The sequence below is a fragment of the Cornus florida genome, unplaced genomic scaffold (assembly GCF_030987335.1).
Source record: "Cornus florida cultivar Cherokee Brave unplaced genomic scaffold, ASM3098733v1 CherokeeBrave_3.0.0_Hap2_Chr03, whole genome shotgun sequence".
Lineage (NCBI taxonomy): Eukaryota > Viridiplantae > Streptophyta > Magnoliopsida > Cornales > Cornaceae > Cornus > Cornus florida.
In genome coordinates this window covers 69914609-69986697 of record NW_026775573.1, presented here as the reverse complement: position 1 = coordinate 69986697, position 72089 = coordinate 69914609, and the positions used below count along the sequence as shown (strand labels likewise).

Below are 72089 nucleotides of genomic sequence, written 5' to 3'. Positions count from 1 at the left end.
ACACCAATAAGAGAGGTTAAGCCTCATTAGCCAAGTACTTACAAATTATTAATTTATTCAGTGTATTTTAACCATTGAGGAACACATATAGCTAACCATTTATTCTAGAAAATTTGTTAATTTGTCGGTTTTTGCCACAATCAAAGATGAAAAATAAGTCACTGTCTGTATTCATTGTTTTAGATTTTACAAGTATTAAAATTCAAAGAGTCGTTATCATTATTATATATAAAAAGTATGCTCATGTCTCACGAAATTCAGGCACCACTTTATTTCATTTAGTAAGTGAACTCATGCATCCCACCTTGAGGCAACAAGTGATACACCATCCTTCAGTGTTGCAAAAGCACCGATTATCACCTCAAAAATCTCCTAACAAGACTAGGGAGATTCTCAATTATTATATATTTCAAACCATTTCTTCAAAGCATCCTATATTAACCATATTAAATCCAACATGAAATGGTAGTAGCATTGAAGTGTACGACCAATTCGCTTGGTCAAACTTAATAGTTCTCCTCGCTTCACTCAATGGCCATTTCATTTGGAAAGGAACTTTCAAATGTTGGTCAACTTTATACTCAAAATCCAAAATTGTAAGATAATTTAATTTATTTTCATTATTTTACAAACTACTATTAGCATTACCATTAGCGAAATTTAACTCAGACTTTCTCATTACAGGCAACAATCCCTTTAAACATACACTCAATCATTCAAAAACAAACTTTTTAAATTATACACTTTGAGATTGACCTGATCTAAAAACACTCTAACCCACTTTAGACAATAAACCAGCAGATTTGCGTTTAAGAAGATAAAATTTGTCATACAAAATTTCTCCATAAGCTTTTGACATTCAACCAATTATTACTTCTAAAATCATCACCTTACTGAACTTTTAAAATCAACATCTAACTGAGCTTTCATGTAATTTTCATTTTCCCTGAAGAAGTGTTATGGAAATGTCACTTATATTGGTTAACCTCCATAGCACAAAAAGATTAATGTATACACAAGCACATATATGAGAGAGTGTCGTCAACAGAAAGTTAAAGAAAATAAAATAACCATTCACAGGGTACAAATTGGAATTAACTAAAGTGAAAGCCTCTCCAAATATATAGGATTCCTAAAAAAATAACCATAGATACTTATAAGGAGTTGTGCCAAAAATGTATCAGACGTCAACACTTCTTCGACACTCTGAAAAATGTGTCTAATAAATCTTTGACATGTAAAATATTTAAAGATCAAATTCTTAATTTCAGATGTATGACTGACACTTTTTTGAAATGTTCTATTATGGGTGTTTTATGTGGCTTGTAGGTTCCATGTCTCGTCAAGTGTCAGGTATAAGTCCATGTCAAAGAATCAAAGTTCTACTTGTTTCTTTTCATAGTGGAATGGTTAGCCTGAGATTATAAATTTTGTTGGTTTTTTTTTTTTTTTATCTAGTGTTTTCCACATAAAAAATTATGAGTCTCCTGCTCTATATTTTATTTATCTGTTCTCTGTGATGTTTCCTAAATGATACCTATTCAACACCCGCATTTTCTACCCCCAACACCTTCCCCACCACAAATAAAGCACATGTTGCACCAACTTAGAGTAGCTGAAAAGTTCCCAGTTGAAGGTAAAAAATAAAATTAGCAAATAGTTATATATAAGATTATATGAATCAGTATTACCCTGCAGCCATTTCAGCAGCCTTACTGACACTTAAATCATGTAAATTCTTTATCTCATCAGTGCTGCCCTCAGCTATAGTCTCGATTTTCTTTCCTTTTTCAGACTCTGTGCAACTTACATCAATTTCAGAACTCAAACTGAAAATTTGCTGGACCTGTTTAAGCTTTCCGTCATAAAAAGACTTCTGTTCAGATGATAGCTTCACTTTTCTTCGGTTGAATAACAGTGCATAATGGTTGGATAATGCCTCCAGTTCCTGAAATTCAATACAAGTTAACAGCTTCAATAAATTGCCATTTGAACCAGCAACGCATTAAAAAAAAAAAAAAATTGAACCAAGGAGAAAAAGTTGACCTCCAACTGTTCTGGACCACCATATATGTAGAAACACCTATCAAACGTCACTTCGTCAAACAACTGATCTTCATCAACATGTTCTTCGGATTCCTTTTGATTCTTCTCTACTTCGATACCAGTTTCTGTGATCAGAAGATCCATGGTCTCCTTACCTACAAGCTCAAGCACTTGCATTCCCTTTGCAGTAAAAGCTTTTCCAGTCTGTAAAACAAAGGCAGAGAAATAAGCAACCATACAAAGATTAAAAAGCAATATCACGAGTGTCATGCAAACCTCTAATAAGGATGGTGCAGCAGAACCAGCTGTCGCAGGTAGACCACCTTGCTGAATAGATTCAGCGAGGTTTGTAGCAGAATGCTCAAGCCTTAAGATAAAAGATACAAAATTGTAATGATTAGCAGGCAAATTTGCATATCTTGTGGAGCACAGAAAGAATTGACTAAAGCAAAAAAACATGGACCTGAACAGCAACTGATTGGAAAATCATCTTACATACATTCCAGCCACTAATTGTATGAAATACATAATGCAAATCTCTTGGACCAGAGCAGATATTACATACAATGGAGCTCAGAGTCGGTGTAAATATAGATTGAAAATGAGTAGCAGGTACAAACTATTCAAGACAACGATACTAACAGATAACCATGGAGTTCATATGAATGTGTGAATCAAAACAGAACAAATTTAACTTGTATTTAACTTCCTGAAATGATCAAAGAGGCCAACAAAAACTTGCACGGAATGAAGTAATTAAAAATGATTTTTTTAAATTATATATTAGAGGAGACATGGTATATAATAGGAAAGAGTGAAAAAAAGAGAATTCATGTGGCCCACCTTATTCATATGGGACAAAGGCAAGGATTATAATGATGATAATGAAATGATCAATCTGTACTAAGGTTTTATGTTTGCTTCTCAACCAACCAAATTAATGACCGAGATACGGCATCATTCCAGTCAACAATATAACAAACTGCTAGAGGTACTCGTCCTTACCAGTTAAGCTACACAGATAATTTATATTGATACTGAAACACCCATCAGAAGAAGAAAAAATAAAAAACAAAATTTATACCATCCAACCGAGAAAATGAAAAATTCATTCCTCACTTAAATAAAGCTATATGTTCCATAATATACCTTTTTAATCTTTATCGTTTGGGCAAAACCCAACAAATTTTTTGACCCATTTTTCTCTTGCGGGTCTTGGACCTTGTTTAGGACTCTTTCGTAGCCCATTATAAAATGCCGTTTAGGATTTGAAGCGGGACACAAGAGCACTGAAAACCACAGGAAAAAGAGAGAGAGATAAGGTTTGGGGGCTGAAACTCGTAATCTCCTGATTTTCGTATAGTGAAATATTTCGCCAGATCTTCACCATGGATGCAGCCTTTATGCCGACCCACATAAATCTTTGTGTTCTTTGTGTGTGGCATTTTTACTTTTTTGCTTCATTCTTGATTTGTTCTTGGTTCACGGCATTTGTTTCTTGGTTTGCGGCATTTGTCATAACATTTATCTATAGGAAACATATGGCAAATGAGTAAAATCTCATAATATACAAGCAGCTTTATTACAGAAACTTCAAAAACCTAATTCAGAGATTTTGAAAAGATGAACATTTTAATAATTTCAGCAGTGTCACTGGGCCCAAGGATTTGTGGGCACCTATACTCAATGGTTGAGTAGATAGGAAATTTCAGAGATGGATTCCTGACAAGCACAGAATGTTTAAAGCTCGTCATTCTATAGAGCGTACTGTAGCAGAGTCAACAATGGGTTTTCTTGGAAAGCCATTTGGAAAGCTAAGATGCATCTAAGGTGTCCTTTTTTTCTAGTCTGTTACCTTAAAGGCAATCTTGACTTTGGATAACCTGGAAAGCAAAGCACAAAATAATCTCTAATTGGTGTATGCAAAGGGATTGGTGTATGCAAAGGGACAAAGGGACTACCATCCACTCCTGTCCAGTAACCATTTTGAGTGGAAAATGAGCATAAGAAAATGGAAGAGAAATTTATAGTTTTAACGAAAACCAATCTATACAAGGCGGCGGTCATTGATGGCTGCCAGTTGAATGGGGGGTAGGGAACCAATACTGCAGCGATCGCCTCCTAGTCAAAAAACTTGACTTAATCTACAGTGCAAACGATGGGGAGGAGAGAAGGCATTGTATACATATGGGGGTCAATTGTTGGTTTGCTAGGATGGGTCCTTAAATAAGCTTATTCTCCTTGTACGGGAACTAATAGATGATGCCTACCCCCATAGGGTATCTTATGAGATGTTAAACAGGAGGTTGCCCCGGGGGTAGGTGTTAGCCAAGATTGGCATACAGACAATCACATGATGGAGTGGAATAGATGCACATTTGAGGATATGGAGTTGTCAATTCATAGATTGAAAAAATAATAATAATAATAATCCTCTGGATAGTACTACCCCACACTCATTACTGCTTTGTATATTTTTTGGTGATTTAAGTTCTACAGAAGAAGCCTAGCATGCTCTTATATACTAATGTGTTTGCACACATAAGCAGTTGCACCCCCTCTGACACTCGTAAACTAAGAAGCACGGACACGGATACGACACGACACGGACACGGTGACACGGCAAATCCAAAAAAATTAAGACATGGCAGGGACACAATGAATAGTATATATATTTATTATATATATATGTGATGTAGTGCTTTAAAAATTACTGAGTGTTACTATTTTTCATCAACCTCATAATGAAAAAAGTACACAAATCGTAACTCATCTACTGTAATAGTGTAATGCCTGGCCTTAAATATCTATTTGTTTTGTCTAAAATTGCATATTAACCTTATAAGTTTAAAATTATTATGTACTGACCACATAAGTGAGTAAAAGTTGTTAAATAACTTCACATATTTATACTTTAACCCAATTTTCTTCCAAAAATTATCTTTTAGACCCCCAAAAATAAGACATGCGTGTCGTACAAACACCCCTGGCGTGGCGGACGCGTGTCCGCTGAGTGTCTGAGACGTGTCCGAAAATTAAAAAAAATAAAAATTCCAAACACGTTTTTTGGTTTGTCCGACACGTGTCGGACAAGGATTCTTCGCCCATTTTGGAGTGTCCGTGCTTCCTAGCTCATAAACATTACAATATATTTGCTTATCAAAAAAACAAAAAGGAGAATAGAAAAATCCTGCACCTAAGACAAACCTGATACTACAGTCCATGTAACACAAATAAGAAGAGTTTAGTACCAACCTAAGAAGCACGGCAACGGATGCGGGATACGGATACGATACGACACGACAAGACATGACAAGGATACGGCAACACGGCAAATCCAGAAAAATTAGGACACGGAAACGGCGGGGACATGGCAATAATAAATATATATTTTATATATATGATGTCATACTTTAAGAAATTAAGAGTAATATTAGTTTGTAAAACCTCATAATGAAAGGAAAAAAATTGTGTTTTGCTGGGAAAAAGAAAGAATGATAGAAAGAGGGTTAAGAAAGAGGGGAAAAAAATAAATAAATAAATAAATTAAAAAAAAAAATAAAAAGAGAGGATTAGGGTTTTGTTAGAATAAGAATTAGTCCTTAGTTAAAATTAAACGTAAGAATCCATAGAAGAGAAAAAAGTTCATGGGGAATAGAGGAAAAGGGAAAAAGAAACGCAAAAAGAAATTTGTTGTGAAAGGAAAAAAAGAAGTATCTAGGATTTGTGAAGAACAAGAAGAAGAAAGAAAATAGGAGGATGAAGAAGAAGAAGAAAGAAAAGAGAAGAGAGATAGAGAGACCATCCACCGGTAGCGAAGCTTGGTTGGTGGGAGAACAAGAGAGTCAAAGATGATCGTGCAAGAGTTCAAACCTTGAACTAAAATATAAGGATAAATATCTAATTGTTTTAATATAAAATTGTTTGATAAAACAACAACTTTTAAGTAATTATGTAATTACCATCACATTGCTAAAAGTTATTAAACAACTCCTAATATTTATACTTCGACTCAACATTGTTTCTAAAACTTTCTTTAAAATCCCCAAGAATGGGACACGTGTGTCGGACACATATCCATGGTGTGTTGGATGCGTGTCCAAGGCGTGTCCGAATATTCAAGAAAAAATAAAATATTCGGACACATTTTTTTGGTGTGTCCGACACGTGTCGAGGCATGTCCATCGCGTGTCACGGATTCTTTGCACTTTTAGGCATGTCCGTGCTTCCTAGGTACCAACAGGTGGTAGAACAGATCTTTTTAAATGGAAGGCCAAAATAGAAATTGAAAATATAGTTATTTCGAGAGAAATTGAAACACAAATTTAAATTGTATTTTATACAAATAGAGAACTTCACTTTAGGACCCAAAGCCACAGTACATACGCTAACGTGAGGTTTCTACAAGTTCATACAGCTCAAAGGTTTCATCATAATTTGTCAACATGAACCAACAAACGTGATTACCAACATAATTTTCATAGTGTCTTAATTTATTTTCTTAGATTCTCGGAGTCTCTATGTGTTTGTTTCAGATTAAAGGACATTTCTTTCTTCTCGAACACAAAATTAAGAGTTATACAAGTTTGAAACAAGTTGTTAGAAGAGAAGTAATGAGTAACCACTATCTAGATTTAAAAATTACATCTATCTCATCCTAAAAAAATTTACAATTTAGGTTTTGAACTTTGCACTTTGCAACTGCAATGTTTTTTCTAAGATGGAATTCTTTATTTCTTGAAGTAAAGCTTAACACTAAAATAAATCCTCATCGGTGAAGATACAGAACTCCAAGAACTCTAATATAAAAATATTCTTCTCAAGTTGATCTTTCATGTCTTTATCCTCACTATTATAACTTTACCTTTCACAACAATCATGAGCTCACGGGAAAATGGAATTAACGACTCTCAACAAGTACAAACTTAATTCTTATTCAAAACACAACAGAAATACCCTCTTCAAATTTATTATATAAATGATGCGAGCAAAATGAATGGTCAATAGAGTAAATCTTGGAAAGTAAAGCTGCAATGCAGACATACTTGTGAACCAAATTAGAACCCCCTCTCCATGCACTTCCTAGTGCCTGCCATGCTCCTGAAGCAAAATTTTCCACAGAATTGTCAATCACCTTCAAACCCTGCACATATTAACACATCAATAACTCTGCCACAATTGCAGAAAACAGAAAAATTAACTGCTAATTCAGGAATCAACAGTTAACTCGTGCTATAATAAATAAACAAGTCAAAATGTTTCAATGCAGTAAAGCAACTCAAGCAAAAAAAGTATAATTAAAATCATATGCGCTCCGTGACCAGCATGGTGCAGTATGTTACCAAGAGAAACTCTAACAAAAAACAATTACTAATGTAAATTATGTGATCCTAAAGAAGGAATTAGAAAGAAAAAAAAGGCAAGTAACATAAGGCTGCACTAGTGCCCACATCTTAACTCAGAGGAGTAAGTGGGAGTGTGTGTCTGTCTGTGTTTGGAGAGAGTGATCGAACTCAACCGCAAGCCTGAACCGCATATGATTCACAACTACTAGGGTAATGTATACATATTGGACCATTTGAGGCAATTATACATCCTGGGAGATAATTCTGATTGGTCAATAAAAATATCCTTTTTTCATAATTTAATAAAAATATTTTTGAATGCTCACCCCTCCTAACCACAACTCATCTGCTGATTCTTCAATATCAGTCGGTTCAGACTTGAGAAAAGATCTCTTGCAACAAGGTTGGATAGAGATTTTTTTGTAAAAACACTAGCCCTGCTCAGTTCATAACGAGAATATTTTCATCTTATGTGTTTCCACGTCCCTTTGAGACCCTGAAAAATGGACAAATTCTTTTTCTTTTCTTTTTTTTTGATAAGTAGACAAATTCCTTTTCTTAGGAACACATGCAACGAGGAACGCATTTTTGTTATGCTACTAATACTTGTACTTGCTCTGCTATTCAGGCCAAGCCTGGCCGAGGAAAAGTAAGGATAAATAGATTAGAGATTTTGCATAATTACTGTTAAATATTTATTTTATTATTTTAGCATGTTCAATGTTTCGGGTTATCTTGGAATTATTCCTGTATTTTCTCATTTTACAGTTTATTAGGTTTTTTCACCTGATTATGCCTCTATAAAGACTCTTATGTTGTATCGCCAGGAGATTGTGGACAGAGTTCCTGATTCTGTGGTGAGGATTCCTGCTTCCCAAGGTCGCTTTGACGTTCGGTCTTTCTTTGGGTGTCTCACAGAGGTTCCAGGGGATGCGTTCCCGTGGAAGGCTATGAAGATTTTGACTCAACATAATCTGAATAGGAGGAGACAGGTTGTAGTCAATTGTTGTGGTGTGGATTCCTGCTTCCCAAGGTCGCTTTGACGTTCGGTCTATCTTTGGGTGTCTCACGGAGGTTCCAGGGGATGCATTCCCATGGAAGGCTATTTGGCATTCTAAGGCTCCTCTCAAGGTGGCCTCCTTTGCTTGGGCATCTGTTCTGGGGAAGATTTTGACTCAAGATGATCTGAATAGGAGGAGACAGGTTGTAGTCAATTGTCGTTGCATGTGTTTGAGAAATGAGGAAACTGTTGATCATCTTCTTTTGCATTGCCTTATAGCTTGAGACAGTATTTTTTTTTTTTTTTTTTTTTGATAAGTAATAATTGAATAAAAGGCGTTCAAAAGGGGAATGCGTCCCTTATACAAAAGTGGAACTAGGATCTAAGGACCCAAAGAATCCAAAAAAATGATTAAGTCATCAGAAGAGGAGCAAGAACTCCTCTTCACATAACTAAAAAAAGAGCGAATAATATGAAGTTTCAACGTCGCCATGGACGACTCCTTCCCTTCGAACATTCTACTATTCCTCTCCTTCCAAATGTACCACCACACGCAATGTGGAACTATCCTCCAATAATCGCGTACACTGCTTCTCACACGACATCCCCTCCATGCATTAATCAGTCCCTTAGAAGATCGGGGCATTACCCAAAGCATACCAAATAAGCCGAGTATAAGATTCCAACAGTCGTGAACCACTGGACAATGCAGGAGTATATGATCCACTGTCTCACCATCTCGTTTACAAAGGCAGCACCAATTAACAGTATAGCTTGGGACAGTTGGGTTATGATGCTGACTTTGTTTGGGATCCAATGGTTATGCCCAGGTCTTCCAGAGGTTTGGCAAAGGCTCGGAGAGGTTATATAGTGGGGGCCCAAGCTCGTGACTTCTCGAGGGTGAGCCTTTATACGTCTGGTGGTGCTTATGGCTTGAAAGAAATAGGTGATCTTTTGAAGGAAATGAGACCCCTATTGGCATGTTGAAGTTTTCCATTATTAATACTCTTTTTTGTTGGGTTTTTGGAAGGAATTGCAAATCTATGGATGAGATTGTTGATTTTATGGACTCTTTGAGAGTTTAGAGGCCCTTTTAGGTCTTGTGTTATTTATGAGGAATGCGTTCCCCTTTTGAACGCTTTTTAATACATCTTTACTTATCAAAAAAAAAAAAGGAAGGACTCTTATGGGACCATAACATTCAGCTTATCATGGCTTTAGAATACTCTCTCATGTGCTATTCTCCCTCCGTTGTTCTTACTTTCTCTTCCCATTAGTCTGTCTAGCATATCTTTTCCATTTATTTTCACATCCCTTTCGACTATTTTCTCCCTCTTTTCACTATCTTCATCTAATCTTCTTATTCCCATTCCCTACTTTCTTCCTGGTCCTGCATTAACTTGGAAGCAAAGCATTTCTGAGCTATGCCAATTGATTGGTTCTACATCAGTTTGATACCAGAGCATCTTTGATTCTACATCAGATAGTACGTTGGTATCAGAAAACTATACATCCTACACTAGTTTGGTACCGGAGCGAAATGATCTAGAGCAAACGTTTGATCTGCCATATCTGTCAGAGCCCATACATGTCAGAGCAAAACAATCCTGATCAGAGCAATTTCATCCAAGCAAATATTAGTTACTGCTTCGGTTTTAAATTAATCAATAGTTTGGTATCGGAGCGAAATGATATAGAGTAAACGTTTGATCTGCCATATCTGTCAGAGTCCATACATGTCAGAGCAAAACAATCCTGATCAGAGCAATTTCATCCAAGCAAATATTAGTTACTGCTTCGGTTTTAAATCAATCAACAGTCCATCATAAATTACCCTTCAATTGCCCAGCCCCCACCATCACCTATTATGCACCCCAACAATCTTCAATCAATTTTTCCTCACTGCCAAAATATGTCAGCCCTAAACCCATAAAAAAGGCCTCCACCCTTTTCTGAGAACACCCCTCCATACCCAATAGCACAACACAACGCCAAGCCTTGCAGGTCATTATCAACAATGCAACAAGCAGCTTTCATCTCCTCCAAACACCACCACAGACAAAACAACCCTAAGAAACCCAAAAACTCTCAACCCATCTCAGCCACAACGGCAACATAAAACCAAAACCACCACCATCACACTGTGGTAAGCAGTCTCCTTCACCACAATTGTAAAAGCTAACTGCCAGAGAACCACCACAGTCCATTGGCTGCTCGTCCACAGTCGCCGTTCGTCTTCTCGCCAACCTCTCATCCTCATGGCTTTGTCGTCATTTGTCATCATCAGTTGTCGCTGCTCTTGTTCCCACATTTGATTTGACCGATTGTCATTACTCAAAGGAACCCTTGGACTTCTCCTATATTAATCATGAAGTTGAAAGGAGGAACAAAGGGCTATTTTTATAACCCAGGCCCAAATTCAGTTTACATTAATTCAAATTAAAATCCATATCCAAGCCATACAGCTTACCAACCAAAACTTTAACACAGATCTAAGCCAACAGCCCATCCTACATTCACCCCTTTTAGCCTGGTCCAATTCACCCAAATCCAAATTTGACCAACAGAATCAATCAGTTTTTCAGTTTGAATCAGACAGCCAGTCTGACATTTCAGCCCAACTCCTAAACAGTACTAAGTTCTAGCATACACCGAACAGCCTATACTACCGACTGAATCAGCTCAAACTTGCCCAACCCAATAACCAAAATAAAAATAAAAAATTGATTATTAAATATAATTGAGATTTTAGAATCTCTCCCCTGTGCTCTTCCCCCTCCATTTTTCTTTATCCACTCTATATTCTATATAGCGTATCTCATTAGTCTGTTTTTTCATCACCTTTTTTTCTAACCACGTCCCGTCTTCTTATGTTCGTCCCAGAGCACTTTTCTCCTGCGCCAATTGGTTGGTTCTACATCAGTCTAGTATTTAAGCATCTTCGACTCTGTATTTGTCGATATGCTAGTATCAGAGCTTATCTATATCAGTGGTTGGTATCAAAGTGTTATATGATCTACATCACAGACAAACAGCCAGACAGAAAGACAAAGTTTGTAGCCAACATAGAGATACATTAGGGTTGCACCCAGCTCACCCCTCCCAACATTCTGGATTGACAGACGGGACAAACACAGGGTAACAATGTCTCCAGAAAGAAGGTAAGCAAATCATATATATATATATAGAGAGAGAGAGAGGAGGGGGGGGGGGGGTAAAAATTGGAAGATGCATGCTTCACATTGTACACAAGCAAACTGATGATACTGATCTGCAAGATATATGTTAAAGAAACTATGTAACTTTATGATTAAACAACAGACAAGCATAAGCAAGTTATGTAGCAACAACACAATACACCTCCAAATATCAATTACATAAACAATAAATTTGAATGCCTATATTATGACTCACCTGGCCAAGAAATGACTCCTCACTAGCTTTTTCCAGTTTCTCCAAAGCAGCCTTACGCCGCTGGTCACTCTCATCTTCATTAGCTCCTTCAGTTGCAGATTCTTCCATGCTATCCTCCTTAGAAGATTCTGAGTCTTCAACCCCATTCTGAACATCTGCAATGCTCTTAGCTGCAGTCTTGGCAACCTCAACAGCCTGCATCCATGAAACAACAACTCAATAAGATTGTAATGATCCATCTAGGGCAATAAGCAGTGCATCACTAAACATTGAGAATATAATATTTGGAAAATCAAGAACCATGTTGCTAGGTAATGTCATGTGCTTCCATCATCTCATGAGGCAATTAATGAAGTAAAACACAGAGTAAGATTTGATAACATTTCTAACCTAGTGATAACTGGCATGTATCTCAATTTCCACACCAAACAATGTTTCCCCTGACATATCCAACAAGTACCAATCCAGCAAATCCAAACTTTTTCTACAGTTCTCATATATGTAGATAGTAATAATCTACAAAAAGGAACTTAATATGCATGGCTTGTCATTCCAAGAGTCAAATGGAAGGAGGGACTTAACCATTCTATGTTGTACAATGACAAAATTCAGGTACAAAAGCACAAAAGTAGCTTAAAGAACACACATGATCACAAAAAGTAGACATAAAGCTCAAGATGAAATGTGGAAAACCGACCCTAATTTTTCGGCAAAAATAATTCAGTGATTGGAACCAATAGCCTCAGGTTATAAAGCAAGGCAATCACAAAAAGATGCTGCAAAAGAATATATTTACCAAAAGTTCAATCATTTGTTCATGCATATGTTAAGATTGCTTGAATGATGAACCCCGTAAATTAATTTCTAATTCAATGACAAAAGAGATTACCATGATGCATGTAATCAAACAGTGTGCCTGTTAGTTCTATTTGGCACTCAGAATCAATGCTGGTACTTTTTCCCATGCATATATATGCACACATATATTGATATTAGTATGTGCATGTGTTTGGAAAGCAATCTACCTGGGTACTAGGACAAATTCTATCGTGGCATCTAAAATACCTCCAACGTAAAGTCGCCAACTCTGTGCAAGCCCTATTAGGTAATAAAATTAGACAAAACTTTCACAGAAAAACAATTGCTACGCATAAATTCTTCTGAAAGGTAGATAAAGCGACGCAATGGTATTAATGCAGATCCAAATATTTTGATGTATTATAAAATAGGAAATTGTAATATTTACATGCAACCCATACTGCCATGACATGACGTTCCTCAATGTGGTTTTATAAAAGAAAGAGAAAATGAAAGGTTTTAGATAGTACATTAAGCAACTAGACAATGGTCCAGAGCAACCTTCATGAGAGTTTATATGGACTAAATATGTAGTCACCTTCAACGAGTTCAAATTAACTTGTTATAATAATAATATTAGTCTACATAGCCCTAAATGTCTATAAATATGGGATGAACGGTGCCAGCCAGCCAAGAAGTTTTTTTCCCAGTTCGCAAGAACTACAATTGATCGTGCTTCATGCATCGGCCATTAAGGCCCATTTTTTCCCAGATAGGTATTAGCAGAAGAGCCAGAAAAATACTCAATAGGTTTGTATCAAAATGCCATAAATTCATTATAAGCATAATTCAAAGGCCATTAGAGTTAATTAGTAGTTGAACCACTTACTAGGAAACCAAAACCAAGAAGATAGATATAGAAATTCAAGATTTTGCAAATATAAAACTCCAGTAAAATTACTACTCTTGACCCAAATAACTCCCCCTTTGATTGGAAAATTTTAAAAATAAAATAAATTAATAAATATATATATATATATATATATATATATATCGAACTGTAAAATTCTGTAAAATCACTACTCTTAAATTATGAATCTCATCCTTTATGTTATTCTGTTTTCTTGAAAATTTTATAACTAGCCTAAAGTGGCATTTAGCTTAGTCGATTCCCGTCATTTTATATCCTGATGTCCTAGAAAATGGAAAAATCGATGAAATTAAATTTAAACCCCTTTTCATTATCATACATTGTCTCCACAGATCAACGAACCATAATTGCAAAAGAAAAATTACACGATAATAACAACAAAATATATATATATATATATCAAATGCCATGGTAAGAAACATATTATTATAAAGTAGAATTTACATTGCGAGAGATCTCTTCAGCAGCAACAGTAGCGGCCTTTTGAAGATCTGAAAGAACTGAGAAAGGGGAGAAACCCCAACCGCCCCATCCTCCAACGCCGCTTTCCTTTGGCGGCGGCGGCGGCGGCGGCTGCTGCGGTGGTGCATCCTCTGTTACTAACATTCTTTCTTCTTCTGGCGACTTCACCGTGTTATATTCCATTTGACAGAGAAATTTAACTTTAGCAGTGTGTTTGGATGCTGAGAAAAACTTCAACCAATAATTATCGATCTCTTTCTTCTGTGGACTAGGGACTTCTTCGGTGGTTGATGTTTGATTTTTTTCTTGTTAAAAAGCCCTTTTACCAGTTGAAATCAACGAATGAACTTCTGATCTGATTCGAGTTCGACGTGTGCGCTAAGCGACCAAAAACGTCGTCGATTTAATGGGAAATCACTTCATTTAAGAACTTAAATTCTACACTCCTAAAAAATTTATCCAAAGAGTGTGCATATTAGGGGTAAAGTGTGCATAACCCCGGCCCGCGGTCTTGGGAGCCCAGGACCGAGACCGCGGGCTTTGATTTTAACGGGCCTGTCCTGGCCTAAATGAATTTTAGGAAGCCCAAGCCTGGCCCTTGGTATTGGATGACGGGTTGCGGGCTTCAAACGGGCCGGGTTACGGGCTTAGAACGGGCCAAAATACAGGCTTTAAAGGGGTCACAAAACCAAACAAAAAAGAAATAAAAACTAATTGGTTTCACTACCGTGGGGTGTCTGCTGCTGTAGAAAAGAAAAAAATACAAACAGAAAATGCTATCAAATGATTCAATACTGCTCCATCTTGCTTGAATGATCAATTAAATAGCATTGATGAGGCTGTCAGATTAATAAATGTCGAGTTTAAATTGATTGCTATCTCAGTAAAGAATATTTTTTCGGAAAGTAATCTCATTAAAAAATTTTACTTAAAAACATAATGGTAAGCCAAACTTATTCATCAATGTATGTGATGACACCATCATTTTAATTCATCAATGGTAATGTTCTAAGTCACGTAGGCTTAATAGAATTTTAAAATATTATTATTTTACTTTAAGTTAAAAATAATAATAATAATATTTATCAAATTTTTCTTTCATTTTGATTAAACAAGGTTGAAAATTTTCCAAATCTGAACAATCTTTAAATTTGAAAACAATCTCAACTAATTGCAAAAGCACCCGAGAAGATGTTGGATAATACACACAACAAAAAATTTTTGTTGATTCGTGAAAAACTTTAAAGAATTGTGCAACAATTGATATAATATCCCAATTTTCACATGATAACATTTCAATGGAACAATACCGATTAGCTTTAATAGATTCAAGGCAATACAAGTCAATATCAAATTTGCATTTTAGACATGAAAATAACATCTCATAAGTTGAATTCCACCATGAGCAATCTATATTAACACGTATGGGTCTCAAATTTGTGTCCGTACAACACTCTAAATTTTTGACATCTTGCTGGAGAAGAAGAAAAGTTTCGAATTACATTTCTTATCTTTTGAACAGAAGAAGAAAGTATAAACAATCCATCCTTTACAATTAAATTTAGTATATGTGCACAACATCGAATAGAAAAAAGTTTTCCTCGGAGAGGCAGAGTAATTTTAGAATTAAGCGTGACTATATCATTATAGGTAGCATTATCTAATACTAGTGAAAAAAATTTATTTGTTACGTCTCATTCTCTTATTTCACTAAGTAAAGCATTAGATATAATAGGACCATTATGTGGGGTCTCAATCATTTTAAACGATATTATTCTTTTATTCAAATTCTACCCAGAATCTATTTAGTGTGCAGTTAATGACATATAACCTAAATGTTGCCTAAATTCCCACAAGTCTGAGGATATTGAAATTACCCTCAAAATTTTTGAAAAAAGATTTCAATTGTTGTTTTTGTTTATTAAAACTTAATTGTATCATTTATAATGGTTGTTCTAGAAATATGTTTGATAGGAAAAAATAAACCTAACATACCTTGACCTAATGATAGAGGCAATTAAGTATTGACCAGCCGTCAGATCTCTTCGACTTTCGAAATATTTCGTTATCAAAGATAAAGACTTACATCGGATAAGAATGATGATATTTCTTATCCAGGATAATGAAAGACGACATAGTTCAACAGGCTAAGGATAACCTTGGCACAATTTGAGAAAGTCAAAGGAATAAATCATATCTCGGCAAATCTGGCAACAAACGATCTCTTCTGATATCGCAAATAAACTAAGGGAAAGCGACTATAAGAATGAGATCCTACCAGTCAATAAAGGTACAACAAAAAACTATTATTAAATATCTGCCTTTCTTTTAGACCTCTGGTGACTGACTTGATCGTCGGAGAGCTCTTGGCAGGCACCACACCGATGTCGTCAAGATTCATCGATCTTCTACTTTCTTCTTTGCAGGAAAACGGTGTCGTATTGGACCGCGTGAATTTCACCCTCAACAGTTGGCGCCGTCTGTGGGAAACGACGATTCCCTTAAATCAATTACTCGGTTGGGTATATGCACTTGCAGTCCGGTATGGTAACTGGAACAGAAACATCGTTGCAGGGATACAGTTAAAGAGAAGGGTCGGGTGAACACCCAGATGTCCCAAATGACCAGGAACGGCTTATAGCGTTAGAACTACAGGTCCAAACTCTAAATCAGGGTATGAACTAGTTGATCCAACAAAATACAGAGATCCTGCAACATATTATCCCAGCGGGACCACTACCTCAACAAGAATTGTCCGACCCATATCCTCCCAATCTGAATGATGGGGGACAACACGAGGAAGACCAAGAAAACAATCCTTCTCACAAGTTCGAGGCAGAACAAAGCCAAGTCAGAAACCGACACAGAGAACATCCTTCCCCGCCTTCACGGAATTCGCAGTCTCAAATAGGCACAACCTTCTGTGTCAAGGAAAAGACAGAGAAAGTTACCTATTTCGACCTACAGATCAAGAATCTCAAGGCGAAAATGGAAGATGTAATGCGGGCTATGAAAGGGAAAGGTCCTGCAGCCATAGATGACCTGGTGCAAAGGACTAACTTGCCATTCAGCCCCGCCGTTATGAAATGCCCCCTGCCTAGCAAGTTTAGGATGCCTTCGTTCAAAAGTTTCGATGGGACCAAAGATCCCCTCGATCACCTGGAGACCTTTCAAGATCTTATGCATTTACACGCCGTGCCAGATGAAATCATGTGCTAAGCTTTTCCCACTACACTTAAGGGATCAGCAAGAGTTTGGTTCAATAAGCTGAAGCTAGGAACCATCAACACCTTCGAAAAACTGAGTAAGCAATTTGTGAGCCACTTTATTATAGGTCAAAGGCATAGAAGGCCGGCCACCTACCTGCTTACCGTGAAGTAACAGAAGGGAGAGTCCGGAAATACATCACCCGATTCAACACAGAGATGTTGCAGGTAAAAGAGGTGGACGATAAGGTGGCTTTGACCGCTTTCATAGGAGGACTCCAAACCTCTAGATTCTTGTTCGCCTTATCTAAAGAAACTCCCACCAGCATGGCAGAGTTGTTGATCAAAGCGCAGAAACACATGAACGCTGAAGACGCTATGAATGCAGGGAAGGGAAAGGAAGAAGAGGATAAGAAGAAGTTAGCCCCTCTCACCAGGGATGAAAAGGTTACTAGCTATAAGATATCATTCTTCAGCCAAAGCGATGAGGAGGACTTAAATAAGTATACCAACTAACAATTGTCTCACAGCTGGAATTATCCTTATCAAGTCATTCAAAATAAAGACCGGGGGCATCTTAGTTAATCATTTTAAATGAAGGGTAGCTCCCTCACGTGTTATTTTGTTTTCAATAAGCCTTGAGGCAATAATGGTCTTTAATAAAATTCCTTTCAGTTGCATTAACTCTTGATCAGTTATCTTTATACTTGCAATATCCCCGTATTACAAGGGATGATAATGAGTGTTCTGTATTATAAGGACCAGGGCTAAATGAATCTCATAATCAATATTCCCGTAGTATAAGGGATAGACTCAGACTGAATGAATCCCATAATCAATATCCCCGTACTATAAGGGATAGTAAATAAATGTCATGTACTAAAAGGACCCGAACTGAATGAATCTGGTAATCAATATCCCCGTACTATAAGGGATAGTAAATAAATATCCTGTACTAAAAGGACCTGGGCTAAATGCATCCCGTAATTAATATTCCCGTACTATAAGGGATAGTAAATAAATGTCCTGTACTAAAAGGTCCCGAGCTAAATGAATCCCGTAATTAATATTCCCGTACTATAAGGGATAGTAAATAAATGTCATGTATTATAAGGACCCAAGCTGAATGAATCTCGTAATCAATATTCCCGTACTATTAGGGATAGTAAATAAATGTCCTGTACTAAAAGGACTCGGGCTAAATGAATTCCGTAATCAATATCCCCGTACTATAAGGGATAGTAAATAAGTGTCCTGTACTAAAGGGACGAGCTGAGTGAAACTCGTAAAAACTAACTCTCTTATTAAAGGGACGACGAGCTGAGTGCAGTTTGTAAAATTTATTCCCTTGCCAAAGGGATGGGTTGACTGAAACCAATAAAGTTCATAAATAGTATATTGGATTTTCAAAAGAAAAATCCAGTTTTACATCACTAAGAGTCATTGACCATGGGTTTAATTCCATGCCCTTCTAAAACAGAACCTTGATTTGATATATGTATTAATTCCACCATTGGGAATAGTACCCAAGAGAAGATTGCCCAAGGAAAGAGTTCTCGAGGGTACCAAAAAAAAAAAACTGTTCATGTGAACAGTACCCGCGGGAACTTTTCCCAGGGCAAGAAAAAAAAAAAATTACATTCCTAAAGTTAGACGAGCAAGATTGGGAATGGGGGGCAACTGATAGGGAAAAATAAACATAACCTACCTTGACCTAACGATAGAGGTAATTAAGTGTTGACCAGCCGCTAGATCTCTTCGACTTTCGAAATATTTCGTTATCAAATATAAAGATTTTCATCGGATAAGAATGATGACATTTCTTATCCAGGATAATGAAAGACGACATGGTTCAACAAGGTAAGGATAACCTTGGCATAATTTGAGAAAGTCAAAGGAGTAAATCATATCCCCGGTAAATCTGGCAACAAACGATCTCCTCTGTTCTCGCAAATGAACTAAGGGAAAGCGGCTATAAGAATGAGATCCTACCAGTCAATAAAGGTATGACAAAAAAACTAGTATTAAATCACTGTCTTTCTTTTAGATATCTGGTGACTGACTTGATCGTCGAAGAGCTCTTGGCAGGCACCACACCGGTGCCGTCAAGATTTATCGATCTTCTACTTTCTTCTTTGCAGGAAAACGGTGTCGTATTGGACCGCGTGGATTTCACCCTCAACAATGTTTATACTGAGGATTTATAGATTTTCTTATAAAATTTTCAAAATGAAGAGATTCAGCAAAAGTAAAGGGTTGTTCATCTCTAACTATATATTTTACTAGCTCCTCCCGAGCTACAATTGGATCATACCTAAATTTGGAAACCTCACAGCTCTCATTTACATTTAATTGCATTTGAGTCCTAATGTCAACATTATTTTTAGAATGACAACTTCTTGCGTGTCTAAGTAAGTGACGTGTGCCTAATGAAGATTTAGCAATAAGAATTTCTGCACAATAGTTACATTTTGCTTTAGTTTCATCTTTATTAGCAAAAAATAAACAATATAGAACAATTTTAAAAAATAAAGCACTAAAATATTTAGAGATCAATGAAGAAAGTTATAACTTAGAACTTGTAAGTAATGTATGAGAGAGAGGAGATGAGATTGTATTGGTGTGAAGAAATGATAAAATGAAGCTTTTATTGATACATGTTATGGATGTGGTTTAGCCACATCACCAAGGGTTAAGTTAAACAGTCAACACTTTGACAAAATCCACCTCAGCAAGGCAAGTGATAGTCGACCATCGGGCCTCAAAGCTTTGGCCAAACATCCGGTCGATGGGCTTGAACCACGAGCCCACCTCTTCACTGTTGATCGACCTCTTCACAATTTGTCGATCGACGGGCCTTGAACCTCGATTCGACCTCTTCACAACTTGTCGATCAATGGGCTTTGAACCTCGATCCGATATAGCCGCAAACCATCGATCAATGGGCTTTTGAACCTCGATCTGAGCAACGAAGAGTTATGGTAGGGCTCTTCAAGTGACATTGGGATGCAGAAGGGATTTTGGAATAGAGAATGGAAGATTAGTAATGTCTTGCTCACTATGGTAAGGCCCAGTTTGGGAATAAAAGCAAAAGACAGCTGAAATAGTACAATTGCCTTTACAGCCTGCTACTTTTGGATCATTCAACAGGAAAGGTACACTTGGTAGCATCTCCAGAAATATAGGGATTAGGGCAACATGACCTAGGGAAAACAAGACCTTGACCCGTTCTTAGACTGAGGCCCAACAAATGTACCACCTGAATGACCTAAGACTATAAAAAAAGGCACAGAAAAAGAAGCAAGGGTTGGAGGAACTGATGGCAGTTTTTTCCCTACCATTGCTCAAATTCTCTCACTGGACTGATCTTCTCTCCCTTATTCCATCCTTCTACATTCCTGATATTGTTTAGTGGTATATTTCCAGACCTTTTTGACTCTTCCAGGACCCACGCAAAAACAAGTATCTACACATGTTAAGAAAAGAAAAAATAGAAAAACAATAATCCCCGTTTCACGTTTGCAACAACTATCACCAGGCAACACTCACTAATGGTTTAATCTACACTCTGCTGCATTCTTATATTTTTACATTTAAGGATTTAAATGAGAATAAAAGAGTAGTTGATATTGTAGAGTAATATATTATAGGGTAAAGTGCAAAAAAACCCCCGGAACTATTGTGATTTTGCAAAAAAACCCCCTGAACTACAAGAAACCCAACTGAACTATTATTTTGTTGCATTTTACCCCATTCCGGTAGTTGGGTTGATCGAAAAAATCAAAAGACAGATATACCCTTACTAAAACAACGTAGTTTTTGAAATATTGAACTTAACTAATTTAAAGACGCATTTACCCTCACTAAAACGACATAGTTTTGGTAGTTTCTTAGCTAAATAATTGAGGTGGCAAATTGTAATCTCTGAAACCAATAGGAAATCGACACATGTATCACAGAGTCCCACAAGCCCTCATCATCATCATCATCAAGGCCATCAGATATTTCAGCGACAACCGCCTTTCACCACGGCACCAACTGCATCTTCAGAGCCTATTCCGTCGCCGCGATCAACACCAATGACCCGGATCACCAAACTGGAACTCACCCACTCGCTCCGGACTCACCACGGCACCAACTGCCTCTTCAGAGTCGGTTCCGCCGCCGCTATCAACACCAATGATCCGAGTCTCCAAACTAGAACTTGACCACTCACTCCGGCTCACCACGGCGCTGATGAACGGGTTTACCACGATGCGTTTCAGGAGGAGGACGATAAGGGCAATACCATAATTTTCACTTACGAATGACCTGATCAGAGTGAGCACATCAAGATTCTGTCGCCACGAGTTTTGCCGCTGAGTCAACTCATTCACTTTATGTACTCAAAGATGGTTGCTGTGTTGAGTCGAGGTGAGTTGAAGCCGCTAGTGTCGGATTTTACGACGGCGTTTAAGCAATTTGCTGCACACGGGCAGAAAGGCTGTGATTGAGCAGGAGGAGCGACAATTAGGTGACGAGTTGACTGAGCCGGCTCGGATTAGTGTGCACCGATTCGAGAACATGTCGTGCAGAGATAATTCGTGCACCGCTTCGATTTCTTGAGTTTCAAAACAAAGACAGAGAGAGGGAGAGGAGACCACGACAAACCGAGACTGATAGAGATGATTTGTGCCCACGAACGGATATTGAGCATGATTGAGGTGTTTTTGGGTGTTTACATGGATTTTTTTTTTAAATCAGTGCGTTATGAAGAAGATGATGAACAGTTATATATATATATGTCTCTATGTGTTTTGATATAATGGTGTGTTTGCAGTTTGAGTGTTTAAGAGGATTTTTTATTTATTTTTTAATCAGTGTTGTGAAGAAGATGGTGAACAGTGAAAAATATTTAATTGTGACTCTGCCGGATTGCCAACTGGAGCAAGAGAGATAAATAGACGATGACGACTCCGCCGGATTACCAACACGTCGGCGAGCTTGATTTTGTCATTGAACTTTGCTAAATCCCAATTTCTTGTTTTGGTATTATATTGGGTTTTTTAAAATTTAATTCCTAGGTGTCATATGATTAAAATTCTCATCTTGATTTTCTATAGAATTTCTCAGAAACCAACTGGAGCATTACCCTACGCTCCACAGTTCTCCTTCCTAGGTTTGGCTATGGAGAATTTTGTGATGGATTTGCTTGTGAAAAAATATTCATGGGGTTTTGCGATTGGGTACGTTTTCGATTGAATTTTGCAAATCAATTCTTGTGATTGGGTTTGGTGAGGGGTTGAGAATTATGCGATTTGGTTTGCTTGTGATTGGGGTTGAGAATTATGCCACCTGTATCACCAATTCCCCAAATTGGAGCTGCCACAGTGGAGCCACGGCGGCCGGTGGTGCTCGTGGATTCGCAGAAGAGATGATTCCTACTTGTCCACAGCTTGATGGCCTGTGCCGAGGTAGTCCAAGAAGACAATCTCAAGCTCGCCGACGCGCTGGTGAAGCATACAGGGTTGTTAGCGATGTCGCAAGCCGCTGCGATGAGAAAGCTCGCGAACTACTTCGCTCAAGCCTAGCTCAGAGATTCTACAAAATTTACCCTCATCGTAGCATCAGCGCCTTCGCTGGAATCGCGTCATCATTCCGGATCCTTAATTTCTCGTCACCAAGCATAATGATACATTGATACATGGTTTACGTATGAACAAAAAGGGTGTTATAGTCTTTTAACTATCATAAGGGCTTTTTTGTCATTTAATGGAAAAAAATCCATCACGTGACATGCAGGGGTTTAAAATTTAATCTCCGATCGCTGGATTGGGTAAATTTTAACCAATAAGATAGTTTAAGGGGGTTTTCTGTTAATTTAGAAATTCAAGGGACAGTTGTGCTCATTTGGATATAATTGAAGGAATTTATTGCACTTTATCCTATATTATATATATATATATATATATGCCCTCAACGACTATAGAATTTATGATTTTGTGATAGGTAGGTGGGTGACTAAAGGCCTATATATATGCCAGTGCTCACTGCTAAGTCATAAATTCATGATACTCAGTGACAGGTAGGTGGGTGACTAAAGGCCTACATACTAAGTAAAGACTAAAGACAGTGAAGTCTTTGTTGGAAAAAAAAATAAAAATTCACAAACCTATTACTTACAGAGTTATAGGCTATGATAGCCTAACAGGTTTATGATTGCTATATTAGCCTATTACAGTACTAAGCCTTGAGCCTGTAGTCTGAAGCTTTCTATATTATACATACATATATATAATTTCAATACTAGGCTTATGGGCCGGGCCGCGGTCTATTAACTATACGCAGGCCCGGAGTACCAACTTATAGGGCCGGTTTGGGCCAGCCGGCACCAGGATCGGACCGGGCTAAAGCCCATTAGACTCAGGCCGGGTCCGGGCCACTGGCCATTTTTGCACCCTTAGTTAGGGGTATCAAGTCTATGTTTATTTACAATAGTTTTACATAAAATAACAAATTTTCTAAGAATATATTTTGTTTGTCAATAACAGATTGTTGCAATATTTCAAAACAAAACTTAGCAGTAAAATTAGAAATGTGGATGTAAAGAAATGTTTTAGAATTAAAAGAATTGCGACTTAGTAGAACTAAAATATAGTATATGAAATGTAAATTTATTATAAATACAAGTTTTAAGAATATAATGAAAACTCTTCAAAATTAACGAATTAATAATTCAAAGTAATCATTTTCAATATTTAGGATTGATCATACAAAATGATGGAGAGAGAAATATTTATATAACTAGTAGAATTGGGTTAAGGTGGAAAAAATTTAGACAAGTTAGTGACACTTTTTATGAAAAAAATAACAAACAGGCTAAAAGAAAATTTCTAAAGAACCGTGATTAGACCAACTATTATATATGTTCAGAATGTTGTAACTTTAGAATGAAAACGAGACTAATGTATCATGCAGCAAAAATGAGAATGTTAAAATGAATTATCGGAGTAACGTGAGGATATGGGCTTACAAATGATATTGTGAGAGAAAAATTAAAGCTCCATTTGGTTGGAGGGATGGAAATATAAAGGGGAGAAGGAGAGGGATGGATGAGTCATCTTGAGGAAGGGAAAGTGTCTCTCACTGTTTGTTTAGTTGGATGGAATGGATGGAGAAATGATGGCTCGATAAACACATTTTTTTTTTTTTTTTTTTGGTTGGAATGAAAGAATAGAGAATTTTTTTTTTTATCAATATACCTCTCATTATATGAAATTAGAAATCCATTTCAAATTATACAACAAACTTTTGTGATTATTATCCTTCTTCCCCTAATTTTGGGTGGATAGAAAAATACCCATCCCACATTGCTTCCTCCCTTTTTTTTTTCTTCCCTTCAACCAAACACGGAAAAAGTTCTTTTATTTCCCTCATTCATCCCTCTTCAATCCTTTCCTCCAACCAAACATATCATAAGAGTAAAACCCAATTAGTAAGAAAATAAGAGAGCTGTAACAAAAAAACTTATAAATACACTAGTAAGAAGGGAAAAATAATCTATGTTAATTGTATAACTTTAAATTAATCATCAGCACATTTTTCGCATTTAGATTTAACATGTCCTTTTTAAAATATTAATGACAATTTGGATTGTGTATGGGGAGATTTATTTATTTATAATATGTCCTTATTCTAATTAGAAGTACTTCAGAGCTTTCTTCCCAATCTAGTTTTCAAGCTTTACTATGTGTTACTTTCTATAAGTACTTTTAGTTCTAATTTAGCTTTATGTTCAATATTCATTTGCCTAGATAGTGTTTATTTAATTTAAACTGCAATAACTCTGCTTTGTAAAATATCACATTCCTTCTTGACCTTGCTTAATATAATGGACAATACTTGCTTACTCACTGGTGAGTAGGTTTATTCTACTGACCGATTATGTGTTACAATAATAAGTAGACACATCAACTTTAATGACAAAATAAAAAAAAGTAATAAAAAAAGAGAATAAAGCAGGATTGACCCGCTTCAATTGGGTAGCTATATTTAAGCCCGATGTATTTTTTTTTATCTTTCACTCCCTTCCCAGATTCACGCCACCGTCCTCTCTCCACCATTCTTCTTCCTCTCGTCTTTCATGGAACATCGTCAATCAATAGGTGAACACTTTTGCAAAATCGCTCGGGCGTCATATCACTCAATAGACAAGGGTGGGCTGTGGGGTTACTTTTTCGGCTTCTTCTTACGACTTTCTAAGAAGTTAAACTTCTGATCCTATTTGATCACTATTATTATGATCATATATGCTTTTCTAGTACGAATTGTTTGTATATTGGATGTGTATCGTTGAATATGTATGTTTAGAGGTCAAGAATTCAATTGATGTAATAGCTTTGTTGGTAGAAAAACAAACGGAGCTTCTCAAGTTTCTGCTACGATCGTGTTAGTAAAAAATATTCTGGTTGATTAGTTACCCAAAAAAACAAAAAAATATATATATATATTCTATTGATTTGTTTATTTACGGAAAAAAAATATTTTATATATCACATTAGATGTTATAAATAACATAAATTATATAATCCAATCGAGGTACATCTACAAACCCATTGAAGATGCAATAGAAGTGAATTAACAATAACAAGGCCTATTGATTGATGATGACCTGTGAGAAGAAGAAGAACAATGGAGAAACTGGGATGGGTGAAAAAAAAAAAGAAGTTTGAATACAGGTTGTCAGTTACTCAATTGAAATGGGTCGATCCAACTTTATTCTCCTTTTTCAATTACTTTTTTTTTTTTTTTTTTTTTTGTCATTAAAGCCGATGTGTCCACTTATTGTTGGAACACATAATCGGTCAGTAGAATGAACCTACTCACCGGTGAGTAGGCAAGTATTTTCCTAATATAATTGTTGAACTAGTATTTAAATTAATTTCAGATGCATAGATTTATTTTTGTTCAACAAAATAAAAATTTAGTTCTCACATTAAGAAAATCATTATATAATTCATCAAAAATAAGCTTAAAGGTCTAAAATATTTATGTGAAACCCTAGACAATATATTATGTAATTCATCATATGAAGCATCGCAACTAGGAAAGTCATGTTAAAATAATTTAATTTTATAGCACAATCATCATCAAAAATATATGTTAGATAAAACAGAAGATTGATTACACATCAAAAATTCGAAGAACATATAAATAGAGTTATTTTACATGCCCCGCCTGAAGGACTTAACCTTAACCTCTACATAGACTTACTTTTGCCAAATATTGACAAAGGTAAAAATAAAAAAATATTTTATCCGAAAAAAAAAATATTTTTAAAAAAATATATTTTACGTCGAAACAAACGGAGTCTTAAAGTAAACTGTTTTATTAAAATAATTCAAGAGATTTGAACTCTATTTTTCAATTTGTAAGAACCAAGGAATGAACCCAGAACCAGGAATGAACCCAGAACCAGTTGAAGCGAGTCACTTGAGTAAAGATAATTTAGTTTTATAACACAGACACGTGAAGAACTTGTTGTTTACAAATTATAATTTTATATTTTTGGACTTTAATTTAGTTTTGAAGTGTATCACTTGAGTAAAGATAGTATAAACTTTAATTTTATACACAAAAACATGTGCCTTGCTCTTAATTATAATTGTTAATTATAAATTATAATTCTATATTTTTTTGGTTTGATTTTCAATAGTGAAAGCTAATAGTGTTATCTTCTTTTTTGAAATGTGTTATAAATTCTTCTTTTATGATTTTCAACTTTGGTTCAAAACTAACTTATTTCAACATGCAAATTTACTTTTTTCCCAATTTATCAAAGACTTTCAATTTCGTGCATTGGCACCTTTCATTTTACTATTTCTACAAATAAAAAAAAGCCAATAGTGTGAGAGAATTTCCTATAATTTATCTTAAAGAAATAAATTTTATTAGATCATTGATATAAAATTCAAAGATACTTCTCTTTGCAAGATTTAATAACACTAGGAATCCAAAGATCTTAAATTGACTCAGCTCAAACTCCGTGCAATTGGTTTAACGAGTGAAAAATTCGGTCCTAGTGCCTTATGAAGTATCATGTCTCATACTTTTAGATTCGAGTCTCTAGGTAAACAATTTATTTTCGTGGGAATACTCACACAGGTTAAATTATAATCCGGTCCACGTGTGCCATTCCCGCAGTGGCAGAGCTAGGATTGCAAAGTAAGGGACTAAAGATAATAAGAAAATTTGAAGATGAACACAATAATTTTTATGATAAAGATATGTTATAGTATATATTAAAAAATAGACAAAATTAAAAATTACCCGTAAATAGAGTTTCCTGATATCAGAGAGATTCTTCTTCTTTTACGTATTCTCTTCACTGATTTTTTATTTATATTTGTTCAAAAAGATGAGAAATTGTACCCCCACTCAAGTATGCAATTTCCTTGCTAGACCCCAAATAGGCCAAGCCATGTGAGAGAAAATACCAGGTCAAACCCTATAAGAAAAATACCAGGCCAAACCCTATGAGGAAAATACCATCGCGTGTTGAGAGGAAGTGACTGAAAAGTAGTAAAAAGAACAATACTTAGGTCCTCACTAATAAGGATCTACACCATACTGACAGCTGATGTGGACCAATAATATATAGATATGTCATATTTAATTACTAAATTATAGATGGTAGTATGTTGTAGATCCTCACTAGTGAGGATCTAAGTATTGTCTAGTAAAACTTGATAACATATCATATATGGATTTGGCCAATAGGAAATGGAAGAGTAGTAGTATGGACTGGGCCGATAGAAAGAAAAAAAGTAGTACTAAAAAAAGTAGTATTAATTTTCTAAAAAAAATTGGACAATGTGCTATATAAACTAGGTTAGCTCATTAAAAGATCCATCCATGCATCCCCGTAAGATGTGGATACTTCCACTGTGAATAAAAAAACACAAAAACCATAAGTTTAAATATTATTATTCTTTTTTTTTTTTTTTTGATATATTAGTTTTAAAAACTTCACTAAATTGACTAATAAAGAGACTTGTTAATTTGGTAATTTGACCTATGATGCCATTGAAACTAGTCGACAACATAGCTAAATTGGAAAACTAGACTCACGTGACAATGACTTATTTTTTACGCATTTATTTCTTACCCACTTAGGTCAACAAAGTTGTAAATGACAAAACGGGTCTCGTACTCCTAGAAATAGAAGAAAACAAAAAACAAATATGTAGAACAAAAGTTCCTCCAGTGTTTGCTGTACATTTATGACAAAATGACCTTTTCTTTTGCCATCTCAGTGACAAAATTACCCTTTGATCAGTTGTGAACATATATATATATGTACAAACCGGAAAATGCTACATTCTGCTGCACAGGATACCACTAACTAAATTAACTACCACTTTTTAAAATTTTCTTAGCGTTTCTCTCTCTTTCCTGGAAAATTTCCACAAAGCGCGTTGATCTGGTCTTCTGATTTTTGTGGGTCTCTTCACAATCTTCTTCCTCTCAAGTCTCCGTTCTTTGCTGGTAAGAGAATGACCAAACCACATTCCATTTTCTATAATAATTCCAAGTTTCAGTCTATTTTTATATTAGTATTTTTCATTCTTCACATGATTTCCATTTCGCTTCTCTCAAGTATTGAAAAAGTAGTATATCGTGTGTTTTGCTTAATTTTTAGATCAGGAAAGAGAGAGAGAGAGAGATAGTTTAAGATCAAATTTTGATGATTTTTTATTCACAGGGGTTTGAAATTAGGGTTTAGGTTTCAGCCAAATTATATCCATTTCACTCCTCTTAAGAATTGTTAGAGAGAGAGAGAGAGAGTTTATGTTCAATTTTTGAGAGAGTTAATGTTCAATTTTTGATGATTTCTGAGGGGTTTGAAATTAGGGTTTAGGTTTCAACCCACCTTTGGATTGAAGTAGCAAAGATGACTAGCCTTCTGAAATTGTTTTTACCTGTTTCAGCTAGGGATGGCAATGAATATGATGGTGATGAGTACAGTGCTGAGTATTCGTTCACGGTGGAGTACAGTGGTCCACCAGTCACCTATGATATTCCCCGGGCAGTTCCGGTGGATATTGACTCTATTCCTGTCGCTGCCCGAGTTTCCTTGTCGAATTCTAATTTGTTATTGCCAATTATTCCACCAATTGCAAAGAAGAGTGATCCCTTGAACAAGAAATCGTCAATGGAGTCAAAATTAAGGTCTGGAGTTACCGTGTGGCAAAATTCAAGGGGCCATTCGGGTGAATTTTTTGGTTCGAGTGAGGTTGCATTCTCTGATGATGATGCCCTATCATGTAAATCACTAAAAGTGATGTATAGGTCGACTGCGTTAAGTTTGACAGAAGGTGATGAATATGCAGCACCCAATGTAGCTGATGGAACTGGAAGTTCTGGTACATTGGGGTTTTCTGATGGTCCTGAAGATTCCCATGAGTTATCAGGAAGCTCGGATGTTGGGGCTTTACAAGATGATGGCGAGGTGGGTTGGGATTTGAACAAATCCCCATTGATATGCCGGACTTCCTCAGAGGCTTCTTCTTGCAAAAATGAGAATTGCATTGATGAAACTCCCTGTCATGTCAACAGGACTTCGATTGTAACTTTCCATTGTCCGGAACCAAGTTATGTAGTTCCTGATGAAAATGATCACGCTGAGCTGGAAATCATCCAAGAAAGAAAGGGGAGTAAAACTAATGTGATGAAAGGGTTATGTCGTCGATGCTCTAAAGGAAGCCGGTTCACTAAAAAGGAGGTTTGCATAGTTTGTGATGCAAAGTATTGTGCCAATTGTGTGCTAAGAGCAATGGGATCGATGCCTGAAGGAAGAAAATGCATTACTTGCATCGGTTTGCCAATTGATGAGTCAAAGCGGGGGACCCTTGGGAAATTTTCCCGGATGCTTAAGAGGCTGCTTACAGATATGGAAGTAAAACTGATAATGAGATCTGAGGTATCATGTGAAGCAAATCAGCTAGCACCTGAGCTTGTTTGTGTGAATGGCAAGCCCCTTTGTCACGAAGAGTTGGCTTCATTGCAAAACTGTCAAAACCCACCAAAAAAGTTAAAACCGGGAAAGTATTGGTATGATAAGGTGTCTGGGCTTTGGGGAAAGGTGAGCATCAAATTCTACTAAAACTTCTTTCTCTGAAACTTAAATTTTGTTATGTCATGGACTCATGATTAAAATAATGTACTTGGCTTATTCAAACAGGAAGGGCAGAAGCCTTGTCAGATTATAAGCCCCCAACTGGCTGTTGGTAATCCCATCATGCAGGATGCTAGCAATGGAAACACAAATATATTAATAAATAACCGGGAGATTACAAAAGCAGAGCTCTGGATGCTGCAGGTTGTTTTGCTGACATGATCTAGTTATGTAAGTGTAAATTTGAAAATGTATAAATTTTTCACCATTCTGTGGAATCGTACAGTTGGCAAGAATCCATTGCGAAGGAAGCACTCACTTTTGGGTGAGTGCTGATGGGACCTATCAGGAAGAGGGACAGAATAATTTGAGGGGGCGAATATGGGACAAGGTGATTGTGAATCTGGTTTTCCTTTTGCATGTTTGTTTTTTATATTTCATCTTAATCATCAGACATTCAAATATGCTCAACAAACTTTCTTTCCAGACTGGAATCAAGCTATTTTGTGCGCTCTTGTCTTTGCCAATTCCTCCTGAGTCTGTGAATCCTTGTGTGGAAGAAAAAGAAAATCTTGCTCATAGAGTTGTTCTGAACTTCATTGACCAGAAAACACTCAATAAACTTCTTCTAGTTGGTCATGATAAATCTGGGACAAGTACCATATTCAAACAGGTATCACATAATCAGAAAGATATGACTTTTTTCTTTTCATTGTTATCCATTCATTTATTGTTTTCTTAAAATTTGTGAATACCAAATAGATAATTACATTACATTCGTTATAGTCACACAACATTTTGGTATTTTACTATGCTTCCATAAGAACCAGATTTGCAAGGCATGAAATCTAAAAAGAACTTCAATTGGAGAAGAATAAATAATAGATCACATGAATATGCAACTTAATCATTGATGATTATAAGAAAGGAAAAATAAAAAAACTAAAAATCATCTCCTACACATGAACCCATTTTCCTGGGAAAAAAAAGGTTCAGAACTCATAAAATTTATACATTTGTGAAATTCATTTATGCTATGTTTGGTGGCACCAAATCGGCGCCTTGGATTTGGGATTGAAGAAAATTTAGTACAAATTTTGAACTAAATGAATTATACCTTTAATGTCATTATATAGGTCCTCGCTACAAATTCCACTCTCACAAAAACTAGTCCCAACTGAACTAATATACCCACTAAAACTTAATGAACTCCATTTGCGAGAAAATGCTAGTTTCCTTGATTACTTGAAAGACTTAGCAAACATAAGTTCATAACTCAATACATAAATATATACTAAAAAAGTTGCCTTTTCACGGTGATCACCCCTGATCTCTTTAACAATTATGTGATTAAAGTAATTAGTTAAGAAAACTACCCTTTTGCCAATGTTATACTAGTATGATGTCATGGTAGCAACAATGATAATTGTGAATGCATAAAAGAACACGATAGTTCTAGTCATGCATGCACACAAGTCATACACTAAGAAAAGGCCATTGGCCAATACATGTCTCACCTATGTAGGATGTTTAGAGTGGGTCAAACATAACCTTTTAACATTTTTTTGCACAAAGTGACTAATCATACTTGAGTGTGTGATATGCTATTACAAGTTTACAACTACAGTTGCAACCACACCCGACTTGAAGTTTTTATAAAAAGGGTTGATGCAACCTAAAACATTTAATATGCAACTATTAGTAGGATGATCTGTGCTACGGAAAACTTATAGTTGTTATTATCCCTTGGTTACCCATATCAAATTAATACAATTCAATCTGTTGTCACTAGAGGGATTGATGCAATTTTGAGGATCCCACTTTATAACCCCAATCCACTAGGATCAGACTTTTTAGTCGCTACACTTGGCCATTGTAGTTTTAGTGACTTTGAACCTGTGGGTCCAAGGTAGAACTCTAGAATAGTTTTATTTACATGGCTTCAATTATCTCAAGGCGTGATCTATTTTCTTCCCATCTTGCATCAAAACATATCCTTAACCATAAAATAATGCATCAATATAAATACTGTTGAATGCATCAATATAAATACTGTTGAAATATCTGTATTATTATTATTAGTTGTTTTATGTAAGATCCCTATTATCAAGGGATCAAGTAGATAAGATCCCAAGTGATCACGTAGATAAGATCCCCGTAATCATGGAATCACGTAGATAAGATTTCCGTAATCATGGGATCACGTAGATTTTGGCATATTTCCTGTTTTTCTTTTATTTGGTTTCCTTTCTTTGTACCCTATTCTTGTAAATAAATATAACTCTTGGCTCTCGGTTTGAGTAAGCCAAAACCCAAAAATTCTTCTTTTAATACCGTAGTTTTTAAATTCGATTTTTTGTTTGAATAATTAAAAAAATTCTACATAATAAAATGGAAAAAAATATTATAGATGTGTTTAGGCAAACTCATTTTTTGTTTAGAATTTGTAGACAAAAATATATTCTTTTTCTTCCCATACATTTTTGTTTTGATATTAAAAATTTAAAAAAGTAGAAAAAAATTATTCTAAAGAAAGTGTGACTAGGGAAATTTATTTGCCTACATGTGATAAAATAGTATAAAGACTCTTGTGCTAGAACAGTACCATGCCAATGAAAATTTGTTTTGCTCCATGATCACCCATGCTCAACGTATGAACCTGCTAATTGTATATCTCTTATGCTGTGTTTGGTTGGAGGGATGGAATGAGGAGGGATGGATGTGGGGGGTATAGAAGAGTTTTTTAGTGTTTCGTTGGAGGGAAGGGAAAAGAGGGCGAAAGCAACTAGGGATGAAAAGGAGAGAGAAATAAGGAATAATCAGTAATTTCCATTTTTAACCTTCCCAAAAATTTGGAATGGATATCTAATTTTTATAATTTTATATAATGAGGGTTTATTGGTAAAAAGAATATAAAACCTCTTTCCCTTCCTCCCAACCAAACAATTATTTATTTATTTATTTATTTATTTTTTCAGTCATCCATCCTTTCTACTATCCATTCCATTCAACCAAACAAAAAATTAGGGAGACACCTTCCCTTCCCTAGGGATGCCTCATCCATACCTTTCCCTCTCCCTTCCATCCTTCCAACCAAACGGAGCATTAATGTTCTCCTCATGGACCACCTTACCTTAAATTTTCATGGCACTTGCATTAAAATTACTAAGGGTATTAAATGGTTGTTTAATACATAGATCAGTCTTGATCTAGTGATTATAGTTAGAACAAATGTAGGGGAAACAAGTTAATTTTCAATTACTGTAGGATTACATCAAGGGTCAGCATTACGCCCATACCTTTTTGCCTTATGGATGAGTTGACAACACACATTGAAGATCAGATTCCGTGGTGTATGTTATTTGTTGATAATATTGTTTTAATCGATGAGACTAGAGAAGGAGTTAATGCCAAATTGGAGCTTTGGAGAGTAGCACTAAATTTAAGCAACACTAAAATTAAAAGGGCTTAAGATAAGTAGAAATAGAACAAAATATATGGAGTGTAACTTTAGTAAATCTAGAAATGTAAATGAGACTGTAGAGAAAATTGAGAATCAAGAGGTATAAAAAATGAATATTTTCATTTTTTAAGTTCAATTATTCATAATGAAGAAGAAATTGGATCTGTTGTTAAGCATAGAATCAAGGCACGATGGGTTAGATGGAGGAGTGCATCTAGAATATTAGACCAGTCATACTTTATGGGACAAAATGTTGGGCAGCTAGGAAACAATATATGCATAAAGTGAGTGTGGTGAAAATATGAATGTTAAGATACATGCGCGGTAAGACTAGAAAGGGTAGAAATAGAAATGGGCACATTCATGAGATGGTTGGAATACTACCAATTGGAGATAAAATGAGAGAAAATCAGTTAAGACTTAAAAGTGTTTGGACATGTGCACAAAAGAGTTTCAAGTGCGCCAATTAGGAAGAGTAGCACAGTGTACATTGAGGGTAATATTAGGAGAAGAGGAAGACCGTAGTTAACGTGGGTAGCTAAGAAGTGCGGACACTTCTAAAAGGGTGCCATGTCCATGTCAGATACTGTGTCGGACACGGACACTTCATGGACACTCTTGGACACGTGTCTGACGCTTCATAGTTGTGTCCATAATTTAAAAATAATTTTTATCAGTTCAGACACTTGGCCGACATGTCTTGGACACTTGGCTGACATATTTCGAACATTTTTCAACACATTTCGGACAGCCGACCAATATGTCACACACTTTTCATCTTTTATAAATTTAACACATAACAGTCTTGGAAACATCATTATGAATATACCTCAAAGTATCCAACCTTATTTTCTTTAAAAAATTGATATTAAAAGAAGAAGTTTTGGGTTTTGGCTTACTCAAACCTAGAGCCAAGAGCTATCTTTATATACAAGAATAGGGTAAAAGAAAGGAAACCAAATCAAAGAAAAACAAGAAATATGCGAAAATCTACGTGAACCCATGATTATGGGGATCTTATCTACGTGATCCCATAGTTATGGGGATTTTATCTACGTGATCCTATGATAATAAGGATCTTACATAAAACACCTAATAAAAGGTTGAAAACAGTTAATAAAAATAAAAATAATAATAATACAGATATTTCAACACTCCCCCTCAAGCTGGAGTGAAGATATCAATCAAACCCATCTTGGTAATCGAGGAATGAAGCAAAGATGGACCAACGGATTTGGTGAACACATCTGTCGACTGATTAGAGGACCGAACAAAGCACAACTTGATAATTCCTGAACAAACCTTCTCTTTGATAAAATAAATGTCCACCTCTATATGTTTTGTCTTCTCATGAAGAACAGAATCTGAAGCAAGCATGATTGTTGACTTATTATCACAAAACAAGTTTGAGGACTGTTTTTCACTTAGCTCTGGCTCCTCTAAGAAATATCGAAGCCAGAGAATCTCATAAGTACCATGGGCCAAGGCACGATACTCAGCCTCTGCTGAAGATCTCAAAACTACAGGTTGTTTCTTATTTTTCCAGGATATAAGATAATCTCCATAGAAAGTATAGAAGCCAGATGTGAAACGTCTGTCAGTCTTGGACCCAATATAGTCTGCATCACTGAAACAGGATAGCCCAACCTACCTGCTAGAAGAATACAATAATCAAAGTCTAGGTCAGGACTTAAGATATCGAAGAATATTATATACCGCATCCATATGAGTTGTACGAGGAGCATGCATAAACTGACTCACAATACTAACCGCAAAAGCCAAATTAGGACGGGAGTTGGTAAGACAAATCAATCTTCCTACCAAGCGCTGATACTGTGAGGGATCACAAAGGAGATCTCCAGACTCAGCCGAGATCTTTAGATTAGGATCCATAGGAGTGGAAGTAGGTTTACACCCAAGTGTACTCGTGTCTTGAAGAAGATCCAAGACATACTTTCTTTGTGGTAAAGAGATACCCTGCTTAGATCTAGCAACCTCAATTCCCAAGAAATATATGAGCTGCCCAAGGTCGTTCAAATCAAAAGCTTTAGCCAATTAAAGCTTTACTTGAGCAATCCCAGGGATGTCATTGCCAATAATGATGATATCACCAATATAGACAAGAAGAATGATACATCGACCAGTCGAAGAACGGTGGATAAAACACGTATGGTCAGAATGGCATCTAACAAACTCTATGGATAGAATTACATCATTAAAGTAATTGAACCAAGCTCTGGGAGATTGTTTTAACCCATACAAAGACTTCTGTAATCGACAGACCTTTTCAGCATACTCCCCTTCAGCCCAAAAATCGAGTGTAGGATCCATATAATTAGTCTCAAGATCACTATTAAGGAAAGCATTCTTCACATCAAGCTGATGAAGACGTCAATTATGAGAGGTAGCCAAGGAGACAAGTAAATGAACTGAGGTTAATTTAGCCACTGGAGCGAAGGTATCATGAAAGTCTTTACCAATAATTTGAGTAAACCCTTTGGCCACCAAACGGGCCTTATACCGATGAGCCATCGGCCAAATATTTAACACTGAATACCCATTTGCAACCAACAGTCTTTTAGCAGGAGGGAGAGATACAAGCTCCCATGTTTTATTTTGTTGCAAAGCATCCATTTCTACCATCATAGCAGATATCCAATCGGGATTCTGGAGAGCCTCAGAGACATTTCTGGGAATGGAAATGGAATCAAGTTTGCCTAGAAAGGCTTAGTGAGACCCTGAAAGACCATCATAAGAGATATATTGCGAAGTAGGATGATCAGTACTACAAGCGAATCCAAATTGAGCAGGGGGTTTGCGGTCCCAAGTAGGATATCGAGACTCAGGAACAGGGTCAGGGTAATGTAAAGGAGAGAGAGGAGATGTACTTGAACCTGTATATGAGGAGGATGAAGGTAGTGGAGGCGGAGCACGAGGGCGGCGAGTATACACCTGCAAAAGGGGTGAGGAAACCACAAAAGTAGACTCTTCTTGAAAAATAGGAAGAGGACGAGCAAGAGGAGAAGCCTCTTGATCGGGAGTAAAAGTTTCGTGCAAGATAGTGTTAGAACCATAAAAGGGGTATGCTCATGAAAGGTGACATCAAGAGAGTGATACATGTGTTTGTGTAAAGGATCATAACACTGGTAACCTTTTAACATTAAAGAGTATCATAAAAAGATACATTTAATGGCCTTGTCATCAAGTTTAGTATGAGAAGGGCAACGATTCTGAACAAAACATGTACATCCAAACACTCGAGGTATGATGGAAGAAAGAGTAATATCAGGCTGAAGAACTTGTAAGGGGCCTTACCGTTTAATACTCTACTAGGGGTACGATTAATGAGAAAAGTAGCTGTAAGAACCGCCACATGCTAGTATGACTTTGGCACATTCACACCACTTAAAAGACATCGAACAACTGACATTAGTTGGCGGTTTTTATGCTCTGCCACACCATTCTGTTAAGGGGTATATCGAAAAGTAAGTTGATGAAGAATACCCTATTGGTTAAGTTGAGACCGAAACTCGTACCATTGTCAGACCTAATATTCCTAACAACAGTTTTATATTGAGTTTTGATCATTTAGAGAAATTGAGTGAACAAGGGAAAAACTTCAGATTTCTTTTTAAGTAAATATACCTATGTGCAGCGGGAATAATCATTAATGAATGTGACATAATAACAATGCCCCGAAAAAGCAGTAACAGGAGAAGGACCCTACACATCAGAATGTATGAGATCAAACATACTAGTTGCACGATGCATATGAGAAATATAACTGGTTCTATTATGTTTAAAAAGCTTACAAATTTCACATTGAAACTTATTATCCTTACAAGCCGTTATTAATGAAGGGAAAAACAGACATAAATACTGAAAGTTTACATGCCTAAGGCGAGCATGCCATAAATTTAAAGTCTGAAAAGAAAAATCATAAGACCTAAAAACTGGAAGAACAGAGGCTTGAGGCAAGTGGAGGATCCCTAAAGTAGTAGAGGCCATCGTGCTCATATCCCCTACCAAAAATCCTCTTCGAACACAGGTCTTGTAAAACATAGTAATGAGGAAAGAAAATCACTGCACAGTTTAGTGATTTGGCAAGTTTGCTAACAGATTGAAGATTAAATGCAAAGTTAGGAACATGAAGAACAGATGGCAAAATAATATCAGGGGATAGATGAACATCTCCTTTACTACGAATAATGGTGGTTGACCCATCGGCTAGACTAACAGTATGATTAACAGGGGTAACGGGAGTAGAATATAATGACAACTCAACAGTCATGTGATCATTGGCTCCGGAATCCAGAACCCAAGTACGTTTTCCCGCTTTAACATGAAAAGCTGAAGGAGTACCTGTAGCTATAGTAGCCGTGGGAATAGAAGAGCTAGCCCTGGTAGATAAAGCTCCGAACTGCTCCTGAAGCTGACCAATCTGGGACTTAACTGATTGAAGTCCTAAAAAGATGGTCTTGGAGGAGTTGAAGCAGGAGGGACAATCCGTGGACTAGTATACCCACCAATAGTATCGGCTATTGCAACAGTGTGGCTACGGCCAGAAGAATGATTACGAGAAATTTTTTGCTTTAGCTCGAGATGAAGCTTAAAGCAACGATCCTTTACATGACCCGTGGCTCCACAATGTTGACAAATAACCTTTCCCTTTGAAAGTCTAGAAGTAGCAGAAAGAGCCATTTGATCAACTGGAGTCTTTGGTAAAGCTATTGGCTGAGAAATCTTACGTCTATGCTCCTCATGGTTAGCAGTAGCGAAGGCATCATATAAATCAGGTATAGGAGAGGTGTTTATGATTTGAGTTCTAAGAGCATCATACTCAGATCGTAAACCAATAAAAACTGGTAGGTATGCTAGCGGTCCAGTCTCTTGACCAAAAGATTTTCAGCTTCTTCAGAGAAATCGAAGAAGGGTTCATACTGTGCTAATTCTTCTCACCTAGACTGGAGGTACCCAAAATACTCTGATACTGACAACTTGAGTGTCTCTTGAGATGCATGAGCAATCTTCTGATAGAGTTTAAAGATACGAGCATCATTGCGGGAATGGGCATACATCTTGTTAAGGCTTTACCATGGACGAAAAACGGATGTGTGAAATATGAACATATTATAGATACGCTCCTCCATTGAGTTGAAGATCCAACCTAGAATGGTGCACCTGTCCATATCCCATGCAATATATTTAGTATCCGTCTTTTCCAGTTCCTTGACTAAACCCAAAAGCCAACCAGTTTTCCCTTTCCCTCCAATATAGAGTTGAAGAGAACAGGACCAAGATACGAAGTTGCGCCTATTCAAGAGCACACTAGTAACCCGCTGTGCCGGAGTATGATGTGCCGAAGATAAAGTATGTTGGACTGAGGATAAAGTGTCCTTTTGGCTACTAGAATCAGTCATAGTACTAAAATAAGGCTGGTCCACAAGTTAAAGTAGAAGGAAAGAGAAAAAAATAAGGCCGGAAAGCTTTCCTCCAAATATGCTGCCGAACAAACACTGGCCGCCCACAAAGAAAAAAATCATCAGAAGGACCCTTAGGTCATAAAAAACCTAAGGGAATTCTCCTAAAAAAGGAGTAAAAAACATAGGGTTACCTGAGGGGTCCGGCACAAGGGCTGGAAGGAGATGGAGGTGCGCCAGATGTGAGGGAAAATGGAGAGAGGGAGAGAGAAGGTGGCGGCGTTGGGGAGGAAGATGGGAAGGCGAAGGTTTTTGTTTTGCTCTGATACCAAAAAGAAGAAGTTTTGGGTTTTGGCTTACACAAACCGAGAGCCAAGAGTTATATTTATATACAAGAATAGGGTATAAAGAAAGGAAACCAAATCAAAGAAAACAAGAAATATGCCAAAATCTACGTGATCCCATGATTATGGGGATCTTATCTATGTGATCCCATGATTACGGAGATTTTATCTACGTGATCCTATGATAATAGGGATCTTACATAAAACACCTAATAAAAGGCTGAAAATAGCTAATAAAAATAAAAATAATAATAGTAATAATACATATATTTCAACAATATTAAACACATGTTACAATATGTAATGAACAAAAACGTAACTATAATGACATGATAGAAGATTAATATTATATATAATATAATATATGTGTTTTTATATTCGAATAGTTTTATCTTCTTACTGATGTAACTTTAATATAGAAATAATAAATTAATTAAAGTTCTATAATTGTCTTATTGATTGATATAACTGAAAATTTATATTTATATTAGCTATGTTCACGCTGTGTCCATGTTCTACTTATTAGAATTTGACGTGTTGGTGCATTCGTGACGTATCATGTCCATGTCCATGCTTCTTAGGTGGGTAGAGTTAGTAAGGACAAATATGATAACATATGGTTTGATAGAGATCCCATCCATATGGGATAAAGGCAAGGATGATGATGATGATGGTTTGGCAGAGACCATGGCCTTAGATGGAGTGGAATGGAAAAATACGATTCATTTAGCTGACACAAGTAGTTGGAAAATTGTCTTTGGTTGTCTTAATCTACAGAGTGCCCAATAGACAACAGTGACAGTAGACACTTCCAGTCTTTTACTAATGAGAGAAAATATGTTAAATCCTTAAAATATTTGCAATTGGAGAGAGAGAGAGAGCATGATAATTTAGAGGGTTGACTCTTAATTGACAGGTTGAATACAGGTGTAACCAGTGGCCGTTGCTCGCCAAAACGTACATTTTTTTTTTTTTTTTTCCTATTCCTTCTTCCAATTCTTTAGGACCCAAGGGAAACGATATAATAGGAAAATGATGCTAGGGACTAAGCCTCTGAGTCTTCTGCCTTTTCAGTTCTTTTAACATATATGCTGTCATTTCTTTACTACCATACAAAATGCAGCCCAAATTTTGCACATATCATATGTGTTGTATAGTATTGTATGAGTTGTCATGTTGTACAGTATGAGTTGTCACACGTGTACAGTTAGTATTGTATGAGTTGTCACACGTGTACAGTTAGTATTGTATGAGTTGTCACTCACCTACTCCCGTAGCTTCTCCTATATCAACACCATTGATTATTGTATTACTTGCTCAATAACATATACATTTTCATATATTCTGTTTCTCTCTCTCTCTCTCTCTCAACAATATGGATTTAGATTAAAAATGCTTTCTTTACGATTCTTTATATACCACATGGAAAATGGAAGTAGTTTTCAGAAGTATGTACATATATATTATACGAATTGCACAGGAGGGAATGCCCTCTCTTTATCCATTGCACTGATTGTTTTATCTTTCAGTGGAATCATCTCATTTATGAAAAAAAAAATATATATTTATTATATGCAAATTTGCCAACAATGATAAATACTGAATTGCTTGGCGCTCTCTGGAATATTCATAACTGGATTTTCTGTCAACTGGATTTTGAGTTCATGAATGCCCTCTGGCAGTCCTCATAGATGATTTTGATGGGGATATTTTTTTTTTGTATACAGACATAATGAAACTACGAAAACATGCCCAGCAATTATATAATTATATTTATCCCTGTGAGCTGAGAACATACTTTGTGGCAAAGAGAATTATGGCTGCAAGTTTTCTTTCTTTGTTTACTTTTCACTTTATGCTTCATTAAACCAGGTGTTCAAATGGTTTTGACCTTGCTGTGTATGCTTACCTTTATGGACACATAGACATGCCGGATGTATATAAGTGGATAACCTGGTAGTAAACATGTCGCCTTTTCTATCATTCAAATTAGTCTTTATTTACCTTCCTCATTAAAGGTTGCACTGGTTTTTTGCTGTAAATGGATAAAGTTGGTGAATTTGGTAAACTGTATGCTTATTTCAGACCAAGATTGTGTATAATATTCCTTTCTCTGAGGATGAGCGTCAAAATATTAAACTCATGATTCAGAGCAATTTGTATGGTTATCTTGGCATACTGCTTGAGGGGCGTGAACAATTTGAGGAAGACTGGTTTAATGAAATGAGGAAAAAGCATATTGATCAATCTGATCCTTCAGGTACAAAATAAAGTTGAATTTTATCAATTTTATTTCCATTCAACTTCAAGATGGTGTTGTTTCTTCAATCTATATAGGAAAAATGTGGTAAAATTTGTATGAAATGTTCCTAACATCACATCAAACTTGAAATTATCATTTTCTTTTTCTCTGTTTTTCTTTTTTCTAGTAGGTCTCTCTCTCTCTATATATATTTATTACAGGAGATGAAAACTTTAATATATCATTTAGTTGTATGGATTCTTCCAATTATCAATTATCATAAATCCAATTCACAGATTGTAACTCAGTCTTTTTCACTTTCATGGTCGAGGACTTTTAGTATCCCTGTACTTGAAGTCATATAAGCTGAAATTTATGAATCATTGATAGTTTGCATGCTATTTGTACATTAGCAACATGTCTCATGATCCCATAACCTCATATAAGCTTAAGAAATGATAAGTATTTCTAATCCAATTATTATTACTATTTTATTTTATTTTATTTTTTCCAATAAAGGAACGGCAGATAGTAATCAACTTTGGTAAATGAGTAGTCAATTGGGAGTAACAAAATTTCAGTCTAATTGTTTTTTAGTGCTAAGTTGGGAGATCTTAGAGTCAACTGAATGCCTAAGGCCAAAGATTGCTTCTTTTTGTGATTAGCTCAGGCTAATACTTGCTACCTGTGCTTTTTTGAAAGATTATAATCAAACAGTTAGCTATGTTTTTATCCAAGAGAAAAAGAGAAGGAAAAAGAAAAAATTGTTAACTGCATACGAACTATGTTCAGGTATAGTTAAGTGCATCTTGTTCTTAAAATCTTTTGGTGCTTCAGGCTTAAAAATCCTCAATATCATGTTATGTAAGATTTTGAGTATGTTTTGTACTATTAATTTCAAAGGTTTTCGCCGAACTATCAAAATCATACATAATTACATCCAGCATGAACATCTTGACAAATATGATATGTTGAAGAGATGCTGACTGTTGTTTGTTGGCAACAGGAAACTCCGGCCAAATTGACAAAAATAATATCTATGCCCTTACCCCTAAATTAACAGTATTCTCCGATTGGGTTATCCAAGTTATGCTGGCAGGCAATTTGGAAGTCGTTTTTCCAGCTGCTATTCGTGAATATGCACCGTTTGTTGAGGAATTGTGGAAGGATGGAGCTTTCCAAGCCACATATAATCGGAGAAATGAACTGAACATGCTACATGGAGCTGCTAATTATTTTTTAAATCGGGTGAGATCACACTTTCTGATCCTTCTTCACTGGTTTTAGAGTCCATTGGTTACGTCTTCTTATTTTTAACCCCCAATCCCTCCCCCCCCCCCCCCCCCAACAACACAACGTGCACACACACACACATAACAAAAGTACTTTAGCTGCCCATTGCTATTTAACTGACAGCTAAAGTTGAAGGTTGGGGCAGCTTTTGGTTATGTTGTTTAAAGATGAAATATGTTTATAGTCAGTCAACCTTCCAAAATTTTCGTTTTTATTGGATTTTTTTTAAATATAAAAGTAGGGTTATTTATTTGCCGCCCGCGGGGGGGGGGGGGGGGGGGGGGGGGGGGGCGTTGGTTGTTGATCATATCGATTACTGCTCCCAACCTGGAAGAAGGAAGGACCAATTAATAGATCCCATGATCTCCCAAAGTGGGAGGCAACTGGATATCGATAAGGATCTTAACTTTCGAATCTAAAATTTTTCAGATTCAATGAAGAGCAATTTTCTTACTTGCTAGTACTCATGTCTTATCAACTTATTTTCTTGGGAGAATGAAGATTTGGCTCTCAAAATGCATACTGGCAAATGCATAAAATGAAATGTGATTAATTTCTGATGCAGTCTTGCTAATTACAAGTCTTTTATATTTTTTTTTAACGAACTACTTTCATGTGAAGGCTGTTGATGTCTTAAGGGTGGATTATGAGCCCTCTGATACGGACATCCTGTATGCTGATGGTATCACTTCATCCAATGGGCTTGCTTCCATGGAGTTTACATTTCCTAAATCAACACAGGAGAGCTTCTTAGGCACCGCTGATCAGAATGATCCCTTGCTAAGGTTGGTTCTCATTTTTCATGCATTAATCATCCTATATGCAAACAAAAGATGCCTTACTCTTATTCGTCATTTGTTATATAATGAGACATGAAGGAGCCTTTCATTCATATTTCTGTTGTAGAATAGTGGATTGGTTTACTTAGGACGACTAAAGTCTCTGTAGTTTTTCCTCGCTGAGGTTGATCCACGTAAAAATCTGGTCTTTCTCTACTTTTCTCTATTTTTAGTTATTTGATTGTGTTGGTTGATTGATTGCATGCTAAATTTGCTAAAATTAAAAATAATCTAAAAATTAATCAAAGGAGCAAAGTGGACGTATTCACCCCCTTAGGTCTTCCTACTGAGATAAACTTCCACTCCACCTCTGCATGGCACAACTCACAATTTACATAATAATTGGTCCTTCTCTTAGTCAGCATCATAGGTAGTATCCTTTGTTGAATTAAGAAATCATCTTTTGAACTACCGAAAAATGAAGGTGTGACACACGGAAAAACTATATCTATATAAGAGGAATGAATTTTGCTAACCAAACAAAATAGACTTAGAACATGGCTCAGATGAGGATGTGAAGCATACGGTGACTGATTTCTGTGTCTGTTCGTGAGAAACCTAAGATAGGACACAGCTGTCCTTGCTTCTCTTCCTAACTATAAGATGATTGGAAATATATAGTGGAGATGAGAAAGGGATCAGAATTGGAGGAGAAACAGTACATAGGGTGGAGATGAGAGGGATCGAAATTGCAAAGGGGTGAAGAGCAGTTGAGATGACTTACTCTCACCCTACTCCCCCCTCTCCCCCTTCTCCTCTCTGTTTTTGTGTGTATAATTATCCTCTTCTTGAATACGAAAATACTTTCATGTTCTTGAAGTTTTCTATATTATTGTAATTTATGGTTTATTGACCGAAGCTATACATCCATAGATTTAGAACCAATGGCATGAGTCTATATTGTAATTTACCTCTTTTTTGATATTTTAAAAACTAAATAATGATCTCAACAATAGGAAATAAGAAGAGTTACTCAATACTAGAAGTATATAGTAAATTTATTTTTATCCTAAGATTTTCGCAGATGTTTTATTTCAAGCTTTTAATAATTTTATATCTCCATGTATTTGGCAATGGCCTATTGATATAACCAATGGATGCTTACAATTTCATGTTTCGTTCTTGCAGGTACCAACTCATTAGAGTGCACTCAAGCAGCCTTGGAGAAAGCTGCAAATGGCTGGAGATGTTTGAAGATGTTGACCTTGTCTTGTATTGTGTGGCTTTGACTGATTATGATGAATTCTGTGATGATGGTGGAGTTTCTACAAACAAAATGTTGGCGAGCAAGAAGCTCTTTGAAAGCATAGCAACTCATCCAACCCTTGATCAGAAGAACTTCCTTCTGATACTCAACAAGTTTGACCTGCTTAAGGAGAAGATTGAACGAGTTCCCCTCACTCAATGCGAATGGTTCCATGACTTCAATCCAGTGATGAGTGCTGCCGGTAATAATTCTTCGTTGGCTCAACATGCTTTCCACTATATTGCATTGAAGTTCAAAGGAATCTTCCGTTCCCTCACTGGACGCAACTTGTATGTTTCACCTGTTACGGCATTGGAGCCTGATAGTGTTGATGAAGCTCTTAGATATGCAAGAGAGATCTTGAATTGGGATGATGAGAAACCAAGCCATAGCAGAAACGAATGGTCTAGTGACAGCATTGAGGCAAGCTCCTCATCATGACTTTCCAATAGAAATGGCCTGCAAGTAAAGCCCTTTCTTTGGACATGGCTTTGCCTATTTCACCATATACAAATACATGTATATTCTATACTGACTTATTGACTATACACATCATGCAAACAAAAAGAAATTAAAGATGATAGTTTTATCTGCCAATGCAGATTTTGAGGACAGTTTTGTAACCATTTTCTTGGTCTTGAGACAGAAGAAGTAAGTTTTTTGGTCCTTCGATGCGAGCTTCTTGATCAGCAATGTCTCTTCCTTTGTGATGGACCTAGGGATGGCAATGGGGTGGTTTGGGGCGGGGATTTCATTCCTCATTCCCATTTAATTTTTTCACCCCCATAACCGCCCCAAAACTCGCCGGGTTTTTCAAAGCAGCCCCTGTCCCCATCCCCATTTTCATAATCGATTCCCCAAAAATCGTCCCAAATTGAAACGAAATGAGGGTTGGGGTTTCCAATTGTGTAACGGGCCAAGTGTTCTGTAATCCGATCTTTTCAAAGCAGCCCCCGTCCCCGTCCCCGTCCCCGTCCCCATTTTCATAATCGATTCCCCAAAAATCGTCCCAAATTGAAATGAAATGAGGGTTGGGGTTTCCAATTGTGTAACGGGCTAGGTGTTTTGTAATCCGATCCAAAAAGTTAAGCTATTTGGGGATGTTAACACTCAAGTATATATACCCAATCACTTTTTCATTTGGATTCAATGTGGAACAAGACCCTTTTAGGCAATGAATTGGTCATTGGTCATGTGATTAAAGTCCAATTATTATTCATTTCCATCAATAGGTGGTTTTAATTCTGAATTTGATTTAAGAAATTTCATTCTAACTAGATCAAAATTAAATTTACAGTTATTTGATACAATTATATATAAATATGTATATGTATGCGTATTGTATGGGATATTTTAATAATGGGTTAGTTGCAAACTAGCAAATAACTACTCCCTTTTGCACCATTGGATTCTTGTGGCCAACCTTCCTGTAAAATGAATTTTGCAAGAAATAATCCTTCGAAATATCTAAAAGTTGCAATCCACACCTTTAGTAAATGGATAATTCCATAAAAATGAAATTTTGTAGGTCAAAGGCCAAAAAGATGGAGTCAAACTTCTATTTTTCAAATAAATGAAGTTTTGTGAAATGCTGAGGTGGACATGGAAACTTATTACGAAATGACCCAGCTACCCTTTCTCTCTCTTCATCTCTCTTTGTGATTGTCTTTTCAGTCAAAGCTTCCTTTGCCTGTTTTTATAAATCTCTTCACACCTGAAAGTTTATGATGAACTGAGTCAAGAGCAACGATGATGGCGACGATGGAGTGCTCTTACCGACGACAAACAAGGATTGAACTTACCAGTGAGACGCGAGTCTGAGCCTGGTCTGGACGACGGCGGAGCAGCATGGTTGGGTCTAACAGCATGGGTGTGGTCGCATGAGATGTTGTCAGGGACAGTGATGGAGAGAGGGACGCACCATGTGTTTTTGATATGTTTGCAACAATTGGGTCGGTGGGCAGTGTGTATAGTTGTTTCACATTTTTATTTATACATATCCTGTTATTGTACGAACTATATTTATGAACTGCCATATATATCAGTATATGGATTTGATTTTGTTGATTTTTAATTGAATTCTGTAATTCATTTGTCATAATTTGATTTGTTTGTCAGATCTCTAAGAAACACACACTACTGGTGTTGAAAATGCAAAGAAGGTGAGGGGTTGGAAAATTAATAGATAGAAGAAAGTAACAGCACTATTTGTGTTTGTAATTTACTAATAAAAGCAAACATTTATAGAAAAACTGTTTCTATGGTATATGATCATATCCAAACTTAACAAACAGTACAACCCCTGTCGTTGCTTGTAATCCTTGCTTGTCGCCGGTAGGAACACTCCATCGTCGCCATCATCGTTGCTCTGGACTCGGTTTATCATAAACTTTCAGGTACGAAGAGATTTATAAAGACAGGCAAAAAAAGTTTTGACTGAAGGAGCAGACAATCACAAAGAGATATGAAGAGAGAGAAAGGGTGGTATTTTCGTAATAAGTTTCCGTGTTTACCTCAGTTTTTCATAAAACTCTATTTATTTGAAAAATGAAAGTTTCATTCCATCTTTTTGGCCTTTGACATACCTAACTTCATTTTTATGGAAAACTTCATTTTTATGGAATTATCCCTTTAGTAAATGGCAATATGAAATTACCAGAATTTTTATTTATTCGTTTATAAAAGAAATATGAAATTATCAGAATGACCTAATTTATTTTTGAAACTTAATTTTTTTTTTTTTAATAATATAAAAAGAATTGCCAACAAAGTAGAACTTTTACCAATGTAAGGAGTGTGGTTCTTATGGTAGAGAGCGCTCTCCTTTTGCATTTCTTCTGCAGTTGAATATACCATAAATAAAAATATATATATATATATATATATATATATATATATATATATCCATCATAGATCAAATTGACAGCTATTGCGGAAAATATGAACATTAGAATTACATGAAGTAGGAGAATAATTTACATAAGCTACTGATAAAATTAAAGCTCACATCACATTCTATAATGATCACAGAAATTATATCACTAATGACTAAACCAGTGCAAGAGTGATTAGTTTGGTCAAGGGCTAAAGCATTCAACAAGCATGGAAATGGAAGCATCGGAGCAGAGCAACACAGGCGAGTTGACTCGCATTACTTGGGTCAAGGTGGTTGACCACCCAAAAGAGCTCCTTTTTTCTTCCGGTTGAACCACCTGGCTAGACTCGGGAGCGGTGGGGCTCGATCCACTTGAGAGAATGGTTGGGCCCTTTTTGCGCAGCTTGGCCAGCTCATCAGTCCACATATCTATAATCCCAGACATGCCCACTCTTTTTCCTTCACTTGAGTAACAACTAACAAAGAGATACCAAAGAAGAGAGAAGATCTAGATGTGTTTTTGAGATAGTTGAAACTTGTTTGTTTTGAGATATGAAGCGTCACAGCAGCTCCTTATATATATATATATATATATATATTAATCGATAAGTCTATGTGCTATGAAATACAGAGGCATCATTGTTGGCTCTGTCACATTTTGTTGGCCCCCACAATAAAGTTCAAAAACCGAAGCAAGTTAGATATATCTTGGTAATAAAATAAAACAAAACCGTGTTCGGTGCATATGGTATAAGGCTTCCAAATACTTAAGAGAGTTAGGTTGGCATCCGGTTTTCCGGACAAAAAGGAGGGAAAAAATACCTAAAAATTGTTTTCGACATCATGTGTGAATGTTGTCACCCTTTATCATTTTAAATTTTTACTTTTGTCAATTTGTTTCAAAAAAGGGGGAGAAAATATAAGGATTGAGGGGGAGAAAATATTATTGAGGGGGAGTAATTTATAGCATGTTTAGTAAGCTTTCACTGGTAGTTAGGTGAAAAGGTTTCTAATGATGATCAAGAGCAGTTAGAAGATATTCAAGTAAAAAATTCTGTTTTTATTTATTTGACAAATTGTAATCTTTCTTTTTTTCTTGGGTAGGTTATAAATTTGTTTCTAAGGTTTTGGCACGAAATTTTCAAAGGGGGAGATTGTGAGATATAAAATTTGTAATCGGCGAATTTTGTTGTCAAAGCAAATTCGATCGAGTTGTAATTTTCAGTTCAAATTTCAAGTTCTAGATCGGAAGCGCAATTGAAGAGTTGTTCGTATTCGATAGCTTGATGACTTCGAAAAAGGTAAGAACAACACTTTAGGAAATTTAATTAGAAGATAAGAATACTTGCATGAATTGCATGCTTTCAAAATTGAGCGTTGCCAAAAAATTTCTAAGTGTTAAAACCTTTTGTTCTAGTTTGGCCAATTTGAACCGGTGCTTTTGAACCAGTTCAAGTACCAACTTGAACCGGTTCAAGAGCTTCTGAACCGGTTCAAGTCCTACAACAATTTTTGGTAACTTGTTTCTTATTTTGTTTCAACTTCCTATTTTGTATATACTTTTACCTTAATGGTTATGCACAAAATTGATTTGTTTTTCAAGTACAATTAGGATTTCTAAAGTCTATAAAAATATAATTTTCTCACTTAGGTTCATACGGCCTTTTGCATTGAAAATTCTGATTTTCATTGAGAGCCTTTTGTGAGATTTCTAAGAACGTACACACTATACACACACGACTGAATTAGGGTGTTGTTCAATTCCTAATCAAATCTTATTCCTTTTACAACAAATTAAGATTTGAACTTATGGAGTGTTGTTGATCAACCAACAATCCTTTTACAAGGTTTGAGACATAAGTCTGAAGTTGAGAGCTGTTGGACGAGAAGTCGCAAAGCCAGAGGGTTAAGCGGATTGAGTTTTGGTAGAATGAAGGAGTGTGAGCCTGAGTCAAAGTTAGTTATATTTTACTTCATACATAGTGGATCATTTTCCGCTCGAAACAACTTGAGATTTTCTAATCGGTTTCCTCGCTAAAATGCGGGGTACTCTAACTTTACTTATTATTTTGCTATATTATTGTGTTAATTAATCAGTAATTTTAGTTGAGTAAAATTGGATAAAGAAACGCATGATTAAATCCCTCAAAAATGATTTTGACATCGACTTTCCATCTCCTTGCACAACTCACAAAAGTATGTAATAAAATATATGTAAGAATTCACTCGTGAATTATTGCTATTTATTAAAGGATGTAATTCATTAATTTTTCTCTCTAAAAAAAGGAGAGGATTCAATTTATTATGGGAGTGAGTGTGTTTCATGCATGGGTTTAAATTAAATAAATAAATAAATAAATAAAAATAACCATTTTAAATTATCTGAGTTGACCACTAAAACCTTCGAACTTTTTCTTGCTCCAAAATGTCCAAGTGCAATTTTTCATCCAAATAGTTTTAAAAAATAAGCATATTGATAGATTACATAATGGTTAAATTACACTAACACACTTTAAGATTAGGCCAAAACTAAATTATATTTTAATTTTATGCTTAACCAATTTTAATAATATATCATAATACATAAGGGTAATTTAATAAATTTATAGTGTATTCGGGACGGGGTAGGGCAAACATAATCGGCTTTTTCAAAGCAACCTCCATCCCCGTTCCTATTTACATAATCGATTCCCCAAAATGACCCCTAAATTGGATGGGATAGGGCCACGCCGGAGAGGGGATTTTTGCCACCCCTAGATAGACCATTATGCATGTATAGATGGAGGAGATTGTAGTGTATATGAGTGCATGCACACCTCCGAGTCAGGTACTTGGTGTGACACCAGATGAATGACTAAGTTTGATTTTGATACTAACTGTAACTCACCGAGTGCTTTGTGGTCCGATTTAAAAAGTTAAGCTATTAAGTGGTACTAACACCCAACCATATACACCAAATTACTTTTTCATCTGAATTCAATGTGAGACAAGATCCCTCTAACATTAACCCTCCTCAGGGCGCTGCATTGGTATGAGGAGAATGGAGTTTTAATTCTGAATTTGATTTAAGAAATTTTATTCTAAGTAGATCAAATTTAAATTCACAGTTATTTGATACAATTATATATAAATATGTATATGTGTGCGCATTGCAAGGGATATTTTAATAATGGGTTAGTTACAAACTTGCAAATAACTTACTCCCCTTTGCACCATTGGATTCTTCTGCCCAACCTTACTGTAAAATGAATTTTGCAAAAAGGCCATGGAATTCACCTCTCTCTCTCTCTCCAGATGCCCGCCACAAACCTCTCTCTCTCACACATATTTTTGTGGTGCAGAAATACCTCATTTTTATTTTTATTTTTATTTTTTGGAAGAAAAAGAACCTCAATAAATCAATTTTTTTTTTTCTTCTTATTTTTCGATGAAATTCTCAATGAATCAACTTTGTAGGGGGGGAATAATAAATTAATAATGCATGCAACAATTTTCTCATGATATGATAATTGGTCCATCCAAATCTGATATCAGTACCACAAGTCACAACAAATGTCCTATTTTATAAGTGAAATCCGTCACCAAAATATATTGAATTCTCACCACACTGCTTAACCTGTTGTAGTTTTCAACTAAATTAAACACATAAAAAAGTTGATTGATACCTTCAGATCTTTTTCCAAATTACACATTAGTCCTGGAGGTGCAACTGTAGTTTTCAACTATATTAAACACATAAAAAAATTGATTGATACCCTCAAATCTTTTTCCAAATTACACATTAGTCCTCGAGGTGCATTCCATGGCCTTTTTCGGAGCTATTCACACCATGTATGGCGCGCGCAACAACAATTTTCATTCGTAAGTTTGTCCACTAATAAATAAGGAGTGTGGTTCATATGGTAGAGCAGAGCTCTCCTTTTGCTTTTCTTCTGCAGTTGAATATACCATAAATAAATATGTATATATATATATATCCATCCTAGATCAATTTGACAGCTATTGCGGAAAACATGATTAACGTTAGAATTACATGAAGTAGGAGAATAATTTACATAAGTTACTGATAAAATTAAAGCTCACATCACATTCTATAATGATCACAAAAATTTTATCACTAATGAGTAAACCATTGCAAGAGTGATAGTTTGGTCAAGGGCTAAAGCATTCAACAAGCATGGAAATGGAAGCATCGGAGTAGAGCAACACAGGCGAGTTGACTCGCATGACTCGTGTCAAGATGGGTGACCACCCAAAAGAGCTCCTTTTCTCTTCCGGTTGAACCACCTGGCTAGACTCGGGAGCGGTGGGGCTCGATCCACTTGAGAGAATGGTTGGGCCCTTTTTGCGCAGCTTGGCCAGCTCATCAGTCCAGATATCTACAAGCGCAGACATACCCACTCTTTTTCCTTCACTTGAGCAACAACTAACAAAGAGAGACCACAAAGAGATGCCAAAGAAGAGAGAAGATCTAGAGGTTTGAGATAGTTGAAACTTGTTTGTTTTGAGATTTGAAGCGTCACAGCAGCTCCTTTTATATACATATTATATATATATAGTATAGTATAGTATACAATGTGGATGTGGACTAATTGATAAGTCTATGTGCTATGAAATACAGAGGCATCATTGTCGGCCCTGTCACACTTTTTTGCCCCCGCAATAAAGTTCAAAAACCGAAGCAAGTTGGATGTATCCTGGGAATAAAAATAAAAAATAAAACCATGTTCGGTGCATATGGTATAAGGCTTTCAAATACTTAGAGAGTTAGGTTGGCATCCGGTTTTCTTGACAAAAAGGAGGAAAAAAAAATCTAAAAATTCACTATTCAATTATTGATATTTACTAGTGTTTATCTCATTATATTAGTTAAAGCAACTAGAAGAGGAATGTTACCCTACAAGTAGACCCACATAGCATGCAGTGTGAAACCACTCAGATCTGTCACATGGCACTAAAGACCAGATTAAGGGTAAGAGAAATCTGGTGAGATGAGAGCCCACCATAAGAGCACATGTGCTCTATTTATGACAACCCGAATTTTTAAGATTTTAATTTATATTTATATTTATATTTATTATTTTTAATTGTCAAAGATTGATAATTAGAGATATTGAGGCTTGGATTTAAAGGATTTGTAAATTTTTATTTTAGTGGATGAATAGTTTTATTTTATATATATATATATATATATATATATATATATATTGTTTGCTGAGAAGAGAAATGAGTTTGCTTTTATTTTGTTGTATATATATACATATATTAGGTGGATCCAGGGGTGGGCGAAGGTGGGCTTCAGCCCACCCAATTTTTTTTTGACCACACTACTTTAAGCCCAGCCTAAAAAAAAAAAAAAAAAAAGAGAAAAAAATTAGTAATGGTAGCCCACCCCAAATTAGCCTAATTTAAAATTAGCCCACCTCATTCAGAAATGTTGAATCTGTCCTTGTATATATATATATATATATATATATATATATATGTTGCATCTGATGGAAGGTGATAAGAAGAATATGGAGCAGGAGAGAAGAAAATTGAAATTGTAATTATATAATGTGTTTTGGTGTGGGTCTCACAAGATGATATTAATGGGTGTTTAATTTGGTTTTGTTATATATATATATATATATATCTATATATAATATAGTATATATATATACTATATATATATTTTCCTGGCAAACAAAGAGAAGCAGCACATATCAAGCTAAACAATTCTGAACTAATATAAGAAGAACATGATACAGAATATGTGAAGGAACAATATTCTTAGAGATAGGACCTTTGGATAACGCTGCTAAAGCATGAGCCACCTTATTGTCATGTCTATAAACATGACGAAGATAAGCTGAGGAGAAATTTCTAGGCGTTACATGAATATCAAAGGAAATGGCTTGCATATCAAGATGTGATATGGAGGATAAGAAGAGAGGTGCCAAATTTGATAAGAAGGAAAAAAGAGAAAAAGAAGAAAAGAAGGAAATTGTAATGATTTTTGCGGGCTCACTAGGGGACTTTTTGGGCATATTTCTTTGGCTTTGGCTGCACGTCATGATATTTAGAGAGATGGATTGTATTGTCGGTGTATATTTCATATGAATGAGAAGATAGGATTAAGGAAATGATAAGGGAGAACGAGAAAGTGGTGGGTCCATTATTGATATTTGATCATTGAATTGACGGGTCCATTATTGATATTTGGATCATTAGATTGATATGTTGGTTGATATTTGTTGGGTGCATAGTTAGTAAAATACAATAGGAAAAAAATATGGGTATAAAAATGTACGGAGTATAATTTGATACATTTTTTTAAAAATATGTTTAAAAAAAAATGAAAATGTAAAAATACAAATATAGATATGTACATATATAATATGTTATATACACTATAAATTCGACTATACACATCTTATTATTTTCTTATACATCATATATTTGTAAGTATAATGAATAATAGGTAACAAATAATAAAATAAATACATTATAATTAACACTATCACAATAATCATAACAGAAATAAACTATCTAAATATAATTAATTAATAACCGTATTCTTTCTCTCTTGATTGAAAAACTTGCAACGTAGGTGAATAACATGATCAATTCATCACAAAATTAATGAAAAAAAATTCTAATTCAATTAATCAACTATGTTGCCTAAGTTAAAAATAAAATGAAGTTGCTTGAACCTCTTATTGTACTTTTGAACAAATTTCAATATCTCTACCTTTTATTCGGATAAATGTAATTTGACTATTGAAACACGTACATGATAAAGTTTTGTTCAATATGATCCCAAAATGCATCCCTATTTTTTTTTTCCTTGATAGCCTATATATTTATAATAAATGCATAAGTATATGGTGTGATATTTGTGAAAACATCTTTATATTTTCACAAATATCTAGTGAATGTGGTGATTTACAAACTTCCAAAATAATAACAATAATAATAAAGATACTAACAAAATTTAAAAGATCTCAAAACAAAACAAAAAATTTATAAATATCTACAAACATCAAAAACAACAAGCAGGTTCATTCCTTCCAAATCAGCAGCAGATGCAATCTGTTCCAATGGCACAGACTTACATTCCAGTTGAAACTATGGTTGTTCCAGTGGCGCAGATGACCATTCCACAATTAGTGCCCATGCCAGTCACTCAGCAAGTCCAGAACCCTCCACATTTGGCATTTCCACGGTTGACTTTGCTGGCCAACCATGGCCATACCACATTCCTCAAGGACAGCAGAATGTTCCACCTATGAACACTCAGCCAGCAGCTACCACACCCCCAAAGCCACACATGGCCATTCCTATTGCCGTTGGGGGGCAACCATTTCTAAGGGAGCCACTTCCAGATCAAGAAGGAAGAAACTGTAATACCCTTAATTTTAAAAGGATAGTCTCGGTATTTATTTTATTTGTTTTAATTGAATTTTTAATTGTTTAATTGATTATTTGGCTATTTGTTTATGTGTTAGTTGAATTATTTACTTACGTGTTATTTGCATTATTTGTTTTTGTGTTAATTGAATTATTTGTGTAGATTAATTTATATGCGATGATTTGTATTTATTTATATTTTTATTTGTTAGGATTAAATGAATTTGTTGTTTATATTTTATTTTTATCATTTAAAAAGGATGGATATGGATAGTAATAATGGACCACCCCAATGGGTCGCATGGAGTACTTGGATAGGAGATATAATGGGTACGGATAATTACCTATGGATGGGTGTACATATATATATATGGGTAAATATATATATTAGGGTATTATATTTATTAGTATTTGTAAATAATTAATATTAATAAATATAGTTAGTTTATATATATATAAATATATATATAACTATACATCACGTACAAACTAGAGATTATATATATGTATTATTATTTTCCTTATTATTTATTTTCCTTTTATCAGACTTGGAATGGAATTAGGATTATGGTTAATTTTCTTTAGCCTATATATACATAAGTATAAGTCTGTAGAAGGCTTTAAAATTATATTACGTGATTTTATTTTAGAGAAAGAAAGTTATAGAGAGAGTTAGAGAGAGAAGGAGGAAGAGGAAGGAATGAGGAGAAAACCCTTTAGAGAAGAAGATCAAGGAAGAAGGACTTTAACTTTCGATCCCAAAGTTTAAGGCAAGTTCTTCTTCTATCTTTTTCCATTTGATTCATATTTCTATACATGCCTAGGAAATTGCAGGATGCTTAAACATTAAAATTAAATAATTATGCATGTTTAATTGGATTAGAACATAGGTTTTATGAATTTGGTTCATATTTGTTCTTGTTGTAAAAATTGTTCAATTCATGGATTTAATCTGGTTTCTTTATGAATTTTTACATGTTTTGAAAGATGTAATTTTTCATATATATGGATTGATGGAATGTAGAAACATGCCTAGGAATCCTTAACAAATAAAGAATGAATGCACAGTGAAATTCTGGGTTGATTAGCGTAACAGTGCTCGGTCCGCTGTTACAGTGCTCGAGCCTTGGGGGCAAAGCTCGAGCCTGAAAGGAAAAACTCGAGCAATTGGATGAAAAGCTCGAGCTAGAAAGGAAAAGCTCGAGCAATTGGATAAAAAGCTCGAGCCTGAAGCAGGATGCTCGACTTGAAGTAGGGTGCTAGAGCAATTAGAACAAAAGCTCGAGCCTTACCTGGGGAAGTTTCGAAAACAGCGTTAAATAAATCTTAATTGATTTTGGAGGGTCCTGAACATTAAATAGGGACTAGTTATGAGTTTAAATAAATTTTAAATAGACTTGATCATAATGATGCTTACTATTTGAATGTTTTAAACAAACGAATGGATTTAATCTTTTAAATTGTTCTAGCAATTGAAATTAAATGTGCATGATGAATTTGATATGGAGATTGCTTATTTAACTGTATAATAAAATATCAGCATGTGTAAGATTCAGTTTATGTAGGATATGTGATGTAGGAAGCTTAAATAAATTTATAAGTCATTCCTATTTTGTGATAACATGAAGTAATATTATTATGTTTATCTATGTATGGTTTGATTTATTTAGTTTATTGTATCAACTGTGGATTTATTTGATGTATTACTTTGGATGGTGCATCATTTATGGATCATATGCATTATATGCACCGGTATGGGACAGTGGCATATTAGGGACCGATTAACTAAAAATGTTAAGTCCTACCTATTCTTGTAACGGAATGGATTAACAAACAAATATTAAATCCTACATATATTCATGTCAGGTCAACTGAATCAGTTGGATGATATACCGGATGTTTATTTTAGGTTCTAGATTAGGATGGATTATATATATATATATATATATATATATATATATATATATATTTATGGTGCCATGATATGAGCTTGAGTCTCAGGATCATGGTTAGGGTACGTATATCGTCTAGGATGGATAACTGGACATAGTAGACACCTGGTCCCCTAATAGGTCTAGGTATACATGCCCACTTTATGTTCGATTTGCATGTTACCTTCTATTCATGTTGAGACAGACCTATGGACTAGTGAGCACCCTATAATGTGTATTTATACATATATGGACTATTTAGCTATTGTTGGATTGACTAGGATGTATACGTGTATCGGATCTCTGCTTGGACTGTAGTAGAGTAGAACTTGTTTGTGGGCCTAAGCCACCATTATTTTTCAGGTGTTCGTCAGGAGTAGAGGGTGTTCGTGCTGAGCAGGGATCAGTCTATTTCATTCTTCTGATTCTACTTAGGAGATTCGTTTATGTTTCAGCTTTTAGTTTGGTTTTTAGGGGTCCACACAGTATGGATTCCTGAGTTGTATTAATGGAGGCTTTATTGTATCAAAGTGATTTTATTATTAATGGAAATTTATTATGATGCCCCAAGTTTTTTAACCCGGTGCGTTAGTGATGAACCAAAAGTTGATCCGATAATGGATCCGAATGCGGAAGCAAAAGATGAAACTGAAGTCTATAGAGATATAAACCATCTCTAAGACACCAATGTGACATTCCATGAAGTCACGAAGCTCAAAGAGAATGAAAGCGAAAACAAGGGTCAAAACGGGCAAAAACCGTGAACCAAGGGGCAAAATGGTCAACTTACCATTAAAAGGAGAAACTTGACTCTAAACAACTCAAATAAGGTGAAAAAAACCTAATCTAATCATTTTATAACATTCCAAGAGGTTCTAAGAACATTGGACAAGAATCCCACAAAATGCCCCTCCCGGTTGAAGTGAAAACTGACACTACTTCACTAAAACATGAATAACTCCAACTGTGATTGGAATCTGAGAATGGAATTGATACCATTGGAAATATGACTCAAAATCCATAAATTTAGGCTCAAGAATCACCCCATTTGGATTTAAAACAAAGGAGTTATGATCATTTGAAGTCAGAACATCAGTGCTGAAACTGAACTGAAGAAGCTGGGTGAAAGGGGTCATTTCGGTCGACCGAAATAACCCATTGGACGATCGAAATGAACATGCTGAGAGCTAAAAACAAGTTTTTAAGGCTTGGTTGTTTCGGTAGACCGAAATAACCCATCTGTCGACTGAAATAAGCTTGAACAATACTTTTGGCTACTGGAAATGGTGTTTTTGAAGTTCAAACAAATACCAAAGGCCATCGGTCGACCGAAATGAAGTTTCGGATGACCGAAATGGCTCGAAAACATGCTGAATGACCTGTTATGAACCAAAAACATTAAGGCTTAACCCAAGCCTTGAACCCCAATATGAATATGGTCCAAAAATATGATTTTAAGCTATATAAGCATGCTCGCAAGTGTACTTTATAAATATAAACATGTTACAATGGCCCATGACCTCATTATACAATGTTTACAAAATTTGACATGCCAAACCTCAAGGTTAGAAAAGAATACATTTCAAAATAAAACTTGAAACTTAAATGTATACACTTGAATCTTAAAGTTTGTGGCACTTGGCCTCATATCATACATATCAAATAGGTTCCAAATAACATATATAAGTACACTTTACATACAATAAGGCAAAAATGGCTTATTGAACCTATCTAAGTGTTACAACATCAAAAGTAAAACTTGAACATGCTAACACTTGCATGTGAACAAAAATGCTTCTAAAGGAACTTCAATACTGCAAATCACCCAAGGCAAGTGAAAAACCCCAATCTTGTAACCTGTACCTGAAATATGCCCCAGTAACGTAGGGGTGAGCAACATAAAGCTACTCGTAGGAAATGAGCATGCATCGACCTACGTTTTACAATTTCATCACCTTAAGGTGAAACATGTTAAAGGGGCTCATGCCACCTAACGTCATATGTCAAAGTGTGACTCAGGGAGCATCCTAAGCTACCTAAGATCATCTCTAGGATGATTCACATCATTCATGCAATGAAAAATCATAAGAACATGCTTACACAAAGCAATAATATAGGAGCATGCTTGCACAAAGCAACAAGATATAGATTCTCAAAGTTATCAACTTGAAATCTAAAATGCGAAATCAACTAAATATAGCAATTTAGTATGGATGTACTTAACAACATCAAAATGATTCATTAAAATCATAAACATGGATGTACTTAACAACATCAAAATCGCAAATAACTAAAACCACAAGTCACAATATAAACATGATTGTTAACTTGGAATTGAATGCGAAAACAAATAGTGGAAGACTTGGACATCATGCTCGGAATTCTGCCGAGACCTTAATGGTTATTCCCGCCATTAACCCGCAGGGAAGACCACCCTAAGTGTGCACTATCTCAATTGGGGAGAATTTATACCTCCCGCACTAGAGCCAAACTCTAGTCATGTCACATGTAACAACAATGTCCCAAGAGAATCCAAAATATACCAAATAAGTTCACAACTTATACTTAATTTATATAATGCACGAAATCACCTTCCATGCACAAGTAGGTTGAAACCACACAATCCATGCCTTAGGATTCAAATTCTAAAATGGCATACACAATGTTAACACCAAGTGCACAATTCATTACACAAGTCAATCATATATTCAATATTGGAAACAAGTTCTCATGAATATAAATTGAACAATAAGGTACTCAATGCTTAGAACATAATCAAGTGAATACTCAACAAGTCTAAATCCATGATCTCAACATAGAAGCAACTTCTAAAACATGATTAAATCCATGGATAAACAAGATAGAATTTAATTACATCAAAATAATCAAACTCTCTAAATTTCAAATCATCCCCAAATGGCCTTAATTTAATATATGTTAAAAGATATATCATGATCATTACATATATTCACACAAAAGCTTAATTAGGCCCATGAAACCACAAAATAGATTTTAATTAATTCTCTTAGTTAAAGTCTCTAGATTTTCAAACTCAACCAAATGCTCTCAAATTAAAGTATGTTAACAAACATGCCAAAACTTAATTTAGAAACATAATACAACTCAATTTCATGCAAGGTATGGCCATGAACTTTAATCTTTCACAAAAGATAAATATTAATTAAAAAGTGCAATTCTTATTTAATTAATCCAAATTTAATATATGTTAACCAATACATTAAAATAAGATTTTTTAGCATGCCACAATTCAAATCCATGTTACACATCATCATGAATTTTAAATCTTATACAAAGAAATAAAAATTACTAACTTCCTAGATTTGATATAAGGCATACATATATGTTATATAATCATGGCAAACATACAATACAACACACAAATAATCCTAAAACATTCCCTACCTCCATTTGAGACAAAATCTTAAATCCCCACAAAATGGAAACCGCTCCGAATCCGACGAAACTTCTAGGTTTTGTCGGGGACAACACCGTGAACATAACCCCAAGGAAGCCCCATCAAAATCACATCTTGACTTCAAGCCTGAACTCAAGAAATAGCCAAAACTGAATTCTAATAAGGGGGAATGGAAAAGCACGTCGAGGAGAACAATAAACATAAAGGTACTACATTTTTTCAAACAAGGGAAGTGGCCAAAAAATGAAGAAGAAGACTTGTAGCCATGGCTGCCATGAGATCCGGCCAAGAGAGAGGAGAGAGAGAGAAAATATCTGATTTCTCTTGTCTCACACCCTATTTATAGAAAAACCCTAAAAGTGTCCCGAACGGGTACCGCCGGGTTCGGAAAAGTGGAATTTGAGCAGATGTGCTCAAACGGCAAAAATCTGTGAACAAAAAAGGTTCAAAATGAGAAAATAAGAGTAACGGAAGAAATGGCATAAAAAACCGAGTCCCGAGCAGAAAGTTATGCCCTAAACAAGTTTGGCGCTAATCGGGGCAAAAAACCCTAAAACTGGAGAAAACAATTAGAAGGAAATTCTAAGAGTACATGACTCGACGAAAAGTGAAAATGAATCCTGTACGAGGATCTAGGCTCAAAACAAGACATTTAACAATAACTTTCATTAATTGCACAATGGCCCCTCCAAAAAGTGAAAACTGCACTAATGGCTCAGAATGAAAATATCTCCCAAAAATATTTTCTTAAAAACCCCTGAAATAAAATATCTTCAAAAGATATTTACGAAAAACACCCCAAGAAAAGGAAAAGTTGTCAAAGAACTTTGCATCCACGCCCCTATGGACACTGAGAGCAACCAGAGTACTTTCTTGCAAAAGTAAAGATACGTATTTCATGGAAACCACTCAAGATAAAGATACGTGACGTCAAAAACCAACTCCGATCATAGAAAGTGTGGTTATGCCAACAAAGTGGCAAACGGGGAAAAGACAAAATAGGAAAAAGGATGAAATAGGGAAAATGACAAAAAATGAATAGTGTCGAAAAATGAAAAATGTGGAAATGACTCGGTCCTCAAAGGAAGTTTTCATTCCAAAGAAAAGAGTCTCGAAAATCACTCCAGAGCACTCGAGACGACACTAAGCGACAAGGAACTGAACTCAGAAAGGAAAAGATCAACGGAAAAAAAATATCCGTGAAAATCTGAGAAAGGGAAAGGAATGAAAATGACCGGGCCATTACATTTATTCTGAGGTTTTATTATTGGATTACCATTTTAGTTTCTTTTCAGCATTTTATTTATTCTTATTTATTTTTTTGTACTATGTGTTCGTTTATTACCGATTTGTTTTTTGATATCCCCGGGTATTCGGGCCTTGCCCTCAAGCTCAAGCATAAGGCGTCGGATTTGAAGATTTGATTTTAAGGGAAAACCAAACTCCCAAGGCCTCGTGTCAGACCTCAAGGATCGAGCACCATCATTCAAAGCTCGAGCCTTGAGTACCAAAAGCTTGAGCTTGGGACCAAAAGCTCGAGCCCTATGAAGCTTGGATCGAGCAATGTTAAAAGAAGAAAACCCCAAAATAGTCTAAGTGTTGAAGGAAAAGGCGCTTTGGAAAATAGTTGAAGAAATTTGACTAAGTACAAAAGTGAAGATCGAGCACCATCTATTGGAGCTCGAGTAATAATTCCAGAAAGCTCGAGCTTTACTCCTAAAGCTCGAGCCTGAGCCCTAAAGCTCGAGCTCCACTTCTTAAGCTCGAACCTTCCAAGACAGATCAGATTTAAAGTTTAGGATTATTCTTTTCTAAAGTCGTATCTCACTCCAGATTGGCCAGAAAACCTAAAAGCCCACAAAACCTTTATTTTCTTCTATAAAAGAAGGCATAGGCCTTGATAGAAGGAGTCTTTTTTTTTTTTTTTTTTTTTTTTTCTCGTATTATTCAAAAGGTTGATACTGTGGTAGCGGCTTTTATGGTTTCAATAATCGTAGAAGGTGAAGATCTTGAGAAGAAAAGTGCCGTCCGTGACAATGAAGACAGCAACAACACAGATGGTATTTTGCATCGTCATGAGTAGCTAATTCCTCTCTTAGGGCACTGATATAACCCATCTAATTACTATGGTTTGATTGTTTTAACTCTAGGATATTTTTAATATATATTATATTTCTGATTACATGATTATGAGCAATTGAGACAACTCAATTGGATCTTTTAAAGTTTTAATAGTTTTTGAGTTGTTATTACCTTATCTTAGATATAACTGTTCATCAACTATACTCAACCCATTCTTATCGGATGGTATCTGGTGGAGCCCTGCCGGACATAAGAATGGAGATCATGTAATGGTGTTCCAATATTTTTTATAAATGAATGTTTTCATAGTCTATGCTTAGAAAATGTGGATTGTTTACAAAATTAGTTAAAGTAGGCAGGTGGATAGTCCATGCTAACCGCAGATAGGTTATAGTTAATTGTAATTTATAAATCATCTTTCTTTAAAATCCAAATTGAACGAATGTTATTGAGTTCAATTCATTTGAAATATAAATTGTTAAATCCCCAAAGTTGAAATAGTTAACCATAGTATGAAGGTTGTGGTGAAGTCAAAGCCCTAGGACTTTTCTCTCTGATTACTTTAGTTTAATTTTAGTTTAATTTTATTTTATGTTCGTGACAACCAAATAATCAATCAATTCAATCAGTTACCTGCAAACCAAGATATTAGTTAAAACAAAGCAAATAAAACTCCTCTATCTGTGGGATCGACACTCTCTATATAGTACTATCCTACAAAGATTCGTGCTATTGGGAGTTGATAAGTGCTTAAATGTTGCACATTTCAGCACCTAAGCTAAGGTATTTCAGTCTTTGCATCTATCTTAATTTTATATTTTAGTCCTAATTTATGTTTATGTGTATTTCAGGGCAATAAAGTTAAAATGAGCTAAAAACAGTCCAATTAAGCCATTTTGGAGTTAAGCAAAGATTTTCAGACAATGGCACAAAGCAGTCAATTTCGGGCCTTTGATGATGTTCCCAAAGATGGAGAAGCAAACCAAATAGCCCGGGGCAAAAATGGAGCTGAATAAGGCTTAAAGGAATTTGTCAACTCTGGGGGGATCGATCCCCAGGGTGGGGGATCGATCCCCCAGGACTTAGCAACATTACAGTTTTTATTTAATTTTTGGGCTCATTTTGGGAACTGTTGGGCTTTAATGAGATTGTTACTTAAGGCCCAGTGAGCCATTAGATTAGGGTTAGTTTTAGTTTTTATTTAGGTAAAAGATTATTAAAAAAAAAAGAAAAGTTTTATTTTATTATTTTTTTTATTTCTGTATCGTAGTATCGTATTTTCTCTCTGGAAAAACACGCGAAAAAAGAGAAAAAGCAAGAACAGGCTAGGGTTTGGAAGAAAAGTTCAGAGAAGATGAAGCAGATGATGGGGATTGTCCTGTCTTCGACTCCATCAACCATGAGTGGCTGATTCTTCTACTTAGGGTTGGATAAACCCTAAGCATGTAACCTATTCTCTCTCTCTTTTCATACTTTTTTGGGGATTAATTTATGTAATTAGTGTATAGTCTTGAATATTATGAATTAAATTCTTCCAATTGATTATCTGTATTAATCTCATATTGTCTTATGTGTGGTTGATTGATAAACAAATTTTACACATGAATTCTTTGTTAATTGATTCTTGTGATGGCTATGCATGGTATTGCTTAGTTGTAATTGTGTTTTAAATTGATGAAAAATGCTTCCATTTGATGGATGGTACTACATGTTTAGGTTAATTTGTTGTCTAATTAGTTTTAAATTCATGTTTAATTAGTTTAATTTAAGTTTAATTAATTTAATTGCAATTCAATTATTAGGTAAGTAGACCATCCATACTTATGTTTGAATTCCATACTTTTTGTCACAATTGCATTATCTTCTAGATTAATGTGTGTTAAATTTGTAACTTGGATTGATAAATCATGCTTTGAATGGGTGAATTGCACTACACTTAGTTTAATTGTCATTAGGTAGTTGATTCATACTTGAAATTGATGGTTTACACTTTTCATTGCACTTGTTAGCCACATATAGATTACATAGTATTATTTCCCCAATTAGTTGAAAGTGAGTGAGTTAGGGAATGTGCTTAGTGGTGAATCCTACACCCTAAGTCTCTTTCTAATCTCTTAAACTCTATTTCTTTATTGCAATCATTTACATTAAAATTAGTTTTAATCACAAACAAAACCCTTTTGGCAATCACATAAGCATTAAAGTAGAATTCAATTCTGGAAAACCTATAATTGTTTAGATCTCTTGGGACGATCCCTGCTCACTTCATACTCCATAGTATAAGTGTTTAGTGGTTTTATAAATTTTAAAATATGGTGCCCACTTGGCATTATTTCTAAACCTAAAGTGTTGTGCATTATTTTGTGCACACGCTCGGTCGCACCATAGTTTTGGCGCCGTTGCCGGGGATCTAACGGTTTTGAAGAATTGAATTAAACATTAGTTCTTTGTTGATTGTTTACTTTTAAGTCATTTTAATTTTAATTTTCTCATTTAATATGCAATTAGGTATTTGATACAAGAAAGGTGAACATTGGATCTTAAAGCAATCATTGGAATTTGAAATTGCTTAACGACATTTGTAAGCAATTCTTACCCTAATTGTTCATTTTTCTATGCTTGCGAGATAGTCCTTGTTGAGGCTTTCATAATGCTTAAATATTTTATCCAAGCATAGGTCCTTGTCGAGGCCATTACTTTCATTGTTATATGCATGAGCCATTGTCGAGGCAATTATTTTATGGTTTTTGGATTGTGAATGTGAATGGAGCTCTTATTTGATCCAAGTTTGGGGAAAAATTTTACCCTTTATCCTTATGCATCTCCATCATATCATGATCCTTATGAGAGTGAGTCCAATGCATTTCATGAATCATCATCATATATTGGACTTGATCACTCTTATGACTACTACCCTCCCCCACCATTTTATGAGGGACCATCTCCATTAACTTACTCTCCCGGATTTGAAAATAAAATGTTAGCTCTAATTGATGAACTTAATGAAAGGAAACAACTTATTAATTCTCATTCTCATAGGCTAGCCATACTAAAAGCTCAAGTGGAGGAAATTGCAAGTACTCTTTCTCGTCAAGAGGAAGAGGAAGAAGAGGCAAGTCAATTAATGACTAATCAAAGTGAGCAAGACATGATAATAGAAGAGGGTGAGGCAAGTAAGTTAGTGACTAATCCAATAGAGCGTAAATTGAATTATGAGGACATTCCTTGTAATCTTGAACATGAGGAAATTGATACCTTAGAGAGTGAGGAGTTGTTGACCACTATAGAGGTAGGAAAGGAAAAGGAGGAACTTGTAAAAGAGAACCTTCCTTTTATTATCTCCAACGACCCTCTTGAGGCACGCCTTTGCGAAATGTTTGAAAGTTGTGGTTTTGACACAGAAGGATCCATAAGTGAGGTGAATGCTTTAATGGACTCTGTGGCCACTTTGGATTACCCACCTTGGAAAAGCAAGAAAGAACCTCTTCCTTCACTCTCTAGTACTCCACCAGTTCCATCTCTCATCTCTCCTCCTATTCTTGAGCTTAAACCCCTTCCATCAAATCTGAAATACGCCTTCTTAAGCCCAAAAGAGACTCTTCCGGTCATCATTGCTTCCAATCTTGAAAATGACCAAGAGAATGATCTTTTGGAAGTGCTTAAAGCTAACAAAGAAGCCATTGGATGGAGTGTGGCTGACTTAAAAGGCATTGACCCTTCTATTTGTATGCATCGCATACACATGGAAGATGATGAAAAGCCATTTAGGGATGCTCAAAGGAGATTGAACCCAAATATGAAGGAAGTGGTCATGAAGGAGGTTGTGAAACTTCTAGATGCGGGAATCATTTATCCTATCTCTGATTCCAAGTGGGTTAGTCCAACTCAAGTGGTTCCTAAAAAGTCGGGAATCACAGTTGTTGAAAATGCTAAGGGTGATCTTATTTCGAAACGCACCGCCACTTCATGGCGTGTTTGTATAGATTACCGAAAGCTGAATTCTGCTACTAGGAAGGACCATTTTCCATTGCCTTTCATTGACCAAATCTTGGAAAGATTGGCTGGGCAACAATACTATTGCTTCCTAGATGGTTACTCGGGGTACAATCAAGTGGCCTTAGATCCATTGGATCAAGAAAAGACCACATTCACATGTCCTTTCGGTACATTTGCTTATCGACGGATGCCTTTCGGATTGTGCAATGCTCCTGCCACTTTCCAAAGGTGTATGATGTCAATTTTTTCGGACATGGTGGAGAAGTATTTAGAAGTCTTCATGGATGACTTCTCGGTTTTTGGGTCCTCATTTGATTCGTGTCTCCAAAATCTCAAAAAAGTGCTTCAAAGATGTCGTGAGACTAATCTTGTGTTAAGTTGGGAAAAGAGCCATTTCATGGTTCAAGAAGGAATCGTGCTTGGACATGTCATCTCTAAAAGAGGAATAGAAGTAGATAGAGCGAAAGTTGAGCTAATTTCTGAATTGTCTCCACCTACTACGGTGAGAGAAATCCGCTCCTTTCTAGGACATGCCGGTTTTTATCGCCGATTCATCAAAGACTTTAGCAAAATTGCTAGACCCTTGTGTAACCTTCTTGCTAAGGAGACTCCATTTGTCTTTGATGAAGCATGCCTAAATGCTTTTCATCAACTTCGCACTCTTCTATCATCCGCTCCTATTATGCAACCTCCAAATTGGTCCTTACCATTTGAGATTATGTGTGATGCTTCCGACTTCGCAATGGGTGCTGTTTTGGGGCAAAGGATAGGTAAACTACCATATGCTATATACTATGCGAGTAAGACTTTCTCAGGTGCCCAATTGAACTATTCTACCACCGAGAAAGAGTTACTTGCCGTAGTATATGCCCTTGATAAATTTCGGTCATATCTCTTAGGATCCAAGGTAATTGTGTTTTCCGATCATGCCGCTCTTAGGCATCTTTTAATGAAAAAGGAAACCAAACCTCGCTTGATAAGATGGATTCTACTTCTTCAAGAATTTGACTTTGAAATCAAGGATAAAAAGGGCTCCGACAATGTCGTTGCCGATCATTTGTCTAGATTAATGGTTGAATCTTCTCCAAATCTTGAAATTCATGAATCATTTCCGGATGAACAACTCTTTCAAATCTCAAATGGGACGTTGCCTTGGTTCGCCGACATTGTTAACTATCTTGCAACCAGCAAACTTCCCATTAATTGGTCAAAACAAGAAAATGACCGATTCTTTGCTAACATCCGGAAATACTATTGGGAAGATCCCATTCTGTTTCGTTATTGCCCGGATCAAATCATCAGGAGATGTGTGCCGGAAAGTGAAGTTCCGAGCGTCCTTGCGTTTTGTCACACACTTGCTTGTGGTGGGCATTTTAGTGGAAAAAAGACCGCTTTGAAGGTTCTTCAAAGTGGGCTCTTCTGGCCCACTATCCACCGAGATGCCTATAACTTTTGTAAGGTGTGTGTTCAGTGTCAAAAGTTGGGATCAATGTCAAAGAGAGACATGATGCCCTTAACTTCAATCTTTGTAGTTGAAATCTTCGATGTATGGGGCATAGACTTTATGGGACCATTCCCAATGTCTTATGGCTTTCAATACATCCTCGTTGCTGTTGATTATGTTTCAAAGTGGGTTGAGGCTTGTGCTACCAAAACGAATGACCACTCCGTGGTAATTGCATTCGTTAAATCAAATATCTTTGCTCGTTTTGGTATGCCAAGGGCTATGATAAGTGATGGAGGAAAACATTTCTGTAATCAATTCTTGAAGCAACTTTTCTTGAAATACTCCGTCACACATAAAGTGGCCACTCCCTACCATCCCCAAACAAGTGGGCAAGTCGAGGTGTCAAATAGGGAAATCAAGCATATTCTTGAGAAAACTGTCAATCCGACCCGAAAAGATTGGTCAAGAAAATTGAACGATGCTTTGTGGGCTTACCGGACAGCTTACAAGACTCCAATAGGCATGTCTCCATATAGACTTGTTTATGGGAAGCCTTGTCATCTTCCGGTTGAGGTAGAACACAAAGCACTTTGGGCAATAAAAAGGCTCAACTTTGATCTTGATAAGGCTGGAAAGGACCGTTTACTCCAACTCAATGAGCTAGAGGAATTGAGAAATGATGCCTATGATAGTTCAAAAATTTACAAGGCAAGGACAAAAGCATTTCATGATAAACATATTCTGAAAAAGTCCTTTGAAGCCGGTCAAAAGGCTTGGTTATTCAACTCTAGGCTCAAATTTTTCCCTGGAAAGCTTCGAACCAAATGGGAAGGCCCTTATCAAATTATCTCCGTCTCACCTCATGGGGCTGTTGAACTTAAAAATCTAAAAGATGAAGGGACCTTCAAGGTTAATGGTCAAAGGCTTAAACCATACATTGATGGACAAAATTTTCAAAGAAATGTGGAATCTGCCCTCTTGGTAGATCCCATTTATTTTGAAGATTGAGAACATCTCACGTCTTTCTAGCGACGTTAAACACTAGTTGTATCGAGTTTCTCCTTCGTTGCATTTTAATTTTCATTTTATTATTATTTTATTTCTATTTTTCCTTTTGTACATTTATGCATTTTTAAATTTAAAAAAAAAAATTAAAAAAAAAAAAAATTGTAAATGAGTAATGTAGGTTGGTGTTTGATTTTTTATCTATTTTATTATTATTATTTTTATTATTTTTGTATATATTTCATGTTAATTTTGATTTATTCAAAAACATAAAAAAAAAATTTTTAAAAAGTATTAATTAGTATAGGTTGATAAGTGATTTTATTTTAATTTTATTTATTATTATTTTTATTTTTATTTTATTTTTTTATCTATTTTTCATTTTAGTGTATATATTCTTTTTAGTTTAGTTTTTTTTTTTTTGTTTATTTTTATTATTATTATTTAAAAAAAAAAATTAAAAAATTGAAAAAAAAAAGAAAAAAAGAAAGATCGATCCCCAAAACGGGTAGGAGATCGATCCCATTTTATTGGCAGAGAGCAACAAAAAAATAGGCCAAGTGGATTGATCCCCCGTCCAAATGGATCGATCCCATTTTACTTATGTTTCTCCCTTCTTATTAAACAGTGAAGGGGACATTTTTTGCCTAAAATTGTCGATCCCCCATCAAAGCAGATCGATCGCACCTTAGCCCTTGAAGCCACGAATACATTTCTCTCTGTTGCTTGAAATTCTGCTTCTTCCCCCAAAAATCTCTAAACCCAATTTCATTGTCCAACCCTCACGGTTCGCTCTTCTCTTCTCTTGGCTGTTCATAGTTCTTCTCTGGCGTCGAGGCTGAGTTTTTCCAGCGATTTAGGCTGGTGTTCTCCAGCGATCAAGGCTGTTTCGGCCTTTATTTTTCCGCCGTCAGATCTGGGTCACGGCTATTTCATATGCCGGCGAGACCCAGCAGCGGATTCGCAGCTGGGTTCATCTTTCCGGTGATCTGTTTCGTCATCCGATGACGCGGTTGTTCGTTGCTTTCCTGCGTTGCATCTGGGTTCGTCTTTCCGACGCCGTTTGCCATTTCCTGGTTCTTGTTTAATTCGTCGGCGTCGCGGCTGTCCGTTTTCTTCCGGCCGTGCTTGAATCAGTCCGATTCCGGATTGGCCCTCTCCGGCGAGCTTGTGACTCGTCGTTTTCCCCAGCGATTCCGGCGGCTGGTTCATCAAACGGCGTCGCGGCTGGGTTCGTCGTCGATTACCGCTTCGCAGTTCTCCGTCGTCGCTGCTGGGTCTCGCCGGCGATTCTTGGACTGGGTTTACCCAGTTCTGCCGGTTGTCTTCTCCGGCAAGCTTGTGATGTTAATTTAAAAAAAAAAAAAAAAAAAAAAAAAAAAAGAAGAAGAAGAAGAAAGAAAGAAAAAGAAAAGAAAGAAAGAAAAAGGAAAGAAAAGAAAAGAAAGAAAAAAAAAAAAATATATATATATATATATATATATATATACACATAAAAAAAAAAAACAAAAAAAAAAAAAAGAAAAAAAGAAAAAAAGTTGAATTGTTGATTAAAAATAAAATAAAATAAAAAAATAAATTGCATTGACTTTATTTATTTTAAAAAAAAAAGTGTTGAATATATGATTAAAAAAATAATAATAATAAATAAATAAATAAATAAAAATAAAAATAAAAATGAAATTGTTGATTGTAAAAAAATTAAAAACAAGAATCAATTCAGTAGATTTTGTAATAAGGTTTTTATTTATTTATTTATTTTTTTTTTTTTAAAAAAAAACATAAAAAAAAAAAAAAATCAAAAGTCCCAATCCGTCTTGCTAGAGACGTTAATCTTAGCCCATTTTATTTTTTATTTCTTTTGTAGGTTGTGTACACATAATCTTTTTCTTTGTTTTTTAAAAAAAAAAAAAAAAAAAAAAATTTCAAACATCAAAAATATGTTACTAATATGCCCTTATGCTTGGTGATACATGTTTCATCTTTTATCTAGGGTTTCATCTCATATCTCTTTGCAGCATGTTATATATTGTTTTGGATTGTGGGTATTGCTTATCCCATATGCTATTTGATGTGAGTTTGCTAGTATGGTTATACAACTAGGTTTTTGCATCCAAGTTTGGGGAGACATCTTTCCTACTGGATCACTGCTGGACTTCATAATCGTTGCCATCACGGTATACTCTTTTCATCATTTTACATTGTTCCCATTGCACATTGAGGACAATGTACAGTTTAAGTTTGGGGGTAAGGTCATCATGCTTCACTCTATTTTAAGTTAAGCTTTAAATGCATGATGAGATTTGAGATGTGTTTGGCAATGATTTCGAACTTTTGAAGCATAGTGCCTTTAAAAAACAAGTTGTTAGAGTCTAATACTTCTTGTATGCTCTAGGATGCCATTTAGGGGTAAATTTTAATTTTTGACATCATGTTTGCTTTTGTGGTACACATCATCTTGTTGGTTGAAAATGCTTTGAGAGTTGATTCTAGAATTCTACATTTGCACTTGCGCACACTAGCATTCAATTTGTGGGGTACATGCTTAGTTGATTATTGTTTTGGTTTGTTCCAATTAAACTAGTATGCTTTGAAAGCTTTCATTCTTGATAAAATGACCTTGCAAAGGAAAGAAAAGAAATAAATTAAAAAAAAAAAAAAAAAAAAAACTGCATTCTTTCAACATGTCAACTGATTAAAAAGGAAGACAAGGGAAGAAT

The 72089-nt window shown here is 35.6% G+C and overlaps 2 protein-coding genes across 4 annotated transcripts in view; one reads left to right on the top strand and one right to left on the bottom strand.

Annotated features, from left to right (window-relative positions):
• The window catches only part of LOC132300738 (uncharacterized), a 22088-nt gene extending 7692 nt beyond the window's left edge, over positions 1-14396 (bottom strand). The window contains exons 1-7 of one of the 3 annotated variants that reach the window (XM_059797954.1): positions 13979-14396; positions 12831-12903; positions 11806-12000; positions 7092-7189; positions 2323-2413; positions 2047-2250; positions 1692-1948 (exon numbers count right to left, since the gene is read on the bottom strand). In XM_059797954.1, coding sequence (XP_059653937.1) covers positions 1692-1948; positions 2047-2250; positions 2323-2413; positions 7092-7189; positions 11806-12000; positions 12831-12903; positions 13979-14124 — 1064 coding nt within the window. In that variant the 5' untranslated portion in view covers positions 14125-14396. The remainder of the gene's footprint in view (positions 1-1691; positions 1949-2046; positions 2251-2322; positions 2414-7091; positions 7190-11805; positions 12001-12830; positions 12904-13978) is intronic. The other 2 variants (XM_059797952.1, XM_059797953.1) reach the window with 2 other exon arrangements.
• Positions 14397-28737: 14341 nt separating this feature from the next.
• On the top strand, positions 28738-45862 carry LOC132300737 (extra-large guanine nucleotide-binding protein 1-like). Its single transcript, XM_059797951.1, has 8 exons — positions 28738-30325; positions 30425-30562; positions 30645-30749; positions 30846-31031; positions 41671-41845; positions 42834-43075; positions 43742-43905; positions 45088-45862. The coding sequence occupies exons 1-8, from the start codon at positions 29135-29137 to the stop codon at positions 45644-45646; spliced, it is 2760 nt and encodes a 919-aa protein (XP_059653934.1). The 5' UTR covers positions 28738-29134; the 3' UTR covers positions 45647-45862.
• Positions 45863-72089: the final 26227 nt, after the last annotated feature.

Bases quoted from the DNA above. Each gene is read 5' to 3' on its own strand.
- LOC132300737 (XM_059797951.1), top strand. From the start codon at position 29,135: ATGACTAGCCTTCTGAAATTGTTTTTACCTGTTTCAGCTAGGGATGGC. The intron at 30,563-30,644 runs GTTGTTTTGCTG...GGAATCGTACAG, and splicing joins CAGAGCTCTGGATGCTGCAG to TTGGCAAGAATCCATTGCGA. The intron at 30,750-30,845 runs GTGATTGTGAAT...CTTTCTTTCCAG, and splicing joins GGGGGCGAATATGGGACAAG to ACTGGAATCAAGCTATTTTG.